This window comes from Orcinus orca, chromosome X, assembly GCF_937001465.1.
Source record: "Orcinus orca chromosome X, mOrcOrc1.1, whole genome shotgun sequence".
In the NCBI taxonomy this organism is placed as follows: domain Eukaryota; kingdom Metazoa; phylum Chordata; class Mammalia; order Artiodactyla; family Delphinidae; genus Orcinus; species Orcinus orca.
In genome coordinates this window covers 100,291,708-100,363,796 of record NC_064580.1, presented here as the reverse complement: position 1 = coordinate 100,363,796, position 72,089 = coordinate 100,291,708, and the positions used below count along the sequence as shown (strand labels likewise).

The 72,089-nt window shown below is 39.8% G+C and overlaps 1 protein-coding gene across 1 annotated transcript; it reads right to left on the bottom strand.

The window, feature by feature from the left end:
- Positions 1-33,815: 33,815 nt before the first annotated feature.
- On the bottom strand, positions 33,816-56,752 carry LUZP4 (leucine zipper protein 4). The gene is given in 8 exon segments (XM_049704529.1): positions 33,816-34,064; positions 41,496-41,550; positions 41,697-41,854; positions 41,856-42,136; positions 42,263-42,350; positions 45,777-45,892; positions 47,044-47,172; positions 56,665-56,752. Coding segments are annotated over 8 exon segments (939 nt in total). The 3' UTR covers positions 33,816-34,040.
- Between the last annotated feature and the right edge of the window lie 15,337 nt (positions 56,753-72,089).

The following is a 72,089-nucleotide window of genomic DNA, read 5'->3' as shown; positions in this document are numbered from 1 at the left end:
AGAGAAGGTTTTAAACCCAGATCTGACTATTTTAAAGACAGCTCTTTCCATCATTGCAGTGTTTCTCTTCTCTTACCTACTGTGGTACCATAATTGGCACTATGCAATTTTATTGTGAACTGTTTTAAAATCATCCTCTGTGTAATTAGTCTTATCTCCCTACCTACATGCTAATCAGATTGAGGAGGGGCACCATATTGAGGAGGGCTAGAAATATAGCAGAGACTCAGTCATGTGTGATTTGATTTTTGTCTTCACCATTCTTTTATAAAATAGTTACTAATGTATCTAATTGTAAAAGTTCCTGTTGTTTTCTTTTGCTGACTTGTTAAAGAGTATTAATTCTTTATGTAAAACGTTCTTTTTCCATTTCCTTGTGATTAAGGCCAAAATCATTCAACTGGGCCTTCTTAGCTTTCCCATTGACGTAGGTGGTAATGCTAGTGAAGGAAACACTTTGATAAATAATTACAATATCTCTGTTTTGGGAAGGGAAGTCTTTTCTCCATGAAAAATGAATTATCAATCATAGAATGTTTAGGCTGAAGGGATCTGCGAGATCATTACATACTTTATCTGTACCTATTTCATGGTTCTTACGCCTGTCTACCTTGTATTTCAGTCCTTTGGGTACATAACTTTGCTTTCTAGATTTATAATCTTCTCAAGGACAGAAACTCATGTCTGGTTCATGTTTCTATTCCTTAAAGTGTCTTGTACCATGCCTATCATGTATTCAACAACCATCAAAGGTTTGTGAAATGAATGAATCAAATCCACCACCCCTTTGTTTGATAGATGTGCAGATAGATTCATAGCAAGTATTTATATGCCTCTAAGATCATACTGTTAGTTGCCAGCAAAACCAAGTCTAGAACCCTCTGATTGCTAAGCCAATGATTTTTCCATGACACCTTGTTTCCCATCTGGTTAAAAATGAGTATGGAATTTCTCTGAGTGACCATAATCCATCATTTGCCTTCAGCTAAAACTGTTGACTCCCTATGGATCCATTGGGAATATACCCACTGTGGGAACTAGTACAAAGAACAAACACAAAGAACAAAGAGAAGGGAGAGTTATTTGTTCCTCTTAATATTCTTGGCCAGGATGGGTTGTATATTTAGTAGTGATAAGACAGATTTAAGCTTAAATACTGGGAGACAAGTCAAATCATAACAGTGTAGGTGTTTGGGACACATATTAAGGAATTAGGTCAGTCTCTGACAAAGCTTGACTTAACTCTGTGTGAATGTGTGTAATATTATAGATAATATGAAATATTATTCTGAAAATTAATGGTTAGAAAGATTAAATCAAATAACTAATAACAAAGCCTTTAGCAAATGCAGAAACGTCTTCTGTAAATTTGATTATGGGCATTAAATGAAAATATTTTAATATTATAAGAAGTGATCATCATCAGTAAGAAACACTTACTGAGTGCCTAATTTGTGCTTGGATACAGGAATTGAAAGACAAGAAGCTAGAGTCCCTGCCCTTATGAATTTATAATCTAGTGTCAGGAACAAGGCATGTCCATAAACAGATAACTACAAAGGAGGACAAAAGGGGTGACTGTGAAGTCAGTATAAAAATTTGGCCTTTAATCTTGGTCAGCGGGGAACATTAAATGCTTTTGAACAGATTTGTGGTGTATGTACATAAAGTGATGTTATAGGAATATTAATCTGACATAGGTGTGCAATGATTGAAGGACAAGAGAAAATAGGTATAGGAATACCAATTTAGAGACTATTGTAATAATCCATATGAGAGGTGATGAGAATGCAGACTAAGGTGAGAATGAAGGCTATATAAGTAAAGAGCAGACTGGGGAGACATTATTAAGACAGAATCTATGTGACTTGATGACTACATGGCTCTCAAGAGGGAGATGTTTAAGTTGATTCCAAAGAGAGGAGTTAGTTCTTTATAATTGGCTTTATTATATTTGTTACCCTGATTGATTTGAATCTACTGTAAGGCAGAGACTTTCGCTCATTACCTTTAGATTCCAGTGTCCCAGCACAAGTTAGGAATGTTGCTCATGTGTTTTGGCTTTCACAATAAGAAGTCCTTATTACAAAGAAAGGAAAATGGAGGACTTTACGGTGATAAAAGACCTTAAATGGAACTTGAACTCTCAGCAGTGTGAAGCACAGTGCTGAGTATGTAGTAAATGCTTAACAAGCACTCGAACTGAATTTAATTACTGGTGTGGTAAAAAGATTAAAGTTCTGTTGATTTTATTTCTAGCTCAACCAAGAAATAGTCATATGACCTTGGGAAAGTCACTCAACCTTCTTATAGCTCCACACCCTATTGGCATTAAGGGCATGTAATAATCCTAACTCTCATAGTCTGTAACTTGATTCTAAATTTGACTTCTTCACCAAATACTTTTCTGCACCTATGTATATGCTTCACTTCCAGCTCCTACCCCACTTAGGACCTGGATCTGTAGTGAGCTACCCAGACTGGATTTCCCCTCTATTTCCCCACGCTCCAAAACACTCTCCTCTCTCTTAATTTGGCACCATCTCTCATCCTCCCACCTCTTTAGTTAAAATTCTTTTTTCCTCATTGCTAATCTCAGCTGGGTGTTAAAACAGTAGAGGAACCTGATCCAACAATGTCATAGTAAGATATGAAAGACTGATGACCAGGAAGGTCCTCTAAGATTCATGAACTTTACAAAAGGCATATTATTATCTTGAGATTTCAGGCAAGAGGACAGAATAAAATAATGAAGTTTAAGAGAGAGAAACTTAGCAAGATAGGCTCTTTAATCATATTATATAAACCTGGCCCTGTCATACAGATGGGCTCAGATTCAGGAGTATAGATTTTTATACAAATCATGGACAGCAGAGTAGAAAGTGTGCAATTTTTTTAATGTTCATTTTAGGCCACCTCCTTGCCCAATTTTCATTTGTCCCACTGCCTGACTTCCATCAACAGTTTAACAAATATTTATTTAGCACCTACTTTATGTTGGTAGTGGTGTTTTAAATATGGGCAGACTATGGTCTCTGCTCTCAAGGACCTTACAATGTATTATGAATGACAGATACCTAAACAGGTAAGTACGTAGACATATATTGGTGGACATTTCGCCCAACTTGGTGGGTTCAGGGAAGGCTTTCTAGAGCTCAAGCCTCACCAAATTTTTTTTTTTTTTTTGCGGTACGCGGGCCTCTCACTATTGTGGCCTCTCCCCTTGCGGAGCACAGGCTCCGGACGTGCAGGCTCAGCGGCCATGGCTCACGGGCCCAGCCACTCCACGGCATGTGGGATCTTCCCGGACCGGGGCACGAACCCGTGTCCCCTGCATCGGCAGGCGGACTCTCAACCACTGCGCCACCAGGGAAGCCCTCGCCAATTGTTTTTTTAAAGTTCTATAAACCAGGGCCAGCGCATATCTTCATACCAGTGTATACAATCAGGATTTCTGAAATGTACATCCTGGACACAAGGCATAGATGATTTACTTTTCCAAACCATACTGTTGCATGTAACTTGCTGATGATTATTTTTAAAATGGTGTATAGGGCTTCCCTGGTGGCTCAGTGGTTAAGAATCCGCCTGCCAATGCAGGGGACACGGGTTCGATCCCTGGCCCAGGAAGATCCCACATGCCATGGAGCAGCTAAGCCCGTGAGCCACAACTACTGAAGTCCACGTGCCTAGAGCCCATGCTCTGCAACAAGAGAAGCCACCGCAATGAGAAGCCCGCGCACCTCAACGAAGAGTAGCCCCCGCTCTCCACAACTAGAGGAAGCCCATGCACAGCAACGAAGACCCAACACAGCCAAAAATAAAAATAAATAAATAAATTTATTTTTTTTAATGGTGTATATCACTAAAGCCAGTTACTTCATTGTATAACCATGAAGTATGAAAGGATATGCCTTTATTCTCTGCTTCACTGGGTATTTTTAAGAACCTGGCTCTGATAAATAGTTCTGTCCTATTCAGTTTGTCTCCAAAAGGCAAAGCTATTAATTTCCATTAATTCTAGCCTTCTTTTCTGGCCTACTATAAACCCTGGCTTTAGTTCATTCAAACTGTACGTTTGTCGAAGAATTAAAGAGATTTTATGGTCTAGTAGAAAAATCCTGAAAGCCTTTTTATTTGGTGGTTGTCTCCCAATTAGGTGCAAAATAATCAGAATGAAAACGTATTTCATGATGTCCTTCTGTTTAAGTGACTAAACTGAACTTTGTCTGTGTAAAAAGCTAGTCAAAGTTCAACTGAACTGTGATTTTAAGAAAAGTCTTCGGTGTTTTTGGAGGCTGCAAAATACAAGAAAAAAAATCCTCCAAGTTCAATGTACTCTGCAAGGGACTATCCAATTCCAAGGGTAAAATGTGGGAGCTTCATGTGTACAAAAAGCACAGTAGCCAAAGCAGCTCCTGCAGCCGCCATCGCCCTCTAGCCTAGCAGGACTTGGGTCCAGGCCAAACAGACACTCATTGGGGAATAAATGGTCTGATCTGTGAACAGTTTGCACTATGTAACTGAACCTGTTGAAAGAGAATGCCAGGAATGGACTTATCCTTCTTACATCATTTTCATGAAACTGCCAGTTACTGAAAGATTTCTATGTGCAAGTGTGTTCTTTAGATGCGCATATGCACCTAATCAAAGACACAAGCCTTTGGACCTCCATATTGATACCACTGCTCCTAGCCTCTTGAATTTTTTAAGTGCTAACTGGCTATAATTGATACCAGACAGTTAGGAATATAAGTATTTTATGTTTGTCAGTGTTTTCCTTTGCACTTCAACCCAGGCTACTTGCTGGTACCTTGACACCTTGTTGGCTGTCTGTCTGTCACATGAGCAGCAAAGGTACAGGTGAATATACCATGAAATGACTTGGGGGCACTGAAGTAGATGTGCCTGTGAGTGTGAGTGACAGTACAGACAGCAGGGAGCAAAGCTTCTGGTAGGTGGGCTGACTCAGGCTGGAATGAAACTGCTTTCCCTGTGAGACATGATGTGTTCCAGAAACTTCTAGATTCTGGACACAGTGCTAGACCCTCCCTGTCTCCCACCATCCCTTCTCAAAAATTCTCTTCTCTTGCTTTCCATCCTCAACCCCCACTCTCACCCAAAATATATTCACATCATTGGTCTCTGTCTTTATCAACTTCTCTCTTTCTTCCAACCTCTCTCTCTATTCCTCCCACTTCCCTCCAACTCACACAAACCCCTATACCCTAGGGTCTCCAGACATCTAATACACTTCCTATAAATCTACCAACTTTGAAACCCTGCCAAAATCCCCAAATATTACCCATCAGCAAATTCTGCAAAGCCAGTCTCTGGATATAACATCTATAACCAACCACCATGCCATACTGGGCAGCTGACTGAGGCTGTGTCCCCATAGGCCATCCTCATACTCTTAGAGGAGCCTCAGTGTCCTGGTATCTCCATCATCACCGTAATCATCCTTTATCGTGTATGAGATGGAAAAGTTAAATGAGGAATAACAGCATTGCACCACAGTGTTTTGAATGCGCGCTTTGTTATCTACTGACACTGACCAGATTTGTATTCAATTCCATTGAATAATTTTTTAAGAGAGAGAAAAAGTATTGTGTTTGGTGATCAAATGTCTCTTTGCCCTGTGGTGCTGCCACTTGAAGCCCCATGTCTCATCAGGATTCATCTTTTAGTCTGGAAAAGGGACTTAGCTGACTGCCACAATAGTGCCATCTATGGCTCTTCAGAGGCACAGCCATGAAAACCATGGAAATGACTGATTCTAGGCACAAGCCATTCTTTATTAATTGCAGCTCAGCAATGACTCGGGAAAATTGTACTTAACAATAACACTATTACTGCTTACTAGATGCCAGCACTGTTCTAAGTGGTGTACATGTGCTATTTCATTTAATCTTTACAACAACCCTATGAAATATATAGTGATTTTATCTCCATTTTATCAATGAGGAAACTTTTATCAATGAGGCATGGAAAGGTTACATGACTTGCCCAAGGTTACACAGCTAATAATTGGAAGAGGGAGGATTCAAACCCAGGCAGTTTGGCTCCAGAGTAAAGAATCTACCAGCTGTGCTAAAAAATACCTGAGGCTCATGTACATCTATTCTATTTACCTAGAGCTGCCCCTATGCCACGTTTGCAAAGTCCCTTTCTTTGGCCATTGGCCCCATGTCTCAGGGACCAGTTTTCAAGATATCCGTATCTTCAAGGATTCCTTTGATGTTCATTTGACTCCACTTTCATGTAGAAAAGGGATTTTGGAGGGAGAGAGTTCGGGGAGCAAGTGTCCTTTGCCAAAGACAACATCTACTCTCTTCTACCCCCTCATCTCATGGTCCTCTTAAGAATAGCCCTGTTAGCTTTCTTCTATTCCTATGTGAACTTTTAATTAACAGATTATCTATAGAGATTTAAATGAAATATCTGAACAGCTCAGGGCTTATGGATTCACCGTCATCTAAGGTACAGCCCAAAGACCATTTATATCAGAAACATTTGGAGACCTTGTTAAAAATGCAGATTCTGGACACCTATCCCAGACCTACTTTACTTCTGACAGTAAAACCTATAAACCTGCATTTGTGAAATGCTTCCCAGGTGATTCTGATGCACCTGAAAATTTCAGAACCAATAACCCAAACCAGCATGGTTTGGCATATAAAAGGAGTAATAGCCTCAGGAACTGATGACCTAGTGGCTCTGGCTCTACAACTAACTTCCTGTGTGCTTTGAGCACATCAATTAATTTCTTTGGGACTCAGTGTTCTCATCTGTAAAAAGGGACATCTCTCCTTTCCATCCTTTCAAAGTTGCATAGGTCAAAGATAAATGTGTGTGAAAGTTCTTTGGAGTTTTATAAAAATAACACACATTATTATTATTATGGGTGGGGTCAGGGAGAAAACACTGGAGAAAGAATGCTGTTGGCAAGGACTGAAGGGAGGAGAATTCAGTTTCTTTCTTTTTCCCATCAGAGTCCAGACAATGGAATTTCAAGGTTCTTTCCAACTCACAACTTCCCCCCACTCCTTCACGTGTTCACAGTTTACTGTTAACAGCAAAGAAGGCTCCTCCCTTCCAAAACATTCCTTTAGGTAAAAAACCTATCTGAGCAGGTTGAGGTCGGCACTGTCAGTCAATAAGTCACTGGATCTTTCCCCTTAGTTATTAGGGGCAAAGGTAATTAAATAATAGTTATCTACATATTTGCAGAGATGGAGAAACAAAGCAGATATATTTGCGTTCATTCATAATTAGGCTTAGAATGGTACATACCTGTCATCTTAAAAGACACAGAAAATATTGTTCATTCTTCATGTGTAATGAGTCCAAACATTTGTTTTGTTTCTGATATAAATGGGTGATCTATTTATTTTCAAGGTGAATTACCCTACTTAGGCCCCCTTCCTTACCATCCACTCTCTGAAGTTTTAGTCAAAGGATTTCAACACTTCTAAGATTCAAATTGGATCTAGGGTTTTGTCCAAACATCTGGCTTTCAATTTCTGAATGCCTAGGTCATTCCTGCCTTTTGGAAAAGAATGTCTGCCCATTCTTGTCCATTCCCACTGAGTGACTTTCCTCTCTGCTATTTTGACTTTCCAACCAGGAAATGGATTTCATTAACTTTAGCTTGCAGAGCAGAGGCTGTACCTGAGGTGACCCCAAAAGTCATTCAAATATTTCATCCAAAGGCAGGCAAATGCTGTGTGGGAAATCACACAGAGGAGGAAAAAAAGAGAGAGGGAGAGAAGAGATGAAATCAGGCTTTGATGAGCATTTCAGCCAGGCCAGCCCCTTGGAAAGGTGCCAGCGTTGGTGAAGCAGCAGCAGCTCTGGGTTTCACAGGCAGTCTGGAATGCACTGCAATACAGCCCAGCCTCCCTCTCGTTAGAGGCCTAGCGTTTGATGATTCAGCTGCTTCCCGGCTGCCAGGAGAGATTTGGCCAACTGTTTGAAAAACACTGTCTGCCCCAGACCACACTTGTTTTTATTCTCTGCCTGTTGTCAGGGGCCTCTTCTGAAATGGAACACCTCAGGAAATCAGACCCAAACTCTGAGGAGTTTATGCTGCCTCTTATACCCCCTTTTCAAAGGCAATTATACCAAAATAGGGATTGTTTGTAGCAAAGTGCTTTCCTAGTGATGTTGAAAGCAGACCATGTATTATCAGGAAATGATCTCTCATTAGATCTTCTTCAGATCAAATGAAAAACAGTGTGCTAGCAGACTCATCAGACATTAAAGGCACAGCTGAATGTGCCACTACTGAACTCCGCATATATCAGTTTGTTCAAAGATGCAGGTTAAAGGGTAATGGAGACATGCATTTGGGGAAGGAATTGAGCAAGAGCTTCCGCTGAAGGCTGGACTCTTGAACTCTGCTGTTTGCTTCTGAGAAGTCCCCTAGAGCTACAGGTCCACCTTTCTAACAAAGGAAGCTGATCCTCAAAGTGGATTGGGCTGCCTCATTCAGAAATGAACATATTACCTTCAATACAGCTTAGCGATTAAGAGGATGGTCTTTGGCGTTGGACTGCCAGAATGTGTAACCCAGGCTACATCAATTATTAGTTTTGTGAATGTAAGAAATTTAGTTCTCCATGCCTCGCTTTTCTTATCTGTAAAATAATAGTACCTTCTTTATGAGGTTGTGAGATTTAGAGGATAAATGAGTTGATACATGTAGAGAGTTTAGAATAGGGCCTAACATATGATAAGCCCTCAATAACAGTGTTAACTATTAATGTTATTAAGGCCCTGAAAGTATTCAAGCCAATACCTCTCATGTACTGTGTAGCACAGTGATTGAGAACACACCTTTTTAAAGTAAGACTGTCTTGGGTTTGGGACTTCCCTGGTGGTCCAGTGGCTAAGACTCCGTGCTCCCAATGCAGGGGGCCCGGGTTCGATCCCTGGTCAGGGAACTAGATCCCACGTGCCACAACTAAAGATCCTGCATGCCACAATTAAAGATCCCGCATGCCACAATTAAAGATCCCGCATGCCGTAACTAAGACCTGAGGCAGCCAAATAAATTAATTAATTAATTAAAAAAAGACAGTCTTGGGTTTGAATCCTAGTTCCACCACTTCCTAGCTGGACTTGGGTAAGTTATCTAGTTATAAGCCTCAGTTTCCCCATCTGTAAAATGGGGATAATAACTGTAGCTACTTCATAGAGTTATTGTGATGATTAATAAATGATGTAAAATGCTTATTGCAGTGGCTGGCCCATAGTAAGTGCTCAATAAATGATAATCATATAATATGCCAAAGACTCTGGCTCTAGAAAGCCCACATCTTTTTTTTCTAGTCTTGGCTCTATTTAAATATTAGATAATATTTTAAAGATTCACTCTCTGCTAAGAGGTCCTTATATTCAAGATAAAATAGCGATGGTGTCTTAATTAGCTCCTTGCTTAGGAGGAAACAGAGTTATCCAAGCCAGTAGGAAATGAAAAATCAAACTCCTCGCTCCTCAACTCTTAGATGCTTTAATGATCTCAATAGTCACTTGAGCCAGTCAGCTGAAAAGGGAACCAGCTGGAAGCAAAACCAGGGTAAATTGGCAATTACCAACTCCTTCATTTTATGAAAATGGCCTGGTTATTTGTCAGACTTTTAGCCCACTCAGGATCTCTCAATCTCTCCTTTATTCCTCTTGAATGGTGAAAAACTGGGTGAGAAGGATGGCAAGGGAGAGAAACAAATCCCTGGCCCTCAAAACCTCACCTGTGGCTTGGCATGGAAAGTGGGCTTGCCTTTCCAGAGAAGACAGTGTGACTTTGCTGAGAAAAGAAGCCAGTCCAAACAGTTGCAATGATTCTTTACTTCGCTCACGCTCCAGCTTGTTCCTCAGCTGTGAAACATCATGCTTTAGAAGAAAAAACACGATGCTTCCTTTCTCTTGCACTTACTGTGTGAACACGCAGAAGGTCCCATGTTCTTCCCTGTTCTTCGAATACACTGAATTTGTGGAAGACAGCATTGCTTTAGCTCCATCTTGGGGCATGAAAAGAAACTAGATCTAAACCGACAGATTCTCAAAGAACGATTTAATGTATCACTGGAGAACTTGTCTCCGCAGTATTGTAACCTGACTTTTTGACTGAATCTACAGAATTGTACGTGTAAATCCTGGCAAGGAACACCCTTGCATGTGGCTATGGTTCTGCAAAGTCCAAACCACTTCTCTCCTTTCTCTTCCTTGATTTCTAGTGTGGTTTCAGAGTAGCTTCAGGGGAATTCCTGATGTCTGAGTAACTATGCTGCCCTCAGGCCCTTCTCAACCCTCTTGCCTCCACCCCTTTCATCTTGAGCATCTTCACCAGGTCTGAGAAGATAGAGGCACACACAGTTAAAACCTTTTGGAAGTTTTGCCTTGCTTCCTACAGACACAGTCATGAACAACCACGGTTTTTAATTTTCAAGAAGGAAACAAAAATATATGCAGGAGCCATTTTCTATTACTGTATAAGAACAGTAAAATACTATAAAGTGGATTCTCAGCATTTTAACAATAAAAAGCAGTGAACAATACTTTAATAGTCACTATAAAGAGCAGCCCACTGGACTGTAATTCTTAATAGTTATTTATTGGGCACAACAGAATATAGAACAGACTGTTCTGGTTGAGGGATTTCTATAAGAGTCAATTCCAAAAACCAATCTGGGGTGCAAAGTAAAGCTTGCTGGGCTGTGGTAGAACAGCAGAAGCAGGTCCTGTTGGCACTGGTTTAAGGGAGAGCAAGGCTGGATAGAGGCTTTATAGATGGTCACACTAGTCCACATGGAGTGGGAGAAGAGGAGATTGGTTCTCAAAGGTGAAGTGTCTTCTCTCTCAGCTCTTGTGGGTCCAAAACCTTAAGAGTCAACTTACTCAAGGACGACTGAGTTCCAGATGACTGGCTTATACCATTCCAGATCTAAACTGTACCAAAATCCAAGCCTGAACTGCCTGTTTTTTTGCATAGGGTATCTCCTTGGTCAGGAGATCTATTCAGAGAAACAACTTACTGGATAGATTTTATGTCACAGTACAATTTAATGATGTAAAATCAGAATAAAGAAACCATGGTAGCTCTAAGAGGTCTTGTCATCTCCCTAATGGAACAACCTCTACTGCCTAAATATTCCTTGCCAGAGCTGTGCCCAGTTATCTGAAGTCAGAACATCCTGTCCCGGGAGAGTGCTGGAGATACTTGATGCAAAGAGACGTATAGTAACTAAGCAAAGGGGGATCCCTTTTTGAGCTTATGCCTACCTCGACTTGAGAAGTAGGCAAAGATGAAAGGACCAGTAGGGACTTGTGAGAGAGCGACAGCTTTATAAGAGGAGCTGAAGTGTCCAGCCCATCTCAGTACTGGGTATGCAATAGGTCTTTCTTTGACTTTGGGTGGACTGGTCAATGAGTTGACCTACTAATTAATTCCTTTCTAAACCATTTCTACCCCAACCACATTTTATTCATCATTTCTTATCACCCCTTTTTCTTCCTCAGGTATTTATTAACGATAGAATTAGGCGCTATTTTAATTACTCATTTGTGAATCCAGAGGTTTGTAAGCATCTTTTTTTTTTTTTTTTTTTTGCGGTACACGGGCCTTTCACTGCTGTGGGCTCTCCCGCCACAGAGCACAGGCTCCGGACGCCCAGGCCCAGCGGCCATGGCTCACAGGCCCAGCCGCTCCGCGGCATGTGGGATCTTCCCAGACCGGGGCACGAACCTGCATCCCCTGCATCGGCAGGCGGACTCCCAACCACTGCGCCACCAGGGAAGCCCTGTAAGCATCTTTTTGTCTTACTCTTTCCGACTCTGTTTATGTCTTTTTAAGCCAATGCACACCCTAGGTCTGAACTTGGCTCTTTTCCAAGAGACATCAATCTTTTTACATCACAGAAGGACCTTTTCCTCAAGACTATTCAAGTGAACACACTTGTACTGTATTGCAGCTTCTCAAGATGTCTAACATACTCTCCCAACGTTCCTTAGAACAGTTAGTATGGCCACCTCGATACTACGGAAATGTGAATTTCAAATCAATGGAGTATAAAATTTATTACACCAAAACATTAAGACTTTAAAACAGCATTATCAGATAAGGAGCCCAAATAAAATTATTAAATCAGAAAGACAAACATAATTTATCTAATTCACATGAGGGAGGAACTAGATTCTTCTGCTTAAGTAGCCAGACGTGATGGAAAGAGAACTAAAAGTAGAAGTGGAAAGGGAAAGAGACATCAATATAATTCATTACCTATCCATTATGTTCCATGTCCTTTAATTTATTAATTTCCACGTGAAGGCTGATATTTGGCTGGGTAGCAATTATGCATCAGTATGGTCAAGCCAGTTGTTTTCAGCAGGTGTTTCTCTGATTGGTCAGTGCCCATGCTCTACCAGTTGTTAAATACTTGGACTATCATTTAAAACCACACCAAGCCTACAAGATAGGTATTAATCCTACAAAGTAGTTATTTTTGTCTATATTTCAAATAAAGTCTCAGGAAAACTAAGAGAATCGACAGCAAACAGTGGAGCTTTATGTGAATTATCTCATTTACTCCTTTCTGAACGCCCCTTATGAGGTATTGTACCAGTTTTACAGATGAGGAAGCTGAGGCTCAGAGAGATTAAGTAAACTGCCCCCAGGCTGCACAGGTGGAAGAGCAAGAGCTCCAATTCAAGTCTAGATCTATCTGACTCAGAGGTCCATTCATTTCATTATACCACGCTGCCTTCAAAGGTCTTTTCCTAAATTGCCACTGAGCCAGCTCTGTGTCCATAGGTAAAATGTTCTGGGTTCCTAGTTTTGCATTGTTGGTCTCGGTGATCTCTACGTTTCCTTCCAGTTATAAGCATGTATGCAAATGTCGAAGTTACGGTCTTTGTTTAAGGATTCAACAGGCATTTGTGTATACTCTAGTCATTCGGATATAGAGAGCGCTTCCATTAGATAGTCAGCTGCATCATTTTCCTTGACAAGTTCTCTCTTGTACAAAGAGAGGAAAATCAGCTCAACAACTCTGGCTGGGTATGTACAAGTTTGGCCTGCAGGAATTGAACTTCCCAGGATGCCAAGGACCTTTCTGGCTTCAGTGTTTACGGTGCACACCATCCCTTCTGAAGAACTTTTCTCTGTTGCTGTTTTTTTTCACTAGAACCAAATCTTGAGAAGTCTTGTAATATAGTGGAATGGAGACTGGATAAGCAATCCACACGAGAAGACCTGGGTTCCAGGCACAGTCCTATTACCTAGCTGCGGATGCTCAGGCAAGCGTTTCCCCTTCTCTTGATCTTTCATTCTTTAACCCTCATAGGGTTACTTTGGATATCAAATGAGAGAATGATGTCAAAGTGGTTTTTAAGCTATTTTCCTTCAGAAATACATTATGGCATTCAACATTTGACTAGTTGCAGGATTCCTTTAAAACCACAGAACTGTAGCATGGAAATAGGTCTTAGATATCTACTTCAGTGATTAAAAAAGTATTTTATAAATAAAACCCTTATTTCAATAGAAACCTTATTATAAACAGCAATAAATAAAAGCAGGATTTAGCAGCTCTAGTTAAGCAAAGGTGCATGTTCTCAATTCTGCTCTTCTTGACCCTCATAAAGTCCCATGAGACCCCTGCTCAGAAACCTAGGTTCCCACAGAAACTCCATTTGAAAATCATTTCTATGACCACACCTTCATGTTCAGATGGGCCTGAGGTCCAGAGAAGGAAAAGGACTTGCCTAGTGCCATCCAACTCTTAGGAGGGAAAGCTGGGACTAGAAAGCAAACAACACACATACAACATGGCAATGTATTTTTTCTTATGTAGTGGTAATTTCAGTCAGAACATAAGCAAGGATATTGTATCGGACATAAAGTATCTGAATTAGGGTAAATACACTTTAAGTAGGTTGTGTAGATTCAGGTATTTTGATGTGAAAATATTTTGGCCATAAGAACAAACAAGTGAACAAAAACCTTTCAGCTTAAATAAAATATTGGTCGAGCAGTTTTCCCAAGGCTTACTTCATCCCAAACCCTAGTTGTATCAAATAGCTGGTCAAAATGGAAATAGAAAATGTTAGGTTCTCATTTTTTGAAGTCAGTTTCATATTTTATTAATTTTCTATGAACTTTATCAAAGTAAGCTCAAAGTATAATAATATATGCACACAGTAATAAATCAAGGCATGCAGAAGAATTTGTGATGAAAAGCAAGTCTCCCTTGGGCTTCCCTGGTGGCACAGTGGTTAAGAATCTGGCTGCCAATGCAGGGGACATGGGTTCGAGCCCTGGTCTGGGAAGATCCTACATGCCGTGGAGCAACTAAGCCCATGCGCCACAACTACTGAGCCTGTGCTCTAGAGCCCGTGAGCCACAACTACTGAAGCCCGTGCACCTAGAGCCTGTGCTCCGCAACAAGAGAAGCCACCACAATGAGAAGTCCATGCACTGCAACGAAGAGTAGCCCCTGCTCGCGGCAACTAGAGAAAGCCTGCGTGCAGCAACGAAGGCCCAATGCAGCCAAAAATAAATAAATAAAATAAATAAATTTATTTAAAAAAAAAAGCCAGTCTCCCTTCCCATTCCCCAGTGCCACTCCCCAGAAGCAATTTATTTAACAGTTTCCATTTGTATTTCCTGGATGGAGCCAAGTTCAAAGCATTCATTACGCGCTGGAATAGAAGGGCTTACAAGCAACAGTCACCAGCTATATTTACCATAGTGCTCTTCCTGTTTATACCTCTCTCTGGTCTCCCAAGATTGAGATCCTTGAGGTTGAAGCTGTGGTCCTCTGTAATACTCGAAGAAGAGCCCCACCTTAATCCTTGAGAGGCAACAGTTGAACTAAGTCCTGGACTGTCTTATTTATTCTTAGATTCTGAGGACTTAGCACATAGTTCTCAATAAATGTTGAGAATTTAATTGATTAATTGATGAGTTAACCAGCAAAGGTCTTAAGAAAATAGTACACTATCACTTCACTAAAGTATGTGCCTCAATTCCATGACTGCAGCTCTGTTGGCAACAACTGGGAGTGACCAAGACAGAGTAGTCATATATTATCATTCCTATGGCCCTAAGCAACTAGCCTGAAAGGAAAGACATAGAAATCTGTGTGTGGGGGTAGGTATTGACACTGGCCTTGGCTAAATCCAGAAATCAATCAACAAGTAATAACTGCTATAACAACATTCATTTATTGAGTGTCTAACACAGCACATACAGGATCTGGGATAAGCATTTTATGTGTGTTACTGAGTCCTATCCACAACTCTGTGAGATAGGTACTATTGCTATTCCTATCACTGATGAGGAAACTAGATGCAGACAAAGAATGGATCCTGAGCAAGGTAATACAGTTAGTATAAGTGATGGAGGGTGGGGGGTGGGTTCAAGTCTAGACAGTTGGAATCCGGAGCCTATGTTCTTTATGTTTTAAAAGCACATACCATAGTGTCTTTCACATAGTAGATGATAAATATATGTTAATTCTCTTCTGGTCTTACTGGAAACAGGAAATATTTGGACAATTATAAGTCAGGGAGGTAAAGAAAGGGGAGGAACTCAAACACTTAAACACAGAATCAGATCATATTGAGGGGAATACATGTTGTTAATATTACTATTTTTAGTCACCTTCCCCACTTGCCACTCTCCTTAGCATCCCCCTCCACTCTTGAAAGTCATCCAGTTTGATCGTCACGTCAGTGTCCTAGACTGGCTGGCTGCCTTCCTGCCATAGGACTTCATCCAAATCTACACCCACACAAGCCATGTGTCTACTCCCTCCTGTATCTTATTAAAGGCCATGCTGATGATCCAAAGAGAATGGTAAGATTATGTTTGGAGAGAAGACTGCCTGGATATACTTGGCTAGGGCAGAACTTGTCTGTCTGCAGAAGTTTTCTGAGTCTCCTTCCAGTAAAACAGTGAATTCTGTTTCCTATCCTCTCAGGATATAATCTGTAATAAAGCTGCATTTTGTTGCACTTTATACTCTCTAATGAACTTTTGCAGATGTTATCGCATGTGATCCTCACAAGAGCAAGAACGCAGAACACAGAACATTCATTCAGTAAGTATCTAATTCATCCTACTATGTGCCAGGCCTTAGGCTAGGCCTTGGCGTAAGCATATGAATAAGGTTAACTCCTAGTCACGCTTCCAGTCTCAACATAAATGTCATATTTTTCAGAGAGGACTTTGCTTTTTTCCCCCCACTATCATCATATCCTGCTTGTATCCATCATAGGACTTAACACAATTTAGCTATAGATTTATTTATTTATTGTCTGTTTTCCCTACTTGCATCACAAGCTTCAAGAGGGTTGAGATTTTGTCATGTTCCTCTAGTGAAGCTTCACACATAGCACAGTGGGAAAGAGTTCACATTCTGGTAAAGGGAAACAGACAAGTACACACATAATCATAATAAACTAGTGCTGATGCCTTGGGAAAAGTCTGTTTAGAGTAGGGGCCTAACAACAAGAGGAACAAATTCTATTTCTATGTCAGAAAAAGCTTCTCTGATGGGGTTACACTTAAGCTGAATGTTGAAAGATTATAAGGAAACCATGATGAGTAAGTATCCCCCCAAAGAGAAAGCAACATAGACAGTAGCTTGGAGAGATAAAACAGCACACCACATTATAGGAACTATAAGTATTTTGGTAATTTCTAGAGCAAGTGAGAGTGAAGTGAAGGGTGTGAGTTGGTGAGAGATGAGCTTGAAGTCAGCAGGAGAGAGATTAGCAAGAGGACCCTAAATGCTATACTACCCAATTTGAACTTTTTTCCATTCACAATAACAGCTACCATTTGTTGACTACTTCCAGTCACAATAATAGCTACTACTGATTGACTACTAACTTTGAGCTGAGTACTTTACACATTTTTTTTAAAAACCCTTTGTTATGAAAATTTTCACACATATATGAAATAGCATGATATAATGAACTTCCATGTACCCATTATCCAGCTTCAACAATTATCAGCTCATGCCAGTCTCTCTGGTTATCTGTTACTGAATAAAAAACTACCCTCCACACCTAGTGCCATAAAATAACACCCATTTGATTATATCCCATGATTTGGGGGGCCAGGAATTTGGGCAGGGCGATTCTGCCCTTTATAGCACTGACTGAGGCCCCTCAGTAGTACTCACCGGTGGATTTGCTGATCTGGAGGGTCCAAGACAGCTTCACTCCTATGTTTGGTGGCTTGATGGGAATGGCTGGAAGGCTGAGATGAGCTAGAATGTGGACTGGAGTATGTAAATGTAGCCTCTCTTGTATGGTGATTTCAGGGTAGTCAGACTTCTTGCTGGTTTCTCCCTGAGCAAGTATCTCAAAAGAACTAGGTGAGGGCTTCCCTGGTGGCGCAGTGGTTGAGAGTCCGCCTGCCGATGCCGGGGGGCGTGGGTTCGTGCCCTGGTCCGGGAAGATCCCACATGGCGGAGCGGCTGGGCCCGTGAGCCATGGCCGCTGAGCCTGTGCGTCTGGAGCCTGTGCTCCGCAACGGGAGAGGCCGCAATAGTGAGAGGCCCGCGTACCGCAAAAAAAAAAAAAAAAAAAAAAAAAAATGGGCAGAGGGCTTCCCTGGTGGCGCAGTGGTTGAGAGTCCGCCTGCCGATGCAGAGGACACGAGTTTGTGCCCCGATCCGGGAGTATCCGATGTGCCGCGGAGCGGCTGGGCCCGTGAGCCATGGCCGCTGAGCCTGCGCGTCCGGAGCCTGTGCTCCGCAGCGGGAGAGGCCCCAACAGTGAGAGGCCCGTGTACCGCAAAAAAAAAAGAACTAGGTGAAAGCTTCAAGACCTCTTCTGACTTTACCTTAGAAGTCACACAGCATCACTTCTGTCATGTTGGTTATCAGTGAGTTATAAGGTTATAAGCGCTGAGATTCAAGGGAAGTAGAATTAGATTCAATCTCTTAAAGGTTGCCTCTGGCAACCACCAATCTGCTTTCTGTTTCTACATTTTTACCCAATCTGGATAGTTCATATAAAGGAATCATGCGACCTTTTGTGTCTGGCTTCTTTCACTTAGCATAATGTTTTCAAGATTCCATGAGTGTTTGTTTAGGCTCTCATTTTAAAGTGGGGAGGTATCAAGGACACATGTAGAAGAGCATGTGGGATGGGAGATACTGTTGCAGCCACATTTTGAAAACACAATCTGCCACTCCAGTCTTGTTTCATTTGCATCCCCGCCACACCCTCCCCACTGTCATGGACTATTCAGAACTAAATCCCAGACATCACATTTTCATCTGCAAAAATTTCTGCATATATGGACTAAGTTAATCCTCACCCGGCCCCTATGAGATTAGACATTTTTATTGCCATTTTATGAATGGAGAAACTGAGACCAAGAGAAGTTTGAATCACTTGTCAAAAATCACAAAACTTGTAGGTGGTTCAAGCAAGACATGCCTATTTCATAATAGGGAGGAATTTAATATAGGGAAGTAATATAATCAGCTTGGCCTATTGAAAAGATCTTCCTAGTTGCAATGTGGAGGTGGATTGGAAAGGGCCACCCACAGCTGAGACAGAGAAACCAGCTAAAAAGCTCTAATTAGCTTAGGTCACTGCTTCTCATATTTTAATGTACATGTGAGTACCTAAAGATCTTGTTAAAATGCAGGTTCTGTTTTGGTAGATTTGGAGTGTAGCCCAAGATTCTGCATTTCTAGCAAGCTGCTGCTTGGCTGCAGACCATATTTTGAGTAGCAAGGGCATCATAGGCTAAGGATGATAAAAGCGTTGAACTAGGGAAGTGATACTGGATCACTTCAGTAGCAGAGGTAGCAGAGAAAAGAAAATAGAATCTACAGAGATTGTTTATCAACAGGTATACCATCCTTATTTTCCAACTGATTCATAGGGAGGGTTAAGGTAGCTCACAAATCGTATACCTAGTTAGCAACTAAAATTATGACCAGAACCCAAGCCTGCTGACTTCTCATCACATTGATTTGGCCCCAAGGGAAGCCACACAATACAGGTACAAAGCATTAGTGTTCCAAGTAAAATCAAACAATGAAGGTCTTTTACTAATGCATTACACACAAAATGTAGTTCACATTTGCTCCATTTAAAACTTATCTCCCTTGTGGGATAGGGAGGGTGGGAGGGAGGGAGACACAAGAGGGAAGAGATATGGGAACATATGTATATGTATAACTGATTCACGTTGTTATAAAGCAGAAACTAACACATCATTGTAAAGCAATTATACCCCAATAAAGATATTTTAAAAAACCAAAAAACAAAAAGAAAAAACTTATCTCCCTTAAAATGATGTATTTAACTATATTAATTGAAAATATAGCAGCATTTATGGTGTTTAGTTAAGAGTACTATGATATCCAGGAGTTATGTTACTGGGTCACTGGGCACTTCTATCCTGAATTTGATTGAGGGAAGACTTTATAGAGGGGTGAGATTTAACCTGGATCTCACAGGATGGGAAGGATCTAGACAGATGAAAAGAATGAAAATAATTTGGTATATATATATATATATATATATATATATATTTTTTTTTTTTTTTTTTTTCCCTGCGGTACGCGGGCCTCTCACTGCTGTGGCCTCTCCCGTTGCGGAGCACAGGCTCCGGACGCACAGGCTCAGCGGCCATGGCTCACAGGCCCAGCCACTCCGTGGCATGTGGGATCTTCCTGGACCGGGGCACGAGCCCGTGTCCCCTGCCTCGGCAGGTGGACTCTCAACCACTGCACCACCAGGGAAGCCCTGGTATATACATTCTTAAAGAGAAGTAGTATGATACAGCAAAACACAAACAAACAAGCATAAAATCTACACTGGGCTGAAGGTTGGGGCCTAGGCCTAGTTTCACTCAGCTCTGCCACTGGTCACGGGGAAGTTGTTTAAGCCCTTAGTCTCAGATTTCTTTCTCCAAGAAAGAAAAAACAAGATTTTATGACTTTATAACATTGAAATTCTGTGACTATTCAAATTCCTCTGGGGATGACCAAGTTTTAAAAGGGGACAAGTGTTTAATGTACCTCAGTTACCTGACAAAGGGAAGTAGTTTTGAGGAGCATTAGTTAGAGCTGCAGGGATGGGAGAGTAATGGTTCAGAGGTCTTAAAATTACTCTTTGAAAGCAGCTGCCACAGAAGGCTGGTCTTGACTACAGTTACCAAGTGTGACTCCGGGAAATGTAAAATTATGCCATCATTCCTCTTCAGGATAGCTGTTTAAATAGCCTGAAGATCATCTTTCTGAATTAAATTGGGAAACTGTGCTGTAAGGATAAAATGTTTTCCAGCTTCAAACAAATGTTCATTTTCTGAAGTATCCAAACACTACAGAACTTCTTTAACCGTAAAGGTGCCTCCCTCCCCCCATTTCCTTTCTCTCTCTCTGTCTCTCTTTTTCTCTGGGGTTTGCAAGTTAGTGAAAGGCTATTTTTTGACTACAAGTTGAATGCTGCCATCTGCTGGTTGAGAGGGCAACACTCAGCTGGAGCAAGGAAATTTTTCTGCCAGATTTACAACCAAAAAAACACACACACAACTACAGGTACCAGATATACAAACCGAAAACAACTTAAACATTTTTATGACTTATTATTTTACCCACGAATGTATTTTTTATGATATAGGTAAAATGTGATTATTTTAGAAAATTTGTAAAATCTGGAAAAGTGGATGTAGGAAAACACCAATTTCCTGTAGTTCCCAAATTCTAACACATGATAACGCATTTTTGCCAACTTTGTTTAATGCATTTTTTACACTATTCTGATTTTCATTCAAAATGCATTTTTTTCCATGACGCTGACTTTCATTCAACAAATATTTATTAGCACCTTCTATATACCAAGTACTCTGTTAGGCACTGGAGTGAGGGGAAAAAAGAAAGTCCTTGCCCTGTCCCTTGTGCTTACATTTAAAGGTAAGGGTGACAATAAACAAATGACGATATAATTAAGTGTTAGATAACGATAAATTGTGTGAAGAAAAAGCAAATATGATAAGGGGACAGAGTGATTGCAATGTTATTTTAGATAGGGTAGTCATGGAAGGTCCCTCTGAGATGGTGGAAGAAGTGACTTTTGAACTGAAACCTGAATGACCAGAGGGAGGAAGCCATGCAAATGTCTAGGGGGAAGAGTCTTCTAGGCGGAAAAGTGTTCTAGGCTGATGGAAAGGAAGTGCAAATGCTCTGAGGGGGAGCATACCTACACTGTTAGAGGCATAACAAGGAAGCGAGTGTGGCTGGAACGGTGTGTGGGAGAAGAAAACTGAAAGGAAGGAAGATAAGAGCATAGCCAGGGATCAAATCACAAAGAGGTGAAATCATGTATAGACAGCTTTGTAGTGTTTTCCCTCATTTAAGCCCATTTAACGTAACAGAGCTGCAGTTTGAAGAATGGGCAGAATCCACAGTCAGCAAAGGAGCAAAAGAACATCCCAAAAGAGACAATAATATTGAAGCAAAGACCTGAACGATAAGGAGGTTAAGAGTATGGGCCCTGCAACTTGAGAGATCTGGGTTCAAATGCAGCTCTGCCACTTCTAGTTCTACCATAATTCCCCCTTCCTCAACCAATAGACTGTAATCAGTTGGTACATCCCAGGCTCCATCTCTCAGAAACCTGAGATCAGATGAAGGTGGCTGCATTAATAGAGCGCTGTAGATGCAGCCCAGCAGAGGGTCCTCCAACATCTACTATTATATGCTGGATAGAGTATTAGAGTGGACATGTAGAGGGGAGAGAGAGAGGGTGTTTGACATATGTAGAAAGTAAAAAGCAGAAAGACTGAAACAGAGGGAGAGAGGGAGATGGAGGTAGGCTCTATAATTTCACCTGTTCTTCAGTAGGAACTTTAGTTACCACTAAGGAGTGGTATACTGTACAACCTGAAACTTTAGCATGCATCACAGATTGCTGGGGCCCACACCCAGAGTTTCTGATTTAATAGGTCTGGGGTGAGGCATGAAAATTTGCAAGTTCCTCCTTTTTGCAAGTTAATACTATGGTTGGTGCCAAATGGGGCAAAAATGGAAAATTCAGTCAGCCTCTTTCTTTGTTCATGCACTGACAAATAGCTAGAGTGTTATTCTCTTAGCATTGATCAAACTGGTTGTTTATGCTCCTGTACTTCAATGTTACTCAAGGTAGAGAAGGAGAGAGTTGTGAGTTATACAGCTGCTGTGTAATATAGAAAAGAGACCATTTGGTTCTTAGAAAACATTGCTAGGTTCATTGGCTTATGCTGTTTCTCTTTACCCATTATTATTCATCATTAAGCAAGACACTGAAAACAGTATATATCTAGCCCATATTCTCTGTTGATAAGGGTATGAGAAGACAAGACTTTTCCTATTCTGTACATATTCTGTACAGCAATTTATCAATATGTATAACATTCTAAATAAGTACTATTTTGTTTAGCAATTCCACTTCTAGAAAATGATCATATGGAACGAATTGGGATGTATTGCAAAGATATAGGTACATGGATGCTCATCACAAGTTTAATTTATAAAAATTCAAACTAGAAACAGCCTAAATGTCTAGCAATTGGGAACTGGACCGACACTGTGGAAAGCTTTACTGTGGAAGAAATCTTAGTGTCAAGAAAAGAAACATGGAGGTAGATATTACAGCTGTTACATGTATTTTGGGTATTTTGTGTTTTCTAAAATTTCTTCAATGAACATGTATTGGTTTTGTGATCAGAAGAAACATTCTTTCTCCAAATCACTTAATACAAATTACATTACAAAGGTTGTACATTGTCATTCTCTATATTCAAAATTAGGAATTTGCAGCAAAACTACAGCAAAGTATACCCACTTTAAATCAAACTGATGATTGTTTTGTTTCCCAACATAATGTCATTAGTAAGAGAATCTTTACCATCTGCTAATTTGGTTCAGAAAGCAATGCTATAAATGAGCCAGATTAGAACCCAACTTCTTCTATATTTCTATACTGTATTTCATTTTCCTTGCACAAACAACTATTAAATACGAAGACAGACTTTATGAAATTAAGCTAAAACCCACCAACATAATTATAAATACCAAATAATTATAAACCAATTTTTCAGTGTACTATAGCAATAGGCTTAACTGGACACAGATGGGGTTCAAATTACACTTTGATAATCTGTACCAAGATCATTATTACTTTGGACCCAAGCATCAGTGAACAGGAAAAAGGTCACATTTTAATTTAAACTTTATTAACTTTAATGTGTTCACAAAAAATGACAGTAGGACAGTTTAAAATTCTTACAAATGTTTGTCAAATGTAAAAGCATAAATTCCTAGAAAAATGTATAAGCTCAGGTACAAATTTATCATTTTAAAAATCATTTTTAAATGATTATTTTAAATCATTATCATTTTAAAATTTAAAAAGAGTAGAATTTAATCTTACTGACTGACTTTTGAGGCACAGAATATTTAATTATAAAAGATATCAATTACCTTGCTCTACTGTCAAAATAGTCTACTTAGGTGTCATATGTGGGTTCTAGAGCTCAAAGAATAAATCAAACCAAAGCAAGAAATTCTCTAATGTCAAAAAGACATGTAATTCTGAAAAAATAGCTGTTTTCCTAAAATCTCTCACTGTAAATCACCTTCCTTCTTGCTCACCTTTCTGTTCTTTTATGCAAACAAAGCTAAACATTTTTTCTTTTATGTAGACACTTAGTTTTGACAGATTACTCACATCAAAGCTTACCTAAGGAAAAATACATCAACAAAAGCAATAAAAAGTTAAATGTTGAAAAAATATGTATGCTCTTGCATAAAATTCACTACAATATCTGTTAACAGCAAATCTTTAAAAGGAAACAATACTTTGGTCTTCAAAACTGACAACTGTTCCTGGTGTTTTGTTCCTTTTCAGCAAAGAGAATCTCTCATCGAGTGAAAGCCTAGTCTGTGAAGGAGAGAAAAGCTGTATGACCTCAGGACGTTAACAATGTTACAAAATACTCATGAAACATGGTTACTAAAAGTAGACAGGTGATGGTTGGAGAAGACTGTGAGTGACAGAAGGAATGAATTTGAAGAAACTGCACAGAGCTCTTTTCTGTGATCCCGGAAGCAGGAAGTAGTTTGATCTATGGTATATCACTGAGGCCACCTCTTGGTCCTTACAGGCTAAACAGTGGCATCAAAGAGCTTTAATTGAAGAGGTATGGAAGAAAGCATACCCACAGAATAAGTGGGTAAGCTTCCACAGAGGAATGAGGGTCAGGTTTACTTCTATGGAGTGGAGATTAAATGCCTCAACTATGCCCAGGAATTTGGTAATCTGCCTTGTGAAGGTACCCCTATGCCCAAGTGATTTCCAATTGGTGTTATTTAGTCTATAACCAGATAAAATATCTCAAAGATCTCCCAAGACTTAACTTCTAGTTTCATCCTTTTATAGACTGCCACTGAGCCTAAGTTTCTTTCTCCATCTTCAAGAAATATCCTTTTCAATGCCACCCCAAAACCTAAATCAGAAACCAGATTGATACTGCTCTGAGGCCCAAGTGGGCTATATCCATTACTCTATACTGCCTATTTTCCATTTATAGGTCATATACTTTTATGCAAAACACAATCTGAATGTGTATGGAATAGGATGCTCTGGTTAATTTAACCTGTTGCTAACTGAAGGCTGGCAGATAACTCTTTTGGTTTCAACCCCCACTGTGAAAATCACTAAAAATACATTAGTATATTATTTTGCTTTAGTACGTAGTCTGGTAAACATGGTTGTCTTCTTGGCAAGCGAGAACCATGTTGAGCCTGAAGGCCACCACAGACGTAAACATATAGTACATTGAGCTAAATCCATGTGTAACTTGAAGTTCATTTAAAAAATAAGTAATTGAGGTTGGCTTATTTCATTGACCTCTGTGTCTTTTACGAAGATGGAATACAGGGAAGAAATTTCTTGTGTATTGGGGGCTCCAAATAGGCTCTGGTTAAACACATTTTTTCCTATACATAAAAGATACCCTTGGATATACCTAAAAGAGACATGAATTCTTTACCATCTCATGAACAACATTATCGTGCAACTCTATTATATTTACCTGATGACAGATTTTGTTGAAGTTATATTTCAGGTGTATTTCTTTGGTCCAGTAATGAGGACTCTTGGTTGTAGCATAGTTAGTCTTTAGGAATGAAGCTTTAATCTCATGTCTCATGAGTCTGTCAATTAAGCATAATGTTTCAATTAAAATATATTTGACAGTCATTAATTAGCTGAGTAATGTTAAGCCATTCAATTTAACGTCTCTAGGTGTCATTTTCACCAGCTATAAAATTAAGAAAGTATATCCAAGAAACTTCAAGGTTCCTTTTAATAGTATTAAGATTACAAGTACTGAATCTGGACTATAGCATTCAAGAGGATCACATGTAGGCATTAATCTAGCCTTTTTCATATTGTCACTTCAAAACCACTAGATGAGGTTTTCTGCTGTTTAAATGCCAAAGCAGTTTTGCTATTATTTAAGTACGGTCATGCCTATAGGCATTTTGGAACAAAAGTAGCCATTGCCTCCATATACAGAGAAAATGGATTAGTAGTTACCTTGCGCAGGGGGGCAGAAAGGGAAGGGAGTGAAGGGGGAGTAACTATTAATGGGTACAAAGAGTTTCTTTTGGGGATAATGAAAATGTTCTAAAATTAGATTATGGTGATGGTGCTACAATTCTGTTAATATACTAAAAGCCACTGAATTGTATACTTTGAATGGCTGCTAGTGGGTGTGGTTTCTGCTTTGTATTATTATAACAGCTGTTCATGTAAATAAACAGTACAGAAGTTTTTGGTTTTGGTTTTTAATGGATGGCTAAATAGTTCAAGGGGAAATGTTTACCACATGTAATGTCTTAGTTTTTTGGGGCTGATATCACAAAATACATAGACTGGTGGTGGTGGTGGGTTATAAACAACAGAAATTTATTCCTCACGGTTCTGGAGGCTGGGAAGTCCAAGATCAGGGTGCCAGCACGGTCAGGTTCTGATGAATGCCCTCTTCCAGATCGCAGACTGCCAGCTTCTAGCTGTCTCCTCACAGGGTGGAGTGGGCAAGGGAGCTCTGTGGGGGTCTCTTTTATAAAAGCACTCATCCCATTGGCTCCACTCTTATGACCTATTCACCTCCCAAAGGCCCTACCTTCTAACACCATCACATATGAATTTTGGAGGGACACAAACATTCAAACCATGGCATGTAGTCACATTCTATCAGAGGTAGAGAACAAAAGCCCAAATGCTATGTGGTTATCTCGATAGTGCCAGCTAAGTTGCTGTGATCAGTGGCCTTAAATAAGTCAAGTATTTTTTCACTGTTGCTTTTTTTTCTGATTATAAATACTGCTCCTACTAGGACCCAACTGGACCAAAAATAGTGTTTGATTTGGAAAAAAGAGAGTGCTCTGAGTGATTAAATAAACATTGGTTTCCTAATTAACTTTTAATTATAATTTCTCTTTCCTTTTCTTTACTTTTTGGATAGCATATCATAGAATGTGTGCATGTTTTTTGACTTATTGAACAAAATAGATTGCATTCTTAATTTTAAAACCAGGTAAGTGTAACATTCTGGATGTGGTAGGCAGAATTCTAAAAATGGCCCCCAAAGAGTTCTCTCAGGACTGTGAATATGATAGCACATGCATGAATATAATACCTTATCTGGCAAAAGAGATCTTATAATTTGTAAAATTACTAATAAATTGACTTTAGGTAGATTATGCTAGGTTATCTGGGTTGGCCTAATCTAATCACATAACAAAAACAGAAGAGGGGGCAAAAGAGGAAGTCCGAATAATTCAAAGAGTGAACCAAACATGACATGCTGTTGGTGGTTTGAAGATGGAGGAGGCCCCACGTGAAAGGGAATTCAGGCTGCCTCTAGAAGCAGAGGGGCTGCTGCCTGACAGCAGCAAGGAGGTAGAAACCTCATTCCCACAACCTCAAGGAAATGAATTTCCCCAATAACTAGAATAAGCAGATTCTTTCCCAGAGCCTCCACATAAGAGAGCAAGCCAGGGCCACAACTTTGTTTTCACCTCCGTAAGACCTTAGGTAGAAAACCAGCCAAGCATACCTGGATATCTGAACTAGAGACCTGTGAGATAATAAATGGGTGCTGCTTTAATCTGCTGTTTGTGGTAATTTATTTAAGCAGTAGTAAAAAACTAATACTCTAGGCTTTTAAAGAATTTAACCTCATCTTGTACTTGTAGAGAGACAGTATCGTAGAATAGAAAGCCCACAGGTTTTGTAGCCACACAAGCCAAATTTGAACGTATTATTCAAAATTTGAATTATATTATTAGTTGTATGACTTCAAGAAAATCAGTACACTCTATTGAGCTTATTTTATTCATCTGTAATATGGAAATGTTCATACCTGCTTCACAGGATTGTTGGGGATTAAATTAAATCACAAATGTAAAAGTGCTTAGCACAGTGCCTAGCACATAACAGGCACTCAGTAAATGCTAGCTATTATTATTAATCTGCTTCTATGTCCACAGCTCTTTCAACCCTTCCACAGATGCCTTTGGTTGGACCCATTTTAAAGGGAGTGTAATAGCATTCTTCCCTTCCCTGTTGTAGTTCTGAAAGGATACAGAAATGCTCCTAATAATCAATCACTGGCCAAAGTCCTCCATGATTAAAGGTAAGATCATTTGGAATATTGAAATTTACTTAAAATATATTATTATTAAAGAGCAGAAGGATTTTAATCTTAAGATTGAAAATGAGGAATGGCAACAAATTCTTCCAGGTGACAATTCTTGCATGCCTTAAGTAGAAAGGGCACAACATCAAGACATTTATACTCACTATAGGAAAATGATGCAGGGGAATCTCAAACGTAAAGGCAAAATCGAGCCAGAATTTTCTGGTTCTACATTAGGATTGTTTACAGAAATTTTATGGATTGTTCAGAATCAGATTCTAGAGGCCCCTACTAGAAGTTATATTTATTCATTTTTGTTTCATTTTTCTCCTAAAACGAATTAAAGTTAGTAGTACAGATGTCTGTCTGCAATTACCTTTCAAGTCTTCGAAAACTTTCAAAGGTGATGTACTCATTTTCCAGTGATATCTAAATGGGAAAGGTTGAAACCGATCATGCCAAAGCTTTCTTTACTCAGCATAGGTGCTTATTTTCTATACTTTAAATTGACTAACATTTCAGTGACAGTAGTCTTTTTGCTTGATCCTCAATCTAACATTCAATTTCAGATTTTTCTCCCCTATTCACAGATGCAAGAATGTCAAAGACAGTGGACCCTTAGAGATCAAGCAGTCCAACCCCCTTACATAACAAATAAGGAAACAGAGATTCAGAAAGATCAAATGACATCTAGTAGTGACCCAGAAGAAAACTCTCAAGATCTAGATATAGCCTGGATACACATACTACTTGTCTGCATCAAGGAGAAACATAATGACTGTAGATAAAATCCACAAGGTGTCCTTATAATCTTTACATAATAGACTTGTGACCTTGAGTGTACTCAAGATAGCTAAGTGAGATGGAGAACTGTATTATCCTAACAACTTAATTTTAGAAAGTCTCACTTCTACCCCAACAGACTTCTCAAGTGAAAGTTAGGATTTTTTTTTCAATAATTAACTTAAATCCCTTATTCCTGTAATTACTTTGTGACAACATAGTTTACACCTACGTGTGGTCAATGAGAAAAACCAAAGCATAATCAAAACATTCCATTCAAATGTTAATTGGCCCAGTTCACTCCATAACTAAACTGGTTTCAGTGCATCCAGTTATATATATCTGGTATTTGGTGGTCCAGCTGTTTTTATATGAAGTCCTAACCACAGTTACAGTTTGGACGTGGGTTTGGTATTAAGAGCCTTACAAATAATACAGCAGCCAAGAAATCTGTAGAGCCAGTAGATTATAAAAGCAGAATAACACATGGAGGTATTCTTAAAAGTTAATGTTTACAGAGCAAATATTTTCTTGTTATTTTCTTGTTAGAAAGTTCATGTTTATGTTGGAAGCAGATATGTTTACTTGTAAACATGCTACTGAAGGCAGCCTTGAATTCAAGACGCATGTGTGTCTAATGACAATGACTCCATGAGTTAAACAGAGCCTCACATACCCTTACCCCATACTCTACTGGCAACACTAGTTAACAGGGTCCTTGCCAAGAACTTAAGAAAGATAAGAATGCCACTAGAATGGATGTATAATGTATATGGAAACCAGTAGTAATCATGGCAGATTATCCAAGAGCTTAAACTAGGTGGTAGAGAGGCCAAGGTTGGAGAAGTGAGAATAGGAGCCATGGAAATACAGAAAAAAAGGGTAGGAATTAGAATTGGAAACTACTGGGAGAGATATTAGCTAATGTGATTATTTCTAAAATAAGTTGGTCAATGCCATTTCCTTCCTTAAAGTCCCTCAGTAGTTCTGCATTGCGCTCTGTATAGAATCCCTACTCTAGCATGGCCCATGCTCCATGATCTGGCTCCTGACTCTACCTCTCCACTCTCACCCCTCAACAGTTCTGCCCACACACTCTACACTTGAGCTCAATGAGTTTCAAACTAATTTTTAAAGTGAAAGAATCCCTAGTTCCAACAAAATCTTACTTGGTATCCCAATATGTAAAATACTGAAAAGCAAAACTGACTTCTTTGGCTCCTGAGGCACCTCTTCACAACCCCTAGAACCCTGAAGTACAAAGTTTAAAAACCACTGCAGTCTGGCCAAACTAAACTAATTGCAGTTTACAAAATATGCCATGCTTTCTTTCACTCCTATACCTTTACATATGATGTTTCCTCTGACTGGAATGCCTTTTCCACCTTTGCTGCTTTGCTTACTCCTACTCAGCCTCTAGGACTCAACTCAAACACTATCTCCTCTACGATGTTCCTTGACTTCCCTAGCTGGTTTGGGATTCTCTCCCCCATGCTGCCATAGTACCTTGGGCATACCTCTAAGTATTTATACTATGCTGCTCTCTCTCTCTCTCTCTCTCTCTCTCTCTCTCCCCCTTCCTTCCTTTCTTTCTTACTTTCTTATAAAGATTCTTTCTCAAGTATATAGCATATACCTGGCAAATAATAAGAGCTCAATAAATGCCGAATGAAGAAATGAAATACTACAAAGAACTAGAGGAAGAAGGGGACTGAGAAAAGGCCATTGAATTTGACAAGAAAGTAATAAATTTTTTTTAATTCTTTTTTTTAACATCTTTATTGGGGTATAATTGCTTTACAATGGTGTGTTAGTTTCTGCTTTATAACAAAGTGAATCAGTTATACCTATACATATGTTCCCATATCTCTTCCCTCTTGCGTTTCCCTCCCTCCCACCCTCCCTATACCACCCCTCCAGGCGGTCACAAAGCACCGAGCTGATCTCCCTGTGCTATGCGGCTGCTTCCCACTAGCTATCTACCTTACGTTTGGTAGTGTATATATGTCCATGCCCCTCTCTCACTTTGTCACAGCTTACCCTTCCCCCTCCCCATATCCTCAAGTCCATTCTCTAGTAGGTCTGTGTCTTTATTCCTGTCTTGCCCCTAGGTTCTTCATGACATTTTTTTCCTTAAATTCCATACATATGTGTTAGCATACGGTATTTGCCTTTCTCATTCTGACTTACTTCACTCTGTATGACAGATTCTAGGTCTATCCACCTCATTACAAATAGCTCAATTTCGTTTCTTTTTATGGCTGAGTAATATTCCATTGTATATATGTGCCACATCTTCTTTAGACATTCATCCGAAGATGGGCACTTAGGTTGTTTCCATCTCCGGGCTATTGTAAATAGAGCTGCAATGAACATTTTGGTACATGACTCTTTTTGAATTATGGTTTTCTCAGGGTATATGCCCAGTAGTGGGATTGCTGGGTCATATGGTAGTTCTATTTGTAGTTTTTTGAGGAACCTCCATACTGTTCTCCATAGTGGCTGTACCAATTCACATTCCCACCAGCAGTGCAAGAGTGTTCCTTTTTCTCCACACCCTCTCCAGCATTTATTGTTTGTAGATTTTTTGATGATGGCCATTCTGACTGCTGTGAGATGATATCTCATTGTAGTTTTGATTTGCATTTCTCTAATGATTAATGATGTTGAGCATTCTTTCATGTGTTTGTTGGTAGTCTGTATATCTTCTTTGGAGAAATGTCTATTTAGGTCTTCTGCCCATTTTTGGATTGGGTTGTTTGTTTTTTTGTTATTGAGCTGCATGAGCTGCTTGTAAATTTTGGAGATTAATCCTTTGTCAGTTGCTTCATTTGCAAATATTTTCTCCCATTCTGAGGGTTGTCTTCTGGTCTTGTTTATGGTTTCCTTTGCTGTGCAAAAGCTTTGAAGTTTCATTAGGTCCCATTTGTTTATTTTTGTTTTTATTTCCATTTCTCTAGGAGGTGGGTAAAAAAGGATCTTGCTGTGATTTATGACATAGAGTGTTCTGCCTACGTTTTCCTCTAAGAGTTTGATAGTTTCTGGCCTTACATTTAGGTCTTTAATCCATTTTGAGCTTATTTTTGTGTATGGTGTTAGGGAGTGATCTAATCTCATACTTTGACATGTACCTGTCCAGTTTTCCCAGCACCACTTATTGAAGAGGCTGTCCTTTCTCCACTGTACATTCCTGCCACCTTTATCAAAGATAAGGTGACCATATGTGCGTGGGTTTATCTCTGGGCTTTCCATCCTGTTCCATTGATCTATATTTCTGTTTTTGTGCCAATACCATACTGTCTTGATTACTGTAGCTTTGTAGTATAGTCTGAAGTCAGGGAGCCTGATTCCTCCAGCTCCGTTTTTCGTTCTCAAGATTTCTTCGGCTATTAGGGGTCTTTTGTGTTTCCATACAAATTGTGAAAGTTTTTGTTTTAGTTCTGTGAAAAATGCCATTGGTAGTTTGACAGGGATTGCATTGAATCTATAGATTGCTTTGGGTAGTAGAGTCATTTTCACAATGTTGATTCTTCCAATCCAAGAACATGGTATATCTCTCCATCTATTTGTATCATCTTTAATTTATTTCATCAGTGTCTTATAATTTTCTGCATACAGGTCTTTTGTCTCCTTAGGTAGGTTTATTCCTAGATATTTTATTCTTTTTGTTGCAATTGTAAATGGGAGTGTTTTCTTGATTTCACTTTCAGATTTTTCATCATTAGTGTATAGGAATGCCAAAGATTTCTGTGCATTAATTTTGTATCCTGCTACTTTACCAAATTCATTGATTAGCTCTAGGAGTTTTCTGGTAGCACCTTTAGGATTCTCTATGTATAGTATCGTGTCATCTGCAAACAGTGACAGCTTTACTTCTTCTTTTCTGCTTTGGATTCCTTTTATTTCCTTTTCTTCTCTGATTGCTGTGGCTAAAACTTCCAAAACTATGTTGAATAAGAGCGGTGAGAGTGGGCAACCTTGTCTTGTTCCTGATCTTAGTGGAAATGCTTTCAGTTTTTCACAACTGAGGATGATGTTGACTGTGGCTTTGTCATATATGGCCTTTATTATGTTGAGGAAAATTCCCTCTATGCCTACTTTCTGCAGGGTTTTTATCATAAATGGGTGTTGAATTTTGTCAAAAGGTTTCTCTGCATCTATTGAGATGCTCATATGTTTTTTCTTCTTCAGTTTGTTAATATGGTGTATCACGTTGACTGATTTGTGTATACTGAAGAATCCTTGCATTCCTGGAATAAACCCCACTTGATCATGGTGTATGATCCGTTTAATGTGCTGTTGGATTCTGTTTGCTAGTATTTTGTTGAGGATTTTTGCATCTATGTTCATCAGTGATATTGGCCTGTAGTTTTCTTTCTTTGTGACATCCTTTCCTGGTTTTGGTCTCAGGGTGATGGTGGCCTCGTAGAATGAGTTTGGGAGTGTTCCTCCCTCTGCTATATTTTGGAAGAGTTTGAGAAGGATAGGTGTTAGCTCTTCTCTAAATGTTTGATAGAATTCGCCTGTGAAGCCATCTGGTCCTGGGCTTTTGTTTGTTGGAAGATTTTTAATCACAGTTTCAATTTCAGTGCTTGTGATTGGTCTGTTCATATTTTCTATTTCTTCCTGATTCAGTATTAGCAGGTTGTGCATTTCTAAGAATTTGTCCATTTCTTCCAGGTTGTCCATTTTACTGGCATAGAGGTGCTTGTAGTAATCTCTCATGATCTTTTGTATTTCTGCAGTGTCAGTTGTTACTTCTCCTTTTTCATTTCTAATTCTATTGAGTTGAGTCTTCTCCCTTTTTTTCTTGATGAGTCTGGCTAATGGTTTATCAATTTTGTTTACCTTCTCAAAGAACCAGCTTTTAGTTTTATTGATCTTTGCTATCGCTTCCTTCATTTCTTTTTAATTTATTTCTGATCTGATTTTTATGATTTCTTTCCTTCTGCTAACTTTGGGGTTTTTTTGTTCTTCTTTCTCTAATTGCTTTAGGTGCAAGGTTAGGTTGTTTATTCGAGGTGTTTCCTGTTTCTTAAGGTGGGCTTGTATTGCTATAGACTTCCCTCTTAGAACTGCTTTTGTTGCATCCCATTGATTTTGGGTCGTCGTGTCTCCATTGTCATTTGTCTCTAGGTATTTTTTTATTTCCTCTTTGATTTCTTCAGTGATCACTTCGTTATTAAGTAGTGCATTGTTTAGCCTCCATGTGTTTTTATTTTTTACAGATCTTTTCCTGTAATTGATATCTAATCTCATAGCATTGTGCTCAGAAAAGATACTTACACATTTTCAATTTTCCTAAATTTACCAAGACTTGATTTGTGACCCAAGATATTATCTATCCTGGAGAATGTTCCATGAGCACTTGAGAAAAATGTGTATTCTGTTGTTTTTGGATGGAGTGTCCTATAAATATCAATTAAGTCCATCTTGTTTAATGTATCATTTAAAGCTTGTGTTTCCTTATTTATTTTCATTTTGGATGATCTGTCCATTGGTGAAAGTGGGGTGTTAAAGTCCCCTACTATTAATGTGTTACTGTCGATTTCCCCTTTTATGGCTGTTAGCATTTGCCTTATGTATTGAGGTGCTCCTATGTTGGGTGCATAAATATTTACAATTGTTATATCTTCTTCTTGGATCGGTCCCTTGATCATTATGTAGTGTCCTTCTTTGTCTCTTCTAATAGTCTTTATTTTAAAGTCTATTTTGTCTGATATGAGAATTGCTACTCCAGCTTTCTTTTGGTTTCCATTTGCATGGAATATCTTTTTCCATCCCCTTACTTTCAGTCTGTATGTGTCTCTAGGTCTGAAGTTGGTCTCTTGTAGACAGCATATATATGGGTCTTGTTTTTGTATCCATTCAGCCAATCTGTGTCTTTTGGTGGGAGCATTTAGTCCATTTACATTTAAGGTAATTATCGATATGTATGTTCCTATTCCCATTTTCTAAATTGTTTTGGGTTCATTATTGTAGGTGTTTTCCTTCTCTTGTGTTTCTTGCCTAGAGAAGTTCCTTTAGCATTTGTTGTAAAGCTGGTTTGGTCGTGCTGAACTCTCTCAACTTTTGCTTGTCTGCAAAGGTTTTAATTTCTCCATCAAATCTGAATGAGATCCTTGCTGGGTAGAGTAATCTTGGTTGCAGGTTTTTCTCCTTCATCACTTTAACTATGTCCTGTCACTCCCTTCTGGCTTGCAGAGTTTCTGCTGAAAGATCAGCTGTTAACCTTATGGGGATTCCCTTGTGTGTTATTTGTTGTTTTTCCCTTGCTGCTTTTAATATGCTTTCTCTGTATTTCATTTTTGACAGTTTGATTAATATGTTTCTTGGTGTATTTCTCCTTGGATTTATCCTGTATGGGACTCTCTGTGCTTCCTGGACTTGATTAACTATTTCCTTTCCCATATTAGGGAAGTTTTCAGTATAATCTCTTCAAGTATTTTCTCAGTCCCTTTCTTTTTCTCTTCTTCTTCTGGGACCCGTATAATTCGAATGTTGGTGCATTTAATGTTGTCCCAGAGGTCTCTGAGGCTGTCCTCAGTTCTTTTCTTTTTTTTTTTTGCTTTATTCTGCTCTGCAGTAGTTATTTCCACTATTTTATCTTCCAGGTCACTTATCCATTCTTCTGCCTCAGTTATTCTGCTATTGATCCCTTCTAGAGTATTTTTAATTTCATTTATTGTGTTGTTCATCATTGCTTGTTTCCTCTTTAGTTCTTCTAGGTCCCTGTTAAATGTTTCTTGCATTTGGTCTATTCTATTTCCAAGATTTTGGATCATCTTTACTATCATTATTCTGAATTTTTTTTCAGGTAGACTGCCTATTTCCTCTTCATTTGTTAGGTCTGGTGGGTTTTTATCTTGCTCCTTCATCTGCGGTGTGTTTTTCTGTCTTCTCATTTTGCTTATCTTACTGTGTTTGGGGTCTCCTTTTTGCAGGCTGCAGGTTCGTAGTTCCCATTGTTTTTGGTGTCTGTCCCCAGTGGCTAAGGTTGGTTCAGTGGGTTGTGTAGGCTTCCTGGTGGAGGGGACTAGTGCCTGTGTTCTGGTGGATGAGGCTGGATCTTGTCTCTCTGGTGGGTAGGTCCACGTCTGGTGGTGTGTTTTGGGGTGTCTGTGGACTTATTATGATTTTAGACAGCCTCTCTGCTAATGGGTGGGGTTGTGTTCCTGTTTTGCTAGTTGTTTGGCATAGGGTGTCCAGCACTGTAACTTGATGGTCATTGAGTGAAGCTGGGTGCTGGTGTTGAGATGGAGATCTCTGGGAGATATTATGTGGAGCTGGGAGGTCTCTTGTGGACCAGTGTCCTGAAGTTGGCTCTCCCACTTCAGAGGCAGAGCCCTGACTCCTGGCTGGAGCACCAAGAGCCTTTCCTCCACACAGCTCAGAATAAAAGGGAGAAAAAGTAGAGAGAAAGAATTAGTAGAAGTAGGAAGAAGGAAAGAAAGAAAGAAAGGAAGAAGGAAAGAAAGGAAGGAAGGAAGGAAGAAAGAAAGAAGAAAAGAAGGAAAGAAGGAAAGAAAGAAAGAAAGGAAGGAGGGAGGGAGGGTGGGAGGAAGGAAGGAAGGAAGGAAGGAGGGAAGGAAAAAAGAAAGAAAGAAGGAAGATAAAGTAAAATGAAATAGAGTAAAATATAATAAAGTTATTAAATTAAAAAATAATTAGTAAGAAAACAAAAATATCAAAAAAAAGAAAAAAACACAAAAAACGGATGGATAGAACCTTAGGACAAATGGTGGAAGCAAAGCTATACAGACAAAATCTCACACAGAAGCATACACATACACACTCACAAAAAGAGGAAAAGGGGAAAAAATCATAACTCTTGCTCTCAAAGTCCAGCACCTTAATGTGGGATGGTTCGTTGTCTATTCATGTATTCCACAGATGCAGGTACATCAAGTTGATTGTGGAGCTTTAATCTGCTGCTTCTGAGGCTGCTGGGAGAGATTTCCCTTTCTCTTCTTTGTTCTCACAGCTCCCAGGGGCTCAGCTTTGGATTTGGCCCTGCCTCTGCGTGTAGGTCGCCAGAGGGCGTCTGTTTTTCGCTCAGACAGGACGGGGTTAAACGAGCCGCTGATTCGGAGGCTCTGGCTCACTCAGGCCGTGGGGGAGGGAGGAGCACGGAGTGCGGGTCGAGCCTGCGGAGGCAGAGGCCGGCGTGACGTTGCACCAGCCTGAGGCGCCCCGTTGCACCAGCGTGAGGCGCGCCGTGCGTTCTCCCGGGGAAGTTGTCCCTGGATCCCGGGAACCCGGCGGTGACGGGCTGCACAGGCTCCCCGGAAGGGAGGTGTGGATAGTGACCTGTGCTCGCCCACAGGCTTCTTGGCAGTGGCGGCAGCAGCCTTAGCGTCTCCTGCCTGTCTCTGGGGTCCGCGCTCTTAGCCGCGGCTCGTGCCCGTCTCTGGAGCTCCTTTAAGCAGCGCGCTTAATCCCCTCTCCTCGCGCCCCAGGAATCAAAGAGGGAAGAAAAAGTCTCTTGCCTCTTCGGCAGCTCCAGACCTTTTCCCGGACTCCCTCCCGGCTAGCCGTGGTGCACTAACCCCTTCAGGCTGTGTTCACGACGCCAACCCCAGTCCTCTCCCTGCGCTCCGACCAAAGCCCGAGCCTCAGCTCGCAGACCCGCCCGCCCCGGCGGGTGAGCAGACACGCCTCTTGGGCTGCTGAGTGCCAGTCGGCACCGATCCTCTGTGCGGGAATCTCCCCACTTTGCCCTCTGCACCCCTGTTGCTGCGCTCTCCTCCGCAGCTCCGAAGGTGCCCCGAAAGTAATAAATTTTTGATAGTAAAATTTAATGGAAAGGTAGGAACTGAAGTCAGATTCAAGAAATGAATGGACAAATAGAAACACCTGTGAGGTTTTAACTGTATCTGGAAGCCTGTTAGAGGTTTTGTTCCTATTTAAAGCATATTCCTATTTGCCCCTATATTCCAGTGGGGATTTCTCACTTCACATTGAAAATCCCTTCAATAATGAATGAGTGTGTATACATACATATATATGTATGTGTGTATATATACGTGTGTATATATATTTATATATATATAAATTGAATCACATAAAATTAATTAGAATGTAAGAACTTTTATGGTTATCATGTTAATATTGCCACAATGAACACTGAAGGAATGATTATAATAAGTTTATATAATCATCATCATAGTAATGATAAAATAATAGGAATTCCAATGTATAGAATGCTTACCACAATCCTGTTTCTAGCCTAAAATGTTTACATATATTTCAGTTAATCATCACAACAACCTAAGAGGCCAATATTGTTCCCATTTTGTAGCTGAGAAAATAGGCTCAAAGGAACTTGACCAAGGTTCCTCAGCCACCATGTTTCATCAAATCTAAGATACCATGATTGTAACATGTACTGTTATTTTATGTACCACTAAAAAGATTTTAAGTTTTCAATTTAACTATACCATTAAATGCAAGACATTTCCTGATTTCAGAGATATTGAAAACTGAAAAAAAAGCATGTCTTAGAATTGATTAAATATGAAATTAAGTGGTAGAAACATGATTCTATCCAAGTGTGAATCCAAAGCCCCTGTCATTAGCTACTAGATCATAATACTTAGATTTCTTTAACCATCTCATAGATATCTTTCATTCTAATCTCATTCACAGGGGAACAAAACTAAGATTTACAGCAGGGGAGGTGACTTGCTCATGGTCATACACACAGCTACTAAGGGGATTAGCCAGGCAGGGAAGCCAACTCTCTGAGACCCAGACTAGACCGCTTTACAGTATATCACATTACTATTTAAGCTAGCCTGTCTTTTCCTGCAGGTAGAAGTACTGGAAGAAATACCAGAGTGTCATGTGTAGGGATAAATATTAGGTGTTTCAGGTAGGAGCTACATCTACTCAATTTCATCTAAACACTTATGTCAAACACACATGTTCTGTATTAAAGATGAAAGTTTCCAGCAAAATGGACTTAATTGGCTTGCTCAATATACTATTTACTTCATTTCTTGTAATTGCTGTTCACAGATCTTCAGTAATAAATAGTAAAATAAAGACAATGTCCTGAGGATTCAACGGTTGTAAAAGATTGTTTAAAATATTAAGTACGTGCTACAAATAAGTTTTATTTGTATCATTCTTTCTCACTTTTGTCTAGTGCCCACTTAGAAGCTAAATAATATAAGGTAGAATGGGGGGTAATGGAAGAGGAGCAGGAAACTTTTTTGTGCAAGCAATTATCCAAAAGGCTGGAAACACTTGACTCATGAAGACATGTATGACATATGTGGCTTCTTCCTACATTTGATGTTGGTAAACAGGTTTTAAAATATATTAATCATCAATATAAGTAGATGCCAACAAAGACACAGGAAGAAAGCCTATTCAAATGAAAATCTGTAAAATCACAGTTTCTCTGCTATAAATTTGAAAGTGCTGATACTTACACTTGGACTCATGTTCATTGTATCATTTCTTTGCTGCATCTGTTTCTGTAAGTATTCACTCCAATTTTTCTTTGCAAAAGTCCTGATATGAATCATAAATGGTGATATTTTAAAAAGCAATCATTTATTTTGAAAGATCCAAAGATCTGATTTGTTGATTATAATCAGATTTGAATTTACTTCAAGAATTACTTTGAATGATGTAATGGTAATGAGATATATCAGTTATCACTCTATAATTGGAGTTTAAACGGCAAGCACTCCAAAACTAAGCACCTCATTTCCTCTGAAGCTATTTTCTGTGTTTAGAAAAGCTTTCATCAGGTAGACAGCCCAGCTAATGCAAAGATATACAGATTTTGCCACTCATTTCTTGTAAGCTACTTAGCGGAGGTTACGAAGAAGTTTTTCTTTTGTTAAGCTTTCCTATTTACATATTACTCTAGCCAAGGAAAACATCTGACTGTGGATATAATTACCAAATCAGGAAAAAGGAGCAAAAGCTGAAATTGTTATCAGGTATCTTGGGGGCGTTAAAAATACAAATTCACACCTTGTTTACAATAATAAATCCTCTTTAGAATTTTAAAGAATCATACTGGTTTTTCAAAATTGAAAAAAGTCATTGTAAGTCCCCATAAATAAATAATATTCCGAATATGCTACCATATTTTATTCCAGATGCTTGCCTAGTTACCTGTCTTTTGTTCAGACCACATTGGGCTTCTACATTGGTGACTTATTTTTTTTTTTTAAGGTAGAAATGCCTTAAAAATTAAGGCAGAAGTTTAGCATTTCTGGTTTGTCTTTTGGTGAAGCTAGCCTGAGTGGTGCATAAGCCAACTCCAGGTCTTAAGGATATTATTAAACCTAACTGGTCAACCTATATATATATATATATATATATATATATATATATATATATATATTAGAATGGAAAGTTATGGAGTAGAAGAATTAATCTCCAAGGGATCAATTATCAAAGTATATTAATTTTCTGTACTTTATGTGTTCTTTAGTAAGAGTTCTACATTTGATAACTTTAACCAAGCAAGAATTACTTACTTGTGCTAAGGATACAAAAAAAATTATAATAATAGAAGATAAAGGAGAAAAAACTGAGCAGAATTGTTCATTATATTTTAAAATGCACTTGTAAAATGACAGAATATGGGCTTCCCTGGTGGCGCAGTGGTTGAGGGTCTGCCTGCCAATGCGGGGGGCGCGGGTTCGTGCCCCGGTCCAGGAGGATCCCACGTGCCGCGGAGCGGCTGGGCCCGTGAGCCATGGCCGCTGGGCCTGCGCGTCCGGAGCCTGTGCTCCGTGGTGGGAGAGGCCACAGCAGTGAGGGGCCCGCGTACCGCAAAAAAAAAAAAAAAAAAAAAAGACAGAATATGTCATTGGAAAACAGTAAGTGGAATTTCAGTGCCTTAGTGGAAGTGTTATACCACTTGACAAACAAAAATGGATGTGTAAAATGAAGCAAAACATGAAAATCCCTGATAAATGTAGAAATAATTGCTTCATCAGTGTTAAACATATGTTAACTTTTTATAGGAAACTGTTTGTATACTGCTAATATAAGTAGGGTGGGGCCTTTAGCATTAAAACGGTGCCTACATCAGACATTGTCTATATACACAATAACCCACATATACATTGTGGAAATAATTTTTTTAGCTGAAAACTGCAACTCTATGCAGTTAATATGAGCTAAAGTATTTGACTAGACATTTATAGGCAATGCAAAATGAAGACAATCACTGAGAAATTTAAATTAAAAATAATGTTTTTACTCAATTACCTAGCCAATTACAATAAAAATGTCTTGAGGTTTTTAAAACTCAAACAATCTGCAATACTATTAAATTTCTCTGGTCCTTTTGTTAGGGCGGACAGACCTAGCCTAACAGTTTTATAAGGCAATAGTGAATATACACAATATTCAAAATATATTTAGGTTAGGGTTGCAACTATGCATAAGCTAGACCTCTCCTATGTTCTGATTTGTGGAAAGCAGAAAAGTTCAGCTGCCCGAAGATACACCTATTATTTGTCTGCTGAGGGCTCCCTGAAGACTCTTTAGAAAGGAGGTAGAGGAGGGAAACAGAGGAATTCATTATCAGAGATTATATATTATCAATCTAGCATAGTTCATTGTTAGATTAGCTAGCCTAGCAGGTTGGAAGGTTCAAAGAGAATGGGACACTGAGTCAATATACTTTGATTGTGGGAAAGGCTCAGTAGGAAAGATTGAGTACATTGGAGCTCTTCCAGGGAAGCTGACCTAGATGGAACAACTTAATTAGGGTAATTAGGAAACTGGATGATAGCTAGAGGGCATCAGTAAGTTGAAAGAATATTGATGCCATGAATACATCACCTCTATTCTATTAATATCTTTGTCCCAGTTCAATTCTGTTTCAACAAATACATATTTAGCCATTAAAATATAGATATATAAAGCATGCCTTTACATTTCCATATCACTCAACACATTAATAGTTAAGTACTCATTGTTTTTACCTGTTAAATTCAATTTCTACTGATGAGTATCTTTTATATCTCCATGATTGGTCATGAGATCTCTCTGATTGACCATGAAATCTCCCTGTTTGGCCATAAGATCTCCCTGATAGGACATTAGATATCTTTGAATCGTCATGAGATCTCTCTGAGTGACTGTGGAATCTCTCAGAGCGGTCATGCGATCTCTCCGACTGGTCATGAGATCTTTCTGTATAGCTACGAGATCTCTTTAATTGGCCATGAGATCTCTTTGATTGACCATGAAATCTCTCTGATCGGCCATGAGATCTTGCTGATCGACCACGAGATCTTTCTGATCGACCACGAGATCTCTCTGATTGGCCACGAGCTCTTTCTGATTGACCACGAGATCTTTCTGATTGACCACGAGATCTTTCTGATTGACCATGAGATCTCTCTGATTGGCTACAAGATCTTTCTGATTGACAATGAGATCTCTCTGCTTGGCCATGAGATCTTTCTGATTGACGATGAGATCTCTCTAATTGGCCATGAGATCTTTCTGATTGACGATGAGATCTCTCTTTTTGACCACGAGATCTTTCTGATTGACGATGAGATCTCTCTGATTGGCTACGAGATCTTTCTGATTGACGATGAGAACTCTCTGCTTGGCCATGAGATCTTTCTGATTGATGATGAGATCTCTCTTTTCGGCCATGAGATCTTTCTGATTGACGATGAGATCTCTCTGCTTGGCCATGAGATCTCTTTGAGTGGCCTCGAGATCTCTCTGAATAGTGTTGATTTTCTTCTGATTGGCCTTGAGATCCTTCTGATTGATGTTGGTTCCTCTCTGATTGGCCTTGATTCATCACTGCTTGGGCTTTAGAATTTTCATTGCACTTCTCCTGCAAAGAACCGCAATTTTGAAAAACAAATGAAACATATACCCTATTGATTTCATTAACTCATAATGATATTTTGTTAAGCCCATTTCTATGGGAAACTCTTTTTTTAGAATTCCACTGCCTCTACTTTTTTTTTCTTTTTTGCGGTATGCGGGCCTCTCACTGTGGTGGCCTCTCCCGTTGCAGAGCACAGGCTCCGGACACGCAGGCTCAGCAGCCATGGCTCATGGGCCCAGCTGCTCCGTGGCATGTGGGATCTTCCCGGACTGGGGCACGAACCCGTGTCCCCTGCATCGGCAGGCAGACTCTTAACCACTGCAACACCAGGGAAGCCCCACTGCCCCTACTTTTAAAGACTAAACAGTTTTCAGGACTAATATGTAGAAAGCTCTGATCTCTCATGGCATTGGCACAAAGAATATTATGCATATAAAACTTTAATAAAATGTTTTAAATATGGAAAATTAACTGCTTTGTGAATTTGAATATATTCCAAGGTCATACTCTACCTACCATTTTCTGGATCTGTGTTTTACCTAAAGAAACAACCAATTCTTTGACTTTATAGTTGAGAGACAGAGTATTTAATATTTTGTAGCACAAATCCTTAGAACCACAAGAAAGTGTTCAAAATCATACTATTTATTCTTCACCTGTTCAGAATCAGGTGAAAAAGAAACTATCAACTAACACAATATTGTAAATCAACTATACTTCAATTTAAAAAAACTTACAATAAATTATCTATCTCTTCTATATAAATTAATACTTAATTCTAGAGGGAAAGACAAATAAGTGAGGGGATAGGTAGCTATAAAGAAAGCAGAAGGTAGGCTTAATACTGTTAAAGTAAACTGGCCTGACAACAACTCAGTCTTTCTACCTTTTCACTTTTTAAATCAAAAGGGCAGTGGAGTGAATCAGTCAAATGGAAGTAATGAAACCCTTGACAAATCTCTATGATGCTACATAAATGTAAGTGGACAAAGTCATATGGACCATGCTAAGAAATCAAGCTTTCCACTAGCAAATAGTGCCTGGCAAACAAAATATGCCCTAGCTCTGACATTGTGACTTTGTAGTATAACACTACCAGAAGCTGAATGCAACTATTAAAAGGAAGGGGAGGTATTGGTATAAAGAATATTATTCACATAAAACTTTAGTAAAATAAAAAATATGACAAATCTGCTGCTTTGCTAAAGCATAAAGCCATAGTCACACTCCAGATTTTCTACTGTAAAACATAAATAAGGAGATTGGGTGGAATGCACATGTACATTTTCTTTTCTAAGTGACTAGTGTTGGGAACACAGTGGGTCAGCAGGAAGGATTGAGACCTATCTCTTAAAGACCCATATGCATCCAAGTACCTTTCCAAAGGAACTTGTGGTCTTTTTGCAAATGTTTATATAAAAACTAATTTCGTCAAATTGGATACCACAGATTTCTACCTTTAGAAAACAACAGAAATTATCAAAAACAGAAACTTTCCTTATAAACAACAGAAACTATCAAAAAGAGTTGTGTTGAATAAATACAATCGTGTTTTACTGATATTAGGATTAAATCTTGTGAAATACAAAGCTAGCTTATTAGAATTTCAAAGCATGATTGAAAGCTGTAATTGTTATTCAATTTATTAGTAGAATAATTATGTTTACATTTTATCACATTTCTATATTGCAGAGTACTTTTTTCCAGTGAGTTCTGCTATAATGACAGTCTCAAATGTCTGAAAAGTATGAGAAATAGAAAGATGCTTTCAGGGCTTCCCTGGTGGCGCAGTGGTTGAGAGTCCGCCTGCCGATGCAGGGGACATGGGTTCGTGCCCCGGTCCAGGAAGATCCCACATGCCGCAGAGCGGCTAAGCCCGTGAGCCATGGCCGCTGAGCCTGTGTGTCCAGAGCCTGTGCTCCACAACGGTAGAGGCCACAACAGTGAGAGGTCCGCATACCATAAAAAACAAACAAACAAACAAAAAAACCTCTAAAAGAAAGATGCTTTCAATTTGAAAATACTATTTTACGATATTCTTAGTTCATTTATGCGTTTCATACTGTAACGTAAGCTCATGTCCTTCTTTCCAAACTTTATCAAAAACTTTCTCACCTTACAGATTAAATACCATCTCCTCCGTCAAACTTTCACAAATCCCCTTAATCAAAATGAATTGCTGCATCCCCACAATATATAACTTATAACCGTGTTAGAACATGTATTGTAAACTGCCTGGCATTAAATTTCTTTCTTATCTTTCTTTCCCACCACCACATATAATATTTGAAGCAGGGCTGTTCTGGTACCTTGCATAGTGCCTAGAATAGACATTTAATTAACATTTGCTAAATCAATCCTCTAAATATTTGAATATGCAACATGTTCTCCTTCCCCCAAAATTTGCATTTATATAATTTGGCAAAAATGGTTTAAGCTCCCAGAATCAACATTTTTTACTAAATGACCACATAACGCTTTAAGAAGAATCACTTTATAGGGCAAGCTGAAACCGTAGTATCAATGTTAACTTATGAATCTGGATATGAGCGCCTCTAAAATTTCTGTCCAGTGACTGGCTCATCTATACAAGTTTAGAGGTGATGGATTTACCACCATAAAATGTACAACTATAGTAAGTCCCATCTGTTGGTTCCAGAGTTTATGTCATACACTAATGTCATCTGACTTTTAGTTTTTACAATTCTTTCACAAGTCTACTAAAACTGTTTTTATACTAAAACTTAAGATCAACAACTCTTATTATATAAGGACAAAAATGAGAATGATTATACAAGACAAATCATGAAAACAGTCATCTCTTTTGGCATTTTATAAATTCAAAATTTCTAGCAGTGATTGAAAATAGCAAAAATAAATGTTTATTAAAACAGTTACAGGGGCTTCCCTGGTGGCGCAATGGTTAAGAATCTGCCTGCCAATGCAGGGGACACGGGTTTGAGCCCTGGTCTGGGAAGATCCCACATGCTGCAGAGCAACTAAGCCCGTGTGCCACAACTACTGAGCCTGTGCTCTAGAGCCCGCGAGCCACAACTACTGAGCCCATGTGCCACAACTGCTGAAGCCCGCGTGCCTACAGCCTGTGTTCTGCAACGAGAGAATCCACTGCAATGAGAAGCCCACTCACTGCAACGAAGAGTAGCCCCTGCTCACCACAACTAGAGAAAGCCCGCACACAGCAACAAAGACCCCACACAGCCAAAAATAAATAAATAACTTAATAAAAAAAAAAACAGTTACAGAGGAAAAATCAATTAACAAATATTGAAGTTAAATTATGCTTCAGGCAGCATGGGGGAGTACTAAGAAACAATCCCCGCTCTTAATAGAATTTTAAATAATCCTTAATATTAAGAAATATATTAAATTTAGGACCTTTATATTGGTTAATTCTTGGTATTTATTTACCTGCTTCTTTAAAGGCTGCCTGTTTAAAGAGCTTTGTCCAGACTTGAATCCAAAAGTTTCTCCGTTTGGCTTTTCATCATTTCTTTTCTCAACGTTGTTTATGAATCTTGAGTATCCTTTAAAAAATAATTATTTTCTGTATTTTCAGTCAGTAAATTCAACATATCTTTCAGAAGTAATACCTGTGATATCATTGTTTTCAAGCTATGCACTGGTATTTGCAAAACTTTTGATATTTCATTAATCTGATATCACCTGAGAGTCTCGGTGAACTCTAGAACAGTCTTTGCCATACTATTTCTATTTGTATACCTTAATATAGTAGTCTTCTCTGTATACAGCACCTCAAATTTGGTTTCATATGCCACCAAAGTTGGACATATTATCTGAAATTCATTGAAAGAATACTCTAATAGAATAAAGAGAGATGCAGAGAAACTGTTTTGTATTAATCATGTGAATATTTGCCTCAAGCATCTGCTTTGATCTGGGTGTAAAGACAGCTTAAGGAATGATCAGAGAATATAGTTCTCCAAAGGCTCACGAAGATCAATTTTATGTTTAGTCAGAAACATGAGATTGGCCCCCTTACCATTCTTAGCAGTTTTGCCCCTATAATAACCACCATCCCTCCTTTTCTCAGAAACTGCTAAGCCACTGAAGGATTCAAACAAATACTGTAAGGAACATGGGTAGACAGCTGGAAGGGGCTCAGAGTACACACAATGTCAAGACGGTTCCAACCTGTTCACTAGACCATGGAGATCATTAATTGTTGAAAAGAATTCTCTACTATGGCAATACACAGCACGTTCACATTAAAATATGCACACTGCATTGACCAATGTGATTAGGGATACAAAAGGCTTTCTTCATGTTCTTCTGCACTCTCTTTGTCCTACAGCATTTATTTTTTCAAAATGTGGATGCCATGGTGCTCAGGCTATTAACCATACTCTTAACCCTTCTGTATTGCCTCCTTAAAGTGGAACTGGACCATCTAGACACGCTTGGGAACAAGTACAAAACATTTCTCATTCTTAACCTGCTCTCTCTTAAGGAAGTAACTCATATCAATTAAAAATTTTGTTTTCATTTGTCATGGCATAAATTTTTACCAATCCTGTATGCATACATTTCCAGGAAAGATAAAACTAGCAACACAGTGCAACTTTAGAACACATTCCAAATTTGTGAGTTTGCTTTCCCAGTTACTCACAAATATTTCAGACTCTTTTTACCACGTGTGATTTTTTGTATACTTTACCTCTCTGCTGGTGATGCTTATCAGCATTTGATTGCTGTCTTGAAACTGAGGTATTTTTTTTATCGTTCTGTGTCTCATTCTTTACTTCTTCAGTGTCCATACCTATCTTTCTAAGTATTATAATGTCATCTGTATTAGAAAACACAGAAAAAAATAAAGACAATGAAAAAAGCTGAATTACAACAATGTGTCTCAAGAGAATAATCTATATTCTTACCTCATCGTATTTTAGAATATTTAAAAAATTGGTAGCCCTGAAAAATAACACTATAATAATAATGAACTTGTGAAACCATAACAAAGATCAAACAATGCAGACATTTTAGGGTTAGTTTCCTGGAACAATAAAGAGAAAAATTCCTGTTAAACAGATTTATAGTAACTTCATTTATGCAAAAATAAAATACTCTCAGAATATAGTAGCTTAAGGGGGAAATCATTTAAATAAATGATTTTACTAAACGTTATTTTAGTTTCAGAGAAATGTAGAGCAGTAGTGTCATCCCTATATGTAAGATGACACTTTTGCAAGACTATATGTAAGAGCTAGATAATTAGTTGCATTTATTTTCTTGAAAAGTAAGAAAGAAAACAAGGGCAATGGACATTCACATGAGATACCAAAGAGGTGAGGAATCAAGATTAGTGTAATAGTAGGAAGCAATCAGATTTTACTTTGCAGTCAGGCATGTTCTTATGCACTCACGTGAAGAGCACTTACATGGCATGATTTGAAGGATGAGAGACAGGTACCACCTGCTCTAAAGTATCTCTCCTAAACTCTGGGATGGAAAGGTCTAAAGGTTGGATGTTTTATCGGTGGATCAAAGCTTACTTAGGTCAAGGTATCTTTAGAAATAAGCACAGGTTAGGCATTTGGAAGGACCCAGTGAAACTAGAAGAAAGAGGGGGAGCTGAGAAGGGTGCAAAGAGGAAACAGATACCAAAGATTAACCACTCCTTTATTATTTTGCTTAATACTAGTCCTACCTCAGGTCTCCAAAAACCTGATTCTGATTTTCTTTGAAATAGTTGATACCTCCAAAGGTAAAAATCAGGGTAAAGCCCAATAATCAACTGAGTATCATTTCTTGACTATCCTATTTTAAGCCTTTGTTCTGTCTGTCTCTCAGCAGCCATTGGCTGTAATATTTCCTGCAGACATAGTCTTTAATTTTCTGTTCCTTGTATTCTTTTTTTAAAATTTATTTATTTTTTATTTATTTGTTTTTGGCCAAGTTGGGTCTTCGTTGATGCGCATGGGCTTTCTCTAGTTGCAGCGAGTGGGGTCTACTCTTCATTGTGGTGCTCAGGCTTTTTTCATTGTGGTGGCTTCTCTTGTTGCAGAGCAAGGGCTCTAGGCACACGGGCTTCAGTAGTTGTGGCACGCGGGCTCAACAGTTATGGCCCAAGGGCTCTAGAGAGAAGGCTCAGTAGTTGTGGCGCACGGGCTTAGTTGCTCCATGGCATGTGGGATCTTCCCAGAGCAGGGATCGAACCCTTGTCCCCTGTATTGGCAGGCAGATTCTTAACCCCTGTGCCACCAGGGAAGTCCCTGTTCCTTGTATTTTTTATGCATTCTCTTTTCTTTTTAATTTTTCTTCTGTTGTTTCTCCTGTATTCTACATTTAAAATCTGTACAAACCTCTGTATAGACTTTTTTCTCATTACCTTACAGTCGACCCTTTAACAACATGAGGGTTAGGGGTGCTGACTCTCCCTGCAGTTGAAAATCTGCATATAACTTATAGCCGTCCCTCCCTATACATGGTTCTTCTGTATCCATGGTTCCTTCATATCTGTGGCTCCGCCTCTGTGGATTCAATCAACCAGAGATGGTGTAGACTATAGTATTTACCATAAAACAAATCCAAGTATAAGTTGTGAACAAAGAATGTTGCCTGCCATATCAGTAAACAAAGGATGTTGCTGCCAACTAGCCATCAGCTACTGCAGCCTCCCTGTGCACCCTGAGGGGATCCAGGATAGAAAACAACCCCAGATACTGGCCCTAGATAGTTAAGGTGCATATCAAAGGAATCACTTCAATGAGCTCAAGATTCTTGCATCTTCCCATATATAGAAAAGTGCTAAATTCATTAACAGCAGATGGCTGGTTTTCTTTAATTAACTTTATTATCTTTTGATTAATTTAATTATCTTAATTAGATAATTTAATTAATTATCTTTTGAGTTTCCGACTGCCTGTTTTTTCCATATATCCAGGCTCCTCCCTTACCTCTTTGTTACCGAGTCCAAGCTCGCTCTGCTTCCCGCACAACAGGCCAATAAATCGGGAGACAAGGTGCTGAGGCAAGGAATAGCGACTTTATTTGGAAAGCCGGCAGACCAAGAAGATGGTGGACTAGGGTCTCCAAAAAGCCATCTTATCTGGATCTGAATGCCAGTTTCTTTTATAGAACAGAGAGGGAGAGGAGGTGAGGAAGTAAAGTAAAAAAGCCATTTATCTTGCAAAATAGGAGGGGATGTGTTAATTTCTTCTTTTCTGCAGCCATTCACAGGTGGGCAGGGTCACAATGTCTCTCTGTTGAACAAAGGGCTTTTAGTCTAACAGTCAGGCAGAGGGGCAGGGTTCCCTATGGCAGGTCATTATGTATGCTTACAGCTATAGAGAGTGATTATAATAACAAAAGCAACAAAAAGCAAAGGTTAAAGTATAAGAAACAGATTCAACATGGAGTCAGAATTGGCTCTTCCCTGTTACATCTTCAGAGCAGTCCCTCAGAGCTATCTGAGAGGCTGTCTTCTGGGCTTAAGTCCTCAGAAAGTCTGCCAAATTAAACCTAATTCTCAACTTTTAGGTTGTGCGTTTTTTTTTCAGTCAACAAAGTAGACTCGCATAGTTCAAACCTGTGTTGTTCAAGGGTCAACTGTATAAGGGAGTGCACTATCAGAACATTTTACAGGACACCACAGGAAGATTTTTGAATCTCCAACCCTTCTCCCTCATCAGCCCTGAAACAATCACTACCCAGCCTACAGAGACCCAATGAGATAGGTGACTTCCCATATAGGAAAGCAAAACTTCCAGAGAGGAGAAAATGAAGCACTGGTATCTTTCACAATGAAGTAAGTGCTTTCACATGAGGGAGTGCTCTGCCTTGTGGCACTCAAACACAATTTGCAGTGCCTTTAAACTTTTCCTGTCCTCAGAGTGACCAAAATTAACATCAAGCTCTGTCTTAGAATTGCATAAGGATTAAACAAAATAGAAAATTTCTCAAGGCTCATGCCGACCTACAGCTACAGTTGAGAAATATTTATCCAATGCTTTATGACAGGGATGGCTCAATGGGTAAACCATGTGGATTAATAATAACACTTTTAAGGGAGTTCACTGGTGGCCTATTGGTTAGGATTCCGGGCTTTCACTGCCTTGGCCCATGTTCATCCCTGGTTGGGGAACTAAGATCCCACAAGCTGCACAGTATCACCAAAAAATTTTTTTAAATAAAATAACACCTTTAAATTGAATAACACTTTAAAGTTTACAGAGCATTTCCACATAAAAGCTCTTGGCACAGTACCTGGCATATATGAGACACTCAATAAATAAGAAAATAAATGAACAAACAATTATTAAGTGTCTGATATATACTGTGCCCCCACACTTAAAGGTCAGCAGAGATTAGCCTCACTTTTAACGAAGAAAACAGGAATTTCCTGGTTGTCCAGTGGTTAGGACTGTGCACTCTCACTGCCGAGGGCTCGGGTTCAGTCCCTGGTAGGGGAACCAAAATCCCACAAACCATGTGGCATGGCCAAAAAGAAGAAGAAAACAGACTCAGGAAGATTGCATGACTTACTTGAGGGCAGAAAATTATTCTGTTAACAAGCTAGGACAGATTCTAGTCCAAGACCCTTGCCACTACATTACACTTCCTCCTTTGAAAGCTCAGCTATTCCCCAGAATTAAAACAGCAGCACCGAGGCTAGTGACCATTCATTTGAATGTGGTATTCCTACTAAAATAGCATTTTCCTTTCAATTCTATTTGAAATTAATTGCACAAAGTCAAGTTTAGCATTCAATTAGTGTAATAGCAACCTCTAATCCAGTATTCAAGCACCCATTTTGCCCTGTCCCCCTGATTCCTTCAGCCTAAGATTTGGTATGCAACCATTTGGTATGCTTGTTTTGAACCACAGAGTGCTATACAGGAAAACTATGGCATGGCTTTAAATCCTGTCTGTGGTCTTATTTGCCCAAAAGGACTTCAGCCATTTGAGCTTTGAATCAAACCACCCTGCAACTCACATAATTCTTATAAACTCATGAGCGAAGTACATAAAATGGCTCTGGAAATACCTAGAGTCCTCTTCCCCTAAATTCAAATCCTTCTCCATTAGTTTAGCTTACACATAACATTATAAAGACTTCAGTTTTAAGGTCATCCTGAGAGTGCTACATTAATCCCACAGGATTTTTTGAATCCTTTCCTTTTGAATATATTACTGTATGGAAGCATTTTCCCGTCTCAGTTTGACTCAATCCAAATGTCATATAACTCCTTAGTAATATGAATGAACAAACGTCAGAGAAAGAGTAGCGAATAGCAGTAGTAATACAGAAAGCAAAAAGTTGTACATTTCATACAAGACGGGATTTTTATAAAAATGTCATTCGCAAATAGGCTTTACAGAGATTGTCAAAGTTCAACAAATGTGTATAAGTTTCATATCTGCTACCTGGCCAACAGCATCAAGATATTTTGACTCATGGTAACTGTTTTAGAAGAGAGAAGGTAGAAATATGCTCTGGTATCCATCCAAATCTACAATAAGGAGACTCTTTGAGTCAATAATACATTATTTTCCCACTTATTTAGCCATACCTTAAGGCCATTCATTGCCCTAGACTACAAAGGATTTTGTTATGGTGTTGACATTTAAATTTTCTTAAAAATGGTCACTGCTTTCATCTAATTTAGACTCATAAGTGATAGTACTAGCTTCTCTTTAAAATATAAGCAGCCCTGTAATATGGGTTCGGGTTTAATGACTACACCCACAGCTGCTATATAAAATTCATTTAACTAATAAGAAATTCAATTTTCTCTTTGTTATTTTTGTTGTACTTATCCCACAATTGAATTTCACATCAATTGTGCAAAAGGGTCACTTGTACAAGGGAAGATAAGCACACCAAAGTAGAGTACAGGAAAACAAGCTACACAATAGACAGTAGAAATTTGTCCTGACAGTCTGTAACACAGGTAAATGAAACTCTGTTTAAAAGATGAAATGGGGGGGCTTCCCTGGTGGCGCAGTGGTTGAGAGTCCGCCTGCCGATGCAGGGGACACGAGTTCGTGCCCCAGTCTGGGAAGATCCCACATGCCGCGGAGCGGCTGGGCCCGCGAGCCATGGCCACTGAGCCTGCGCGTCCGGAGCCTGTGCTCCGCAACGGGAGAGGCCAAAACAGTGAGAGGTCCACATACCGCAAAAAAAAAAAAAAAAAAAAAAAGATGAAAAGGGGACTTCCCTGGTGGCGTAGTGGTTGAGAGTCCGCCTGCCGATGCAGGGGACGCAGGATCGAGCCCCGGTCCGGGAAGATCCCACATGTCGCGGAGCGGCTGGGCCCGTGAGCCATGGCCACTGAGTCTGCATGCCCGGAGCCTGTGCTCCTCAATGGGAGAGGCCACAGCAGTGGGAGGCCCGTGTGCCACAAAAAAAAAAAAAAAAAAAAAAGTTTTGCCTGTTCCCACTGAAAAGATCAAAACCCGGACTCATTTGTTGGAGAACCAATCTTTAAGAGCATGAACCAGTGATGTCTTAAATATTTTTTTACAACCCTAAAATTATGAAATTTTACTATCATATGCAGCCTCCAACTAACTTACCATATTCAATTCGACATCTTTCCTCGGCCTTCCAACCATGATTTGAGCCTATCTTTTCCAAATTACATTCTCCAGTATCCCCCTAGCTCTAATCATCTACTGAAATGACAGTGCCTCCTAAATCCGTTGAATCTGCTATTGTCCAAGTTAAACCAAACAAACACCTCCCTCAGTCTCCCAAAGCTTGACATTATCTACCGTTTAAACCCCATCCCTCAACCAAATGATTTTTAATCCCTCTCAAGTTGGCTACATCTCTAAAGTTTGATATCCAAATCCAGAGAGAGAGAGTAGGTAACTACTCCAGCTTCCCAAATTGCTAGCTACCCAAAAGTGAGGCTGTAGGTCCACTTTCTGAAGGACATATAGCCAACATTTACTCAACTTTTTCCACAGGTTTGTGCACATTACCTGTAGTATCTCATTTAATCCTCAACAACTCTATGATGCAGATACTACTCAACTGAGGAAACTCAGGCTCCAAGAGATAAAGAAACTTGCACAAGGTCAAACAACCACTAAATTTGGGGGACCAGGCTGCTCTGCAACTGTGACCCCTAATTCTCTGAATTTTGAGAGAAACTCATTGCTTTGGCTATTTACCAGTTTATATTTTTACCTCTATAAGCATCTGTTAAACACCAATCAATGAAATCAACACAAAGAAAAGTGCAGAAAGCATTTGGATTTACCTAAGTGCTATAAATTGCCCTCAGTTCTGGGATTTTCCCCCCACTCAGAGTCCCTGTGACAGGGCGGGGCCTAGAATAAGGCAAGTGAAGCACTTACCTCAGGCATAAAATTTAAGGAGGCTCCAAAAAACTCAGTATGCAAGGTAAAAGTAATATTTAGCACAATATTTTCAAAAATGAAAATCAGTGCAAGAACAATCCCTGATGAACAAAATATCAACAACAAAAAAAGACCATATCAGACCCTGTACTTGAACAACTTTGCCTTACTTGCCTCACTCCAATTCCTTTATTTACAAAAGGAAAATACTGTTTACCAAAATGGGTGACCTACCAGAGGGTTGTACCTTGGTTTTTAAAAATATTTCACTAAAATATTATTTATCTTGGGGGGTAGGGTAAATTGGGAGATTGGGATTGACATATACACACTACTATACATGAATTAGATAACTAATAAGAACCTACTGTATAGCACAGGGAACTCTACTCAGTATTCTGTAATGACCTATATGGGAATAGAACCTAAAAAAGAGTGAATATATGTATATGTATAACTGATTCACTTTGCTGTTCAACAGAAACTAACACAACATTGTAAATCAACTATACTCCAATAAACATTAACTTTAAAAATGTTATTTATCTTGATCACTGAAATTTTGGTGCCTCTTTAAATTCTGCACCCTTGGCAAGTGCCTCACTTGCCTGACCATAGTCCCAGCCCTCCCCAGTGACCAAATACTATTTTTTAAAAGTCATTTTAATGCCACAAAATGTTTAGGAACTCATGTTGGAGCTGGGGGTGGGGAGCAAGCAGTAGTGTGGAATCCACAAGGTCTATGTCTTAGAAGAGTAAAGCCTGTTGATACCGATCATGAAATAGATTGTTAGAAACATGTGAAAGCAGAAAAAAAGAAAAACAAGAAAATTTCTTAGGTACTATTCATGGCCATTCCCCCTCAGAAGCAAAGGGGGAGGTAGGAAACTTCCTCAACCTCATAAAAGGCATCTATGAAAAACCCACAGCTAAAATGATGATTAATGGTAAAAGACTGAAAGCTTTGCCTCTGAGATCAGAAACAAGTTAAGGACATTTGCTCTCACCACATCTATTTAACATTTCATTGGAAATTGTAGCCAGGACAATTAGTCAAGAAAAAGAAATAAAAGGCAACCAGATTTGAAATAAAGAAGTAAAACTATCCCTATTCTCAGATGCCATGATCACGTATAGAGAAAATCCTAAGGATACACACATACACACACACATATTAGAGCTAATAAACAAGTTCAGCAAGGTTGCAGAATACAAGATCCATACACAAAAATAAATTCTATTTCTATACCCTAGCAATGAACTACCCAAAAATGGTTAAGAAAACAATCCCACCAAGAAGACCATTTAATAGGAGAAAGAATAGTCTTTTTAACAAATGAACTGGATATTCACATGCAGGTAGTTAGATCCTACCTCATTCTATCTGCAAAAATTTAACTCAAAATGAATCAAAGATGTGAATGTAAAAGTGCAAACTAGAAAACTCTTAGATGGAAACACAGGAGTAAATCTTCATCATTTCTTAGATATTATACCAAAGCATGAAAAACGGAAGAAAAAAATAGATTGTACTTCATCAAAATTAAAAACTTTTGTGCTTCAAAGGGCACTGTCAAGAAAGTGAAAAAACAACCACAAAATAGAAAATACTTGTAAATCATGTATCTGAGAAGGTTCTAGTATCCACAACATATAAAGAACTCAACAATAAAAAGGCAATCCACTTTCATTTCAAAAGTCCACCCTCCCTGTTGCTCTCTCACCCTCTTTATTTCTATGGTTCATTCTGCTTGCTCCCTACCACTTCCGAGGTTTTCCTGGCTGCAATGCTCTGCTCATTTCTGAGGTCTGCCCTCCCCGTTTCCTCTTCCACTCTCTTTCCTAAAGTCCACTGTCCCTACTCCTTGTTCTCCCCACTTTTTTTCTCCCCACTTCTAATGATTGCCCTTACTGCTGCTCCCTGTCTCATATTTTAGGTCTGAACCTCTGTCCTTGCTCCTCATTTCTGAAGTCTGTCCTTCATCTCTTTCCTCATTTGTAAGATCAGCCCTCCCTGCTCCGTGCCCTTCCATTTCTAAGTTCCGCCGTCCCTGCTCTGCTCTCCCACCCTCATCTCTAAGGTGAAACCTCTTCTTACTGCTCTTCCCATTTTCAAGTTCGGCCCTCCTTTGCTCCTCCCCTCCATATCAAGTCGGCCCTCACTGCTCTGCTCCTCCCCCTCTCATTTCTAAAGTCCCTGATGCTGTGCTGCTCCTTCCCCCCCCCCCCCATAGCTAAGGTTTTCTCCTCCTCTGCTCTGTGCTGCCCTACCCCCACCCACCGCCAACCCCGCCTCATTTAAGCAGTCTGTCCTCCCTCCCTCCCGCTGCCCATGTTTAAGTGGATGAGAGCGAGTAGAGCTCTGAGGTGAGACACTAGACAGCACCAACAGAAGGGAAAGGCGGTCTATGCTGAATCGGCACCAGTCAAGCAACCAAATAAACCATCCCTTTGCCCAGTCTGGCTGCTCGACCACCACTCCTCACAAATTAGCCTTAGCCTTAGCCTTGCTCCTCCAACCCCTGGAATCCAGTCCTTTGTGACACCCTGCGAAGAGTGAGGGACTGTGAAAGGGCGGGTAACTTGCTATCATTCCTTAAGAGGGTAAAATATACGGACACAGCCGGCTTTACATTTCCCACACCAGGCCCTTTCCCGCAATCCCTACTCCGTGATTTCTGTCAGCTTTGGCCAGTTTCCCACCTAAGAGGTAAGGGCTAGCCTGAGGCGGTCTGGTCAGGGCTAGCCTGAGGCGGTCTGGTCAGGGCTAGCCTGAGGCGGGAAAATGGGAACAGAGAGGAGAGGCAGGGGCCAGCAGGCTGGCCAGGTGCTTTATCTACATGGGGGCGGGTGCTGGCACAGAGGGGAAGCCTCCCCGCCCAGGGGGTGTGCCTCACAGCACCGCTTCCAGCCTGCCTTTCTCCAGTCAGCCCTGACTAGCGGGGGCTGGGGTCCGGGATCTACATACCTAGAGACAAGTCTAGAATATTCATTTTTTCTCTGTTGTTAGTGCCTGTAAGCACCCTTACAGGAGCCAGTTTGGAAACCGAAGCCATCTCCTCAGCGAGACAGCGCTGCACTGTGATCTACTGTGGCGCCCCCTCACGGCTTCCTAAGGCAGGCGAAACTTGTCAGCCAATCACAGTCCTTTGCTTCTCTGTTGCTAACGCCCAGGGGGTAGAGCTTGGAATCTACCAATCAGGAACCTGGCTCACCAGAAAAAAAAAAAAAAGACCTGTCCATTTCTTTCCCGCGCTTTCTAAAAATTGTCTCTTCTCAGGTGCATCGACCGCTCAGTCAGACACTTTTTTTTTTTTCTGTGACGGCTTGATCCTTGCTTTTCATAGCTCTTAGAAGAACCCCGTTTCTCCTCTTTGAGGTTGGTATTCCTTGCGAATAAAACCTTATGTTTTTGACGTGATGGACTTGTTCCCTGTTTCTCTCAAATTTGAAGAGCTACCACAAATCTAGCAGTTAAGACTCATCCACAGACATACAGTGCCACATACTTTTTCATGACTTCCCTATAGGTGCATCCATGACATTCTTTAAGAAAAATGTAATTGTTGCTCTTATTGCCTAATACTGCTCAGTATACACTACTTTTAAATGTTAGAGGAATCCTGTGTCACTGGTTCTTCAGGGGAAATAAAAATCAAATTAATAATTTTCGAGAGCTGAAAACTTGTTCAAGTTGTTACAGAAACCACAACACAAATGCAGAAGAGATTTAAAATTGTAAATTATTTAATTATTTGTTGTATTTAAGTCATTGCTTAGCACCAGGGTCCTAAAGATTAATAGGTCAGTCTTTTTCTCAAGGCATATACAGTTGCCTGAAAACAATAAATATATGCAAAATATTAATTTAGGTGCTATAATTCAGTCCATACAACAAATACTGAGCTCCTTACTGTGTTAGTTAGGGATACTGGTAGCTACAAAATATATGTATGAGACAAAGGAGAAAATCCACCTTGTGTATCAGGAAAGAATCATTTAAGACTTGAAAAATTAGGGAGTAATTTTAGGGGTGGGAAGGGTATTTCCTGGCAGAGGAAGCATCACTACCAGCACACTTCAGAAAGTGCAAGCCATTCCGTGTGGTGAGGTACTGAAAGATGAATCTGAAGAGATCAGCAGAGATTAGATTATGGAGGACTTTTATATTATGTGAAAGATTTGGAACAATTTTTTCCTATCAGATTTATTGAGTTATAGAGTGATAAGGGAAGAGGATCAAAGACAGAGCCCCAAGGAAATTACAAAGGAAATTGAATAGAAAATATCAGAGTTATGGGAAAAAACAGGAAAGTGGTATCCAGGAAATAAAGGGAGAATTCCAAGAGGAACTTAATGGTCCACTGGGTCAAGTGTTGCTGGAAGGTCAAATTAGCTAAGAACTGAATTCATTAAATTTAGCAATTAAGAGGTTTTTTTTTTTTAACCTTCAGCAGAGTTCTAACAGACTATAAGTTGAGGATTGATCAATTAATTAATTAATTTTTATTTAACAAATACATATAGCATTTACTATCTGCCAGGCACTGTTCTAAGAGCTTTATTAGTCACTCATTTAATCTTCATGATAACCCTGTATCCTAGCAGGACCCCATGAGGACCTTCCCAGGACAGGCCTTCCCCCATATCCTCTGCTTTAGCTCCTCTCTGAAGTACCTAGATAACAGTATTTGATGCACATTTCCTGAGTTGTTTTGCAGATGTAAACCCCCACCACCACCCCCCACCGTCTCCCACCCCCCACCCCCACCCCCCAACCCCAACCCCCCACCCCAACCCCCCCCACCCCCACAACAAATGGAAGATGTTAAGTACTTGATGACCATGAGCACATAGCCCCAGGCCTCCTGGAGCCTAAGGACTGATGATGTTAACCCCTGTGACACCACCCTGCTGCCTCACCATCAGCCAATCAGAGAATTGTGCACAAGCTGATCACATACCTGGCAACACCACCCTCACTCACCTGGCTTTTAAAAGTGCTTTGCTGAAGCCCCTTCAGGGATCTCGGGGCTTTTTAGGGCATGAGCCACTGCTTCTCCTTGCAGGGCCTTGCAATAAAACTTTCTCTGCTCTAAATTCCGAAGTTTCAGTTTGTTTGGCCTCACTGTGCATTGGGCACATGAACTTTCATTAACAATCCTGGAGAGTCAGTCAGGAGATCTTGCCCATGGCAGGCCGACCCCAGCCTGGGGCAGCCCATTCCGAGACCTCAGCAACTCCCGGAGCCCATTTCGCTCTGGGGATCTCAGAGGGATGGTCCCCGACAGGTGCCGGCCACCCATGGCATGAGGCTGTTTGGAGCCAAGAAACGACTGGAGCTGCAGTCCACATTCAGTGTTGTTGGGTAAGTCACTAAAGTTTGTGCAGGCTTGGAATTCTCTCCCCTCCATATGGGTTGTTTCCCTTGTGGGAAGTGAGCTACTTTGCTGGAGGGTAAGTAGCTCTTGTGTGTACAACTGGGAACAGTTTCCCCCCTCAGTTTGGGCTTTCCCTCTATGGGATGAGCCAACTTGTTTTGCATTTGATTGGGGTACCCTGTTGGAGAGGGGAATTGTCAGACTCTACCTGATTTGGGAACTGGTTCATTTCAAGAGCTGGGCCAATTTGTTAGGAGGCCTCCATTTGGGAGTGGAAGTGGAATTCTAGACTACACCTCCACTGATTTTCTGTCTGTGTGACTGTAGCTTAGTTGCTGTTTGTGTTTTTGTGTGTATCATTTTGGGGTGAGCCACTCACGGTCCATTCTTTTTTGGGAGCCAGGCTGCTCTGGAGCCTCAATCTGGGAATGGAGGTGGAATATCTGGGCTATGCCTCATCTGATTCTTTGTTTGTGAGACCATATGTTTGTTGTTTGTATGTGTGTTAATACTTGCATTGACCAGTTGAGATGCCTTTGGTGAATAATGGGACTCGTGTGTAATGACACCAGGGTATCCTTCCCTATTGTGTTTGTTTCACCTGCAGCAGAGCATTGGTTGGGATTTTCTTCCTTTTTGGGGCTAGGGAACTGTGACCCTAAAAGACTGATTTAAATTGCTGTTTGCTTGATATTTGATAACACCGGCTATGAATAATTAAGTATGGATGATCCATCTCTGTTCCATCTTACAGTCCCCTGGGGTACTTTTGCAAAACTAAGAGATCTTTAGCTATGCTCCCTAAATGAAAGAAAATGCCTTAATACTCCCTGAGGTCTGGAGGGCAAAGGTCCTAATGCCTCGGCTATTATATCAAAGTAGGTCTTTTGCAATTGCTTTTATCTTACAGGTGTATGTGTGTATATGTGAATGAGTGTCTCAGTACTTGAGTCCAAATCCCTTTTTCTCTGCCTGGTTTTGCTGAAAGAGGGGCATATAAATGTGAGCGGGTGATACGTATTATTTATTGTATTTATATATTACTGTTATTTATTTGTTTAAACTGAAGTGGATATTTGGGAACTGGAAAAAAGAAAGTTCCCTGAAAATAGCCCAAGATGGATGGGTTTTGTATAAGTAGTTAGAAGAGGAATTCGCATTTCTCTTCCGGTGCCTTTGAGATGTAAATGATCTACCTTGGCTCTCTGGAGCTTATCTAATCAATCTGTGTTGCTTGGAACTGAAGAAAAAAGGGATTCAGAAATAACATTAAAAAAAACAACCCTCAAAACTTCTGGGAATGCTCCCTCAGCCAAACTGTAATTCATAAGCTTCATAAGGGATCATCAAGAACAAATAGTAAAGCCTTAGTCATCTGAGCAAGCAATTTTAATGTATTCCAACTGTTCTTTGTAAGCTAGTAAGTTTATATTGTAATACCTGATTCATAACTGAGTTTTTTTTAAGTGCAGCTATGAAATCTCTAGTATTGATCTCGGGTGGCCTCAGCCTGAAGCGGCTTGAAGCAAGGTTTCGGTTCCCAGACAGAGACTGAAGTCGGGTCGCAGCGGTGAGAGCACCAAATCCTAGACATTAGATCACAGGTCAGTGACAAGGCCCTGGTTCTTCCACTCTGCAGAAAAAGAATTCCCACAAAGACAGAAAGTAGGGAAACAAGTAAGGTGTTTATTAGGAGGAAAAAGAGTACAGTACGTGTGGATAGGCACATGGGCAGGCTCAGAGAAAGAGTTGTGCCCTCATGGTAGTTTGAATCACTTTTATGGGGCATTTCTTCTGGGTTTCCCTTGAGTCATCTTGCTTTGCCTGGTTTTGAGTCTGTATTTGGTATATCTCAGGGTCTTCCCCTGTGTGCATGTGCATCTTTTAGCCAAAATGGATTCTAGCAAAGAAGGCTATGGGTAGTTGATGTCACTTACTATGGGGTGGTGCCCCCTCCCTTTTTGACCTCCAAGGAGACTTTCTGCACATGTAGTCGGGGAAGTCTCCTTGACTTTGAGAATGAGGACTATGTGGTCCTTTATCTCTTATCTGGGCAGGGCCCAGCCTCCTCCATCATCCTGCTTTTATGGAATTTCTGCTATTATGGAGTTTCTGTTCACAGGGGAGAAACTGTTCAGCCTGGGGCTCATCTATCTCCTGCCTCACTATTGTTTGTTTATATATCTGTGTACACATTATACATATGAGATATCTCTATTTCTGGAAAGTATTACCAAAATTGAATTTATAAACAGCTCTATTTAATTGACTTTAAGTGCTTGCAAATTAAACATTAAAAAAGCTAGACAAAATAAGCTTCAAGTTCACGTGAATGGGGAAATACTCTATTAAGTTAATACCTGGTATTAAGGTTAGTTTTTTTGTTGATCTGATCAATATAGCCCTGTCTTTAGAGTCATCAACATTATGTATAATACTTTCACTGCACCTAGGTTTAATAGAAGTTAAGCGAAATCTTGTTATATCTGTTTCAAATTTGTCAGCAAGAAAAATAACTTGGTTTGATGAAATTTTTATGAGTGAACTAAATGCAAATGGGATAAGAGCTTTTAGGTAAACTCTATAGGAATAATTACTTTCTGAAAATTATCTAAAATAGTCTCTCCAGATTTTGGTAACTATTACTTGCCTCTTGGTTTTCACCAGGTTTTTCTAGGTTTTTAAGAGTTGGGGATTCTAATTTAAATGTGTAATTAAAGCTACTAAAAATTATAAAGCATTTCACTATACAGCAGGAAAGTGGGATATATATTTTGAGTAAAAAAGGGGTTTTATTCATGGTCAGGCTGAGATTAGCTTAAACTTAATTGGGTAGATGGATTTGTTATTAAAAGTAGACTGGTGCCTGGGCTTCCCTGGTGGCGCAGTGGTTGAGAGTCTGCCTGCCGATGCAGGGGACACGGGTTCGTGCCCCGGTCTGGGAAGATCCCACATGCCGCGGAGCGGCTGGGCCCGTGAGCCATGGCCGCTGAGCCTGCGCATACCGGAGCCTGTGCTCCGCAACGGGAGAGGCCACAGCAGAGACAGGCCCGCGTACCGCGAAAAAAAAAAAAAAAAGTAGACTAGTGCAGGACTAGACTTGGTTCCTCTCTGCTAAGAGAACAAGTTTTCTTAGAATGCTGCTTTTGATGACAGATTGTGTGAACTTCCTTGCCTTTCAGTGATCTGTATTTGTTTTTAAATATTCACAGTGACCTATGATTCTATCTGACCAAATGTTTTTTAAAAAAACTTTTTGATATTTTTGATGAACTTCCTATCAAATTCTAATTAAAATTCTTTTGATTTCAGCTAGCTTTGGGATGCTCCAGAGGACCCCTGAGGCACTTCAGAAAAAATATATATACATATTAAACTGACTAGAATTGGTAGGTATGCTAAATTACATGGAAAGCATTGTCAAATGAGTGATAAGCCTCCTCAGATTATACAGTATGAATAAATGTTATTAATTTATAATGTTTATAAATGTTTATAAATGTTATTAATATATAAAGTTTCTGAAATTTGTATATATCCTGATATAATGTTATAATTTTAGTTGTTATCTTAAAATGTTGCATGTCACAACAACTTGGATAAGCTTCTTTGCTAAGAAGAATTGTAATCAGATCTTTAACCTTGCCTTTTTAAGAACTTTGTCATTCATAGGCAGCTAAGCTGATGCTTTGCAGAACTGCCACATCTTCAAGAAGAGTCATAGAAAGGACGTTTTGACAAAAATAGGTTTCTGATAACTTTTAAATTATATTGCTAAACTAGGTAAGATATTTTAAAAGTCTAATGGAAACCTGATTTCATAAAACTGTTAGTAAAAAAGATTAATTATACAAGACTGAGTAAACTGACGAATATGGTTGTAATTTTTTGATTTTGCCTGAAATATTACTGGCTTTTAATCTGTGTTTATCCAGATGTAAGGAAAGCTTTCCCCCTAAGTATAGTTATGACACAGTCAGAAAGTTAAAATTAATAGATAGGTCCAACTACAAATTAGATAACAACATCGCTAAGGGGTTTAATATTCCCTGCCCAAGGTTGATCAATTCCATTCCACAATCCCTTGTGGAAACCCTTCATCACCCCCATACAGCAGGCAGTAGCCAAGAGTGGTCATCACCCCTTTCCCCACAAGATTGTGGAATGGACATTGATGGGAATAGTAATAGGGAAGAACAAATCTGACTCCATATTAGACCTGTTTCTTTTACTTTAACCTTTATATTCTATTGTTTTTGCTATAAGTTCATCACTAAAGGGATGTTGCTTATAGCTTAAAGTATACATAAGGCCCATCTCAGGGAACCCTGCCCCCCTGCTTGAACGTTAAACTAAAATACCTTGCTTCAGCTCACAGGGAACATCCTGACCTGGCCCACCTGTGAATGGATGCAGGAAAGAAGAAATTAACACATCCCCTCCCAAGTCTTGCTGAAGTCAGGAGATATTTGCAACAACTTATAACCTATATTGTCTTTTTTGCTGTTTCTTGCTTTAACAAATGTGTGACTGAGCCTCTGATAACATGATAATATATAGTTCCATATGAGATCAACGATTGTAATCATGCAATACTAGATATGGGAAGAAGCAGCAAGAGGGAATATTTTCCTGGATCATAAGAGACTAATAAGATAGATGATCCAGAGATTTTTGCACTGTTAATAAGGTTTAGTCCAGTGATAGTACATTGAGTGGCCTATCAATGAAATCTTCACCAGACCTGGGAATGAGCATTACTAGCACCGTGGGATGAAATGGTCATGAAATGCCCCCAAAACCATGGTCAAATTTATGACCATGAAGGGGCCCTGCTGGCTGAAAATTGGCACTGGCCATCTACCTCTCCTGCAGCTGCTGACCTTCAACACCCCCTGAAAGGAGTTCAGGGTGGAGATCAGGAATGAGGCACTCTGTGCTCTGGGAAAAACTGGCAGAACAAGGCTTCAGATAGTTAGATATTTTCAGAAGATTTTATGAGCCCAAATTCTTGCACCTTCTAGCATTAAAATCACTAATAGTGACATCTGCTTTGGCCATTGAGGAGAGAAATGCATTTGGAAGTAAAAATGGAGTAGCTGTGTGAGACTCAGATGCCACCAGCCATTCTCAAAGCAGTGTCTGCTGGAATGTGGGTACCTCTGTCAAGTTTATGATTAACCTCCTTATCTGAACCTTTTTTCCTTTTCTTGTCCAAAACTTGTTCTCCTCAAGATTGAGGAGTACCAAAGAAAAGGGGGGAATTGTAACCCAGCAGGACCCCATGGGCGCCTTCCCAGGACAGTTCTTCCCCCATATCCTCTGCTTTAGCTCCTCTCTGAAGTACCTAGATAATAGTATTTGATGCACATTTCCTGAGTTGTTTTGCAGATATAACCACCCCCCCCAACAAATGGAAGATGTTAACTACTTGATGACCACGAACACATAGCCGCAGGCCTCCTGGAGCCTAAGGACTGATAATGTTAACCCCTGTGACACCACCCTGCTGCCTCAACATCAGCCAATCAGAGAACTGTGAACAAGCTGATCACATACCTGGCAACCCCACCCTCCCTCACCTGGCTTTTAAAAGTGCTTTGCTGAAACCCCTTTGGGGAGCTCCGGGCTTTTTAGGGCATGAGCCACCGTTTCAGTTTGTTTGGCCTCGCTGTGTATCGGGCACACGAACTTGCGTTAACAATCCCATAAAGTAAGAGCTAGTATTATATTTTTTTACAGGTAAGGAAATGAAGGCACAGAGGCATTAAAAAATTTGCCCAAGGACACATAGCTAGTAAATACTGGAGCTACACTCAAACTCATGATTTTTTTTTTTTTTTTTTTTTTTTGCGGTACGCGGGCCTCTCACTGTTGTGACCTCTCCCGTTGCGGAGCACAGGCTCCGGACGCGCAGGCTCAGCGGCCATGGCTCACGGGCCCAGCCGCTCCGCGGCATGTGGGATCCTCCCGGACCGGGGCACGAATCCGTGTCCTCTGCATCGGCAGGCGGACTCTCAACCACTGCGCCACCAGGGAAGCCCAAACTCATGATTTTAACAGCTACTTCCACAAGGTGAAATAGAGTGTTTCTTGTTGATGGAAAAGATTTAGTTCAACATGTTTTAGGTTATGGGAAAGGAGGTAGGGAAAAGAGAGGCATTAAAAATAAAGGAAAAAGAATAGGAAATAATCAATGGACACATTTCCTATGCTAGAGGAGACAGAAAGAATGGAATTAAGAGTGCAATTGGAAAAATGAGTCTTGAATAAGAGAAGAAGTAAATGTATAATAAAGGTAAAATCTTAACGAATGAAAAACTTTCTGTGTATTACACAAGCTTTCTTAGACCTCACCTTCAGCCTGTGGGTATTAATAAGACTTACATTAATAGCAATAACTCAAATTTCAATGGTTTCTATTTCCGTATATTCTTGAAATATATCCACCTCCCTGAAGAATGTTTCCCTTAATATTTCCTGGAGGGGGGGCGTCTTTCATAATGTAACCACAAACAATCCAGTTAGGTGCCATACATAATCTGCTATTTCTTTCTCTTTCTCTTCCTCTGGACTCCTTTTCTTGATGTCTTTCAGTCTCCACCATCTCCTGCTACAAATGAGGAATTTGGAAACCTTAAGAAGTCAAAAACCACATGCTAAAGTGTAGAACTTCTGTCTTTTCTTCTGGGTCACATTTATTAGAGGGATACCAAAGTGATACTTCTAGAACCCCAATGTATTAAAGACTTTTACTGGAACATTTTTTTCCAGTTTTTTTGGTTGTTGTTGGCAGTGCTGGTGGTGTTTTGTTTTGTTTTTGTTTTTAAATTTGCCCTCCCCACTCTCTCTCTGTTTCAGAATTGAGCCTAGTAGAAATTGGGCCAGGTGACAACGTGAGAGAGACCTCTCATAAAATTACTTTGCATAAAAATTGCTTCTGTCCTCTGACAAGAATGTCATTTAAAAAGCAGAAACTAACACAACATTGTAAAGCAATTATACTCCAATAAAGATGTTAAAAATAATTAATTAATTAAAAAATAAGAATGTCATTTAATAAGTCTGGCCTTGTGTAACTTTTTCTCTGCTTTCAGTCAAATAGGCTTAGGTTCAAACTAGGTCCCCTGCTACATAAGGATAAATGTACAGTTCTGAATGTTGTTTCTCCAAATCAATTATAGGACAATTGGGTATTTTTAGTCAAGGATCTTTTGGTTGGAAATAATAGAAGCCTATTTCAGCTAGGTTAAACAAAAAGGAAGATTTATTAGAAGAATCCAGTGGAGGTCAGCAGTATGCAGTATAGTTTATCCTCCAAAAAGATTGGAACTGGTTAATTTATTTGATATACCAGAAGTATTTGATGCATCTGATCACTTTTTACTCCTTGAAACACTTTCTTCACTTGACTGCTAAGACACCACACTTTCTTGGGTTTCCTCCTACCTTACTGACTGCTCCATTTCAGTTTTCTTTTCTGGTCCCTCCTCATCTCCCTGACCTGTAAACCACTGGTGTTCAAACTTTAGCATATATCAGAGTCACTTGGAAGACTTATTAAAATACAGCTTGCTGGGCTTCACCCCCAGAGTTTCTGATTCAGTAGGTCAGGAATAGGGTAGGAAAATGTGCATTTCTAACAAGTTCCCATGTGTTGCTGATGTTGCTGGTCTAGGGACCATACTGTGAGAACAACTGCTTCGAATGGTGGAGCCAGAGCCCAGTCCTTAGACAATTTCTCTATTTACATACACTGCCTCAGTGATTTCATCCAATTTCATGGTTTTCAAAAGTAGCTATACAACGAATGTCTTCCAAATTTGAATCTCTAGCTCAGACCTCTCCACTGAAAGTTTGTAAAACTGACTATCTACTTGACATCTCTACTCAAATATACAATGGTCATCAGAAATTTAATTTTTCAAGACCAAATTCTTTTTTAAAAATTTTTTATTGAAGTATAGTTGGTTTAAATGTTGTATTTATTACTGCTGTACAGCAAAGTGACTCAGTTATACATATATATACATTTTTTTCTTTTTAATATTTCATTCTTTTTTTATGGCTGTCTATTTATTTATTTATATTTATTTATCTATTTATTTATGGCTGTGTTGGGTCTTCATTGCTGCTCACAGGCTTTCTCTAGTTGCGGCGAGTGGGGGCTACTCTTCATTGCGGTGCGGGGGCTTCTCATTTCGGTGGCTTCTCTTGTTGCAGAGCACGGGCTCTAGGCGCATGGGCTTCAGGAGTTGTGGCACATGGGCTCAGTAGTTGTGGCACATGGGCTTAGTTGCTCCGCAGCATGTGGGACCTTCCTGGACTAGGGCTTGAACCCATGTCCCCTGAATTGGCAGGTGGATTCTCAACCACTGCACCACCAGGGAAGCCCTACATTCTTGTTCACATTCTTTTCCATTATGGTTTATTTCAGGATATTGAATATAGTTCCCTGTGCTATAGAGTAGGATGTTGTTTTTTATCCATTCTATATATAATAGTTTTCATCTGCTAATCCCAAACTCCCAGTCCATCCCTCTCCCACCCCTTTCCCCAAGACCAAATTCTTATCTTACTGAAACCAAGCAGGACCCTGTGGGGCCCTCCTGGGCACAAAAGCTTTTCTCTGTCCCTGTTTATTGCAGGAAAAAGGCTTCAGTCTCCTAGACCTTCTTGAATATCAAAGGACAGATTCAAACAGTTGCTAATCAGAGAAGTAAGGGAATGCAGGAACAAAGGAGGAATAATAAAAAAACAATAGTGCAGCAGTTAAAGAAGGGTCCTGGTTCCTCCTCAAGGGATATCCATAACAATATCTTTGCCTGCTGCAGGAACTAAGGCTCCCATCCGGGTGGAGGATGGTAACTTCAGGCTGAGCACAAGATTCCTGGAACACTGCCTTATCTCTTCTTCATCAACCAATCAGAAGAAAGTCACACATACTGCAGCCCTCACCCTAAAATTTGCCTATAAAAACTTTTCCCTGAAAACCACCTGGGAGTTCATGGTTTTTGAGCATAAGCCACCATGCTCCTTGCTTGACCCTGGAATAAGCCTTTCTCTGCTCCAAACTCTGATGTTTTGGTTTGTTTCTCCAGAACACAAACTTAAGTTTGGTAACGTTACCTTACAAAACCTGCTCCTCCCATGTTCTGCCCCATTTCAATAAATGGCATCTCCATTCGTCTATTTGCTCAGCACAAAAGTTTTGGAGTCATTTTTGACTATTTTCCTTCTATCACACCCTATATCCAGTCCATCTGCAAATCCTGTGAGCTCTACCTTCAAAATATATCCAGAATTTCATCACCATTTCTCACCACCTCTACTACTACCATCTTGATTCAAGCCATCATCATTCCTTGCCTGGATTATTGAAATAGCTTCCTAACCTATTTTCTTACTCTGACCTGGTTTATTGTGTCTAATCTCCACACAGAAGCTAAAATGAGGCTTTTAAAACATAAGTCACCTGTCCAGCAAATGAAGCTCCTTCCTGTTTTGGGGGAAATCCTACTTTCAGATTCTTATTGGGAGGCAGATCCTGTCTCCCATTACAGCCGAAGAAAATTCTCAAGAAACTAGAGCAAAAAAATATGACGTAGACTTGGCCTACATGGAATCTGGCATTAGTAGAACAAAGAGAGTGTAGAATTCATTATGGCCACAATAGTCAGTTTCTAGGGGCAGCAACGGCAGTGGTGCAAATTTCAGTATCAGTGTATGGCAATGGTGGCCTCATCAGATTAGTTTTGAGGTGTGATTTTAGTTGCAATTCTGATTTTCTAGCCTCTCGTGTTGACTGAAAAAAAAAACGCACAACCTAAATGTTGAGAATTATGTTTTATTCAGGGAAGGCAGCCTCTCATATAGTTCTGAGGGACTGTTCAAAAGAGGTAAGGGAGGAGCCAGGATATATAGGAGTTTTTGCTGAAAAACACACATGTAGTTGGACATCAAAAGATTACTGCTGGAAAAAAAAAATTACTGCTGGGAATTCCCTGGCATTCCAGTGGTTAGGATTCTGTGCTTTCACTGCTGAGGGTGCGGGTTCAAACCTTGGTCGGGGAACTAAGACCCTGCAAGCTGTGCGGCACAAACAAAAAAAAGACAATATCTGAGGTTTAAGCATTTTGGACATACATCTATACTTAAAAAAAAAGATTACTGCTAATCACAAAAAACAGACATCTCAAGTTAATGATTATATATGGGAAGACGCAAGAGTCTGAGCTCATTGAAATTATTCTTTTGATATACATCTCAACTATCTAGGGCTAGTACCCTGTTTTTCTCCATCCTGAATTCCCCTCAGGGTGTGCCACTGGGGGGCGGCTGCAGCTGCTGATGGCTTTATGGCTTCAACATCCTTTGTTTACTGAAATGGCAGGAGACATTCTTTGTCCACCGTTGATTCCTGCCCTTTTTCTTGAGCCTGGTTCTTTAGAGTCCCTGGCTAGTCCTTTAACTACCCAACTGATGTTCAATAAACTCCTTCCATGCTTAAGACAACTAGAGTTTGTCACATTGAATTAAGAACCCTGTTCCTACTGACATCAATAGAAATATCCAGTATAAGTGTTGTCAAACTCAGGTTCATGTGCCCAATGCACAGTGAGGCCAAACAAAAAGGTTGGAGTTTGGAGCAGAGAAAGGTTTATTGCAAGGGCCAAGCAATGAGTACAGGCAGCACATGCTCTAAAGATGCAAACTCCCAGGGAAGAGTTTTAAAGGCAAATCTGGGGGGAGGGCTGCAGAGTGTGTGACTTTCTTCTGATTGGTTGGTGGTGAGGTAACATGGTGGTGTTCCAGAAATCTCAGTCATCATCTTTCAGGTTCCAACCAGTCTGGGGTCCACATGCTTGTGCTCAGCCTGAAGTTACCATTTTCCACCTGGCCAGGGGCCTTAGTTCCTGTAGAAGAACTCAGAGATATTTACCAGATTGTTAAGTATAGCCCTTGAGGAGGAACCAGGACTTGCTCTTTTGCTGTACTATTGTTTCTTGACTGCTTTTCTTCACTCTGTCACTTCCCTAGTTAGTAACTGAATCTGCCATTGGAACTCAGGGAAGGTCTAAGAGGCTGAAACTTTTTCCCTGCAAACAAGAATGGTGGGGGAATTCCCTGGCCCGGGTTCAATCCCCAGCTGGGGAACTAAAATCCCACAAACCACACAGTGCAGCCAAAAGAAAAAAAAAAAAGAAAGAAAGAAAGAAAGGGGGGATACAGAAAGGATTTTGTACCTGGGAGGGCTCCGTAAGGTCCTGCTCAGTTTCAATCTCCCTTTTCTTTGATACTTCTCAATCTTGAGGGGAACAGGTGTGGGACAAGAAAGGGAATATAGCTTTGGATAGAGAGGTTAATCATAGACTTGACAGGGGAACTCAGTTTCATAAGGGAAATAAACTTCCATTATAAGGGAACTGATGAACTAGATTGAAACCAGGGAAAATCAACTAGATTTGTGAGGAGATTTAAATCATGTCATGTGAAGCAATATTGAAGAAATTGCAGATGTTTAGCCTATAGAGCAGAAATCTCAGAGGAGCATAATTGTTTTGAAATAATCCTATGGAAGAGGGAGGAATTTATTATTCTGTCTAGTACTAGAGGGCAGCACTAACCCAAGTGGATGAAATTTACAGGAAAATTGATTTCTGCACTATACAGAGATATTCTAATAATTAAACCACAATAATGGGACAAGACTACAACAACAGGATAAATTGCTTTGAATTGAGGTATTGACACTGGAAATATTGAAGCAGAAGCTAGATTATTGACTACTTCAGTGGGTTAGAGTCAGTGACCTCTGAGGTTCATTCTAAATCTGAGGTTAGAGTATAAGGAAAACAAACGGTGGTGACTCCTCTGCCCAATTATTTCAGTCATACAATCTAGAGACCAATATCAGTCTCTCGGGTTTTTAAAGTAGTAAGTAGGCATGATAAGAAAGGAACAAATAGGTAATCATTCCCATCTAGAGAGGTGATAGTAGCATAGAAGATTTTATGTACCTGGAGATTAAGCACTATATTTCAGTAAGAAATTAGGTATTAATTTACATACACTTAGCTATCCATTCTTAGTCAGATTTTCCTGGCAGAGTACCATAACAAATTACCTTGATTTAAAGGTTAAATTCTTTAGGGAAAGAACTCTGTTATACTGTTCGTAGCAGGTACTTTTAGGAATACAGTCATTCTAATTCTAGGTTATATCTTTTTTAACATGAGCATAATTTATTGTTTGGTTGGTAATTAGTTGATCCTTGAGTAACCAAATATATGTCCCAGCAATATTTAAAGCAAGCTCCTATTTCTTCCTTTTTCCTTTTTTTAAAAAAAGTTATTTATTTATTTAATTTCTTTGGCTGCTCCAGGTTTTAGTTGCTGCACACAGGATCTTCGTTGTAGCATGCAGGATCTTTAGTTGCGGCGTGTGGGATCTTTTTTTTTTTTTCAGTTGGGGCATGCAGGCTCTTAGTTGTGGCATGCAGGATCTAGTTCTCTGATCAGGGATCAAACCTGGGCCCCCTGCATTGGGAGCGTGGAGCCTTTTATTTTTTAATATATTATTTTTTTTAATTAATTTATTTTATTTTATTTATTTTTGACTGCGTTGGGTCTTTGTTGCAGCATGCAGGCTTTCTCTAGTTGCTGCGAGCGGAGGTTACTCTTTTTTGCGGTGCGTAGGCTTCTCCTTGTGGCTTCTCTTGTTGTGGAGCACGGGCGCTAGGTGCACAGGCTCTAGGTGTGCAGGTTTCAGTAGTTGTGGCACACAGGCTCAGTAGTTGTGGCACATGGGCTTAGTTGCTCCACGGCACGTGGGATCTTCCCGGACCAGGGCTCAAACCCATGTCCCCTGAACTGGCAGGCAGATTCTTAACCACTGCGCCACCAGGGAAGCCCGAACATGGAGTCTTAACCACTGGACCACCAGGGAAGTCCCTCCTATTTCTTCCTTTAAAAAAAAAACAACAACAACAACTTTTAAAATTGTACATTTA